Raw genomic sequence first — 60,948 nt, forward strand, 5'->3', positions numbered from 1 at the left:
CAGTTCATTTACTTGTCCGCAACTGATATGCAACAAAATTAGGGACCACATCAAGTTAAGCCATAGACATACCAGTCCTTCATGGTCAAACACAACACCACCAAACTGGTGCTATAGTCATTGGGAGATAGCGAAGTGTTTTCTGCCCGAATCCGATACTAGTGCCCGGACGACCAGCGCAGAGGATCTGGAGTTATTGGAGCTGGTCGATTGTGTTTGCAATTGCAAGTATTTCGATCGTTTGATAGGAAAGTCAACAGCCAGTGAAAGCGTGCCTATTCAGGTATTACTAAATTAATTAACATGTATACAATGTAGTTTCAAGATGTCCTTAAAATTGAATGCAAACATATGTTTTACATCAAACAATGTTATGCCATATTTTCGTTTCTGCAGTTGCGAGATATTCTTATTCGAAGGAAGAAAGACAAGACTTTGCTCGATTCGGAGAAAAAATATCTGCGGTATCAGAAAACACTCGAAGAATTCTTGACTGTTATAACGCCACTAGAACAACAACACACTTTGTCTGAGCTGGTATTTAGATAGTGCTTTCATTTTTTAAAGCCGGAAAACCTTAATTCCCTATGAACATATAGGATTTTTCTTAGTTTGTTTACTTATAGTATAATTGAAAATATATTTATCGACAAAAAACAACAACATTCAATGAGTCAAGTTTGAACATCAACATTCTTAACCAAATATATAATAAAACTTTGAAAACTGCTAGACATGCGAACAAATTAGTTGTTTAATGATGTAGATTGTATAAGTGGTTGCCTTTTTATCTTTTAGATACAACTTGCAAAACAATATCCTAAATTGAGTCGGTCATTTTCTACACAATCAAGTGATGTCTTCAAAGATTTCATAAAGACTAAAAAGACGTACGATTCAATAGAATGCATTCTTCCGAAACCCATTTATAGACGACAAAACTCCGATGAAGATGCGCCTATTGCATCGACGTCTATTGAATTACCAAGGACAAGCATTTCGTTACCCGCGGTTGAAAACATTGATAAAACGGAAGGAGTTCGTCGTCAGAAACCGCACCTACAAGTCGCACTTCCTACCAGTAAGTTACCAAATGTTACAAACTTGTTTTTGTATATTTTGTCCTGGCTTCTTGAGCCCCCAACACGAAAACACAATTAAGTAGGAATTCAAACGAATATTCGAATATTCGATCGAACGTTTAGTATTCGAATGTCAAATCGGTATTCGAATATTCGATGTTTTGTTGTTTAATTAGTAGAATAATAAACCGTTTGCCGACTACAACTCTGTTGTTATGTATAAGGTTCGTTTATCTAGTTTTTACAACGAGTAGCCCATACTGCGAGATGTGTATATGTGCTGACAATGAACTATACACGCGTCATATCATAGGGACATATCGTCTGGTACTGTAAACAGTCCTCGTAATAAAATAACTGGCTATTAATCAAGTGACATCAAGAATTATTTTTTGGTAAATTTAAATGCCTTTGCCAATTAAGGATTTATGGAATCGGCCTTCACGCAAACTTGTTGTCTTGGCTGCAAATTAAGCTATGCAACATTGCTCAAATCGAAGTGATGATATAAATAATATGTGCTACAATAATGTCGTTACATATATTAACATGCTTTAAACTGTTTTCCATGTTTCGATATAATGTTCGAGCTTGGAAATGTATCTGTATAGTTCAACGTTTTAGGATATATTTACTCTATTGATGTACAATAGAACAGTCAAAATCCACATATGTTTTATTTTTATTATTTTACTAGTTCCCGAGTTGGTTTGGTTTTTCCATAGTTATAATTACTAGTAGAGGTCAATCCCAGAACGAGGCTGCTTGTCCTACGGGAAGACCCTCCATTGACGCATAACCATTTGACCAGGAATCCATCTGAGTTCACATTGTTTACTAATATGAAGGCAGTGGAATTTAAATTAAAAGATTCTGTTTTTGTTTGTTTATAATGTATTGCTTTTTGTCTTGAAAATGGGGTATTTTTGAGGCTTATTTCGGGAAATTCAGGGTCCGCCGCGCGTACAGGCTACGACAAAGTAGGGTTAAGATGGCCCGGCTATATCTTTAGCGAATAATAATAATAGTTTACTACACCTTCTAGAAAGAAGTATTTTGGTATTCGAATATTCTATCGAAAGAATTACCGAATATTCGAATATCAATTTTGCCATTCGTTTGCATCCCTACAATTAACACATAAGACAGTATTCAAGACAGGACCTATAATTCAGCTCACAAATGACAGCACACATGCGACAGCAATAACACACTAAAATTGATTTTCAAAAGCACCATTTTGTTTCACCCGGCTGTCAGTTTCTCAAACACACATTCATAGTATAGTGCTTCTTTAATTCATTGGTCAGTTTAGGATTCAGCGGTCATTATTGATAATGAAACGATATTATACTGTAGTTATAGCCTATGGCTGCATATAGAGATTATGAACAGTATTTCGATTTGCTTGCTCGAACATAGCCATTCACTTTTTTATCAATACTATGTTTTACAGACATACACAGGGAAAAGCAAAGGCAAGAATGGCTGGACATCCTTTATAAAGGAAATCGTAACGCTTTTCAAAAAGAATGCAGCCAAATTTGTCAAGATATAAAATCGTCTAGTCCTAATATACTCGATGTTTATGCAGCAATATTTGATCGTCCAGACAAATCAAGAAAAACAGCATTTGTTGCCACTGTCAGTAAGGATCAAGAAAATATTATTACTTATTCTAATCACAACATCGTTATGAAGGTAAGGAACCGATACGAAGCTGAAGGAATGATAGTAGCTAACTCAGAAATCACAAGACGAAATCGTTTATCTGCCAGTGATCAGTCAAAACTAAAACAACATATATCCGAACTTTCACCGCTGCTTATGCAGAAGCATAAATACCTTAACATGATAAGTGCAAGTGGCGTTAGATCAAGGGGTTTTAGAAAAGCTCACACGATTGAACCAGAGGTTTGCATTGCCCTGTATGTTCATGCCAAAGGATATATTCCTACAGACGAAATGGCATTTGAAAGAAGTTATCATGACATACCTGTCGACGTTAGAGAAGGAGGATTTTGGGGCTTTAATAATACCGTTCGTATTGGCGATGGAATATTTCGTGATGGCGTCGGTTTGGCAGGAAGTTTAGGTGGGTTTTTTGAACATCCTTCGCTTGGACTTTGTGGAATAACTTCAGCACACGCTGTACTCAAACCAGACGAACTAAAACAGTGCATGGAAGATGGACGTTTTCCTGCAAACAAAGAGGGTGAAATATATCAAATTAAAACATGCAACGATCTTTTCGATATTGGTCGTCTAGTAATGGCAATATATGCCGAAGGAAATGACCAAGATGCAGGTGTAGAACTTGCCGTCTTTGTCATTGATAGTAATTTGCCATCCGAACAGGTATCTGTGTCTTTTGAAGGAATAAATCGCCAAGGTATTTACTATTTAATTGCTTAAATGGACCATTAACAATTTTGTAATCGGCATTATAAATCATTTAACTGAAATTTAATCGACATTAATAATAATAGCTCATTTATTTACATGTTAAATGTTTGTATATTTTAGGTCAACCAGCTACATTTTCATTTGAAACAGGAAAATCACTAGGAAGTGCATACTTTTACCCAGACTATCATTGTTGCAAATATGGAAGCGGAACTTCCTTTACTTCTGGCGAAATTAGTATTGATTTTGATAACTTTGGCCTCCTTAGCATTAAGGAAATGAAATTTGATGAGTTAAAACCTATCGTTTTACATAGACAATACGAAATTGCACCTTTGTCGGAGAACATACCATTTGCAGATGTCGGCGATTCTGGAGCTTTTGTCTACTGTTGGCGTTCGACGTGCGATTTAGTATGCGTTGGAATGATAGTTGGTGGAACATCAAATGGCACAACTGTTGTCACTCCTATTAACTCAATTTTGAAACAGCTCGGCGTTCCAAAATTAAAGAATTTTAAAAAGCTAAAAAATGAGCAGTTGCTAAAACATTTAGATGCTAAAGTTGACCGACTTGAGTCCAAATTCGACAATATGCAGTCTGGTATAAATCAGCTTTTGCATCGTTTAAATCAGAGTTCCAAGACAGGACCAACTGATTGTTAAAAACCACAACTCGACGATTTAAGTGAAGCAATGACATAATACTATATTTGGGTTGTTCGGAAAAACAATGTGATACTTATTCAATTAAAATATCATGTTCCTCAATCGTATTGGAATCACTGACATTGTCAAGCCCAAACCATTACAATTGAAAAGTTAGGTGTATCTGAACTTACAAAACAAATCCATTTTGACATCACGCATTGGTTTAATTATAAAGATATTTACATGCTCCCTACATGTACTCGTATCGGTATTAATTTAATTTCGCAAATTAATTCAGTCTTTGATACCAATGTGTACAATGTACACATGTAATATGAACAACACATTTTAATGAAATAGTATGGCATTGTTATCACTTTGAAAGACTGCTTGCTATGAAAACATATTGTAACTATTTTTCATAAACATTATTGAAAGAGTGGTACTAATTTATCAAATAAAATGTTCAAGAATATCTCGAGGACAACAAATTTGTCAATAAGCGAGACATTGTATAAGATTCAATTATATCGTGATTACTTTGGTTGGCTGTGCATCACTTGTCTAATTTTACGTATTATCGCAACAGGTGATTAATTCACTATGATCAAATTTTGTGTATATGGAAATTGAAAAGATTTTATTAAAATTAATATTGTTTTAAACACAATTTGTCAAGACTGAGAATAGAGTTTCAATAAGGTAGTTGCAATCCACTATACGTACTTTTTGATGACTAACATCTCTGTAATGCAATGGTATATTTTAACTGAGTAAAACTATTTTGTTCATTAACACAATTTTGAACGAAGATTTATTTTCTTCCAAAACACGTCTCAATTGCAAGCTGAAAACGATATTGTTTACAACGATTGCGAACAAGGTAATGACTTAAATATATAGAGCATAATTTTGCTCTTTGATTCTAATGATTGAAGTACAAATGACGGCCGTATAAATCGCCCCGTGTCTTGTCCGAATTACATTTACACGAATATACACTAACACCTAGAAACCAAACAGAGGCTCGTTATTTTTTGGAGTTATTCAGCTACTTCTGTCGCTTCTTAATTAACTTATCTAAAATCACCAAACCACTGTTAAGGCTCACGGAAAAGAGTGTAAAATACATTTGGACGCTTGATTGTGAAAACACATTAACAGCACTAACACGAATGTGAGTGACGGCTCCTATATTTGCCCACCGTGAGTTCGAATTGCCAATCATTCTGTACACAGATGCGAGCGACTGTGCAATTGGTGGTGTTATGTCTCAGAAAATGAACGAAGTTGAGCAAGCGATTGCTTATGTAAGCAGAACGTTTTCAGAGACAGAAATACAGTATTGTATAATGAGAAAAGTTCGTTTTGATCTACCGACACTACTTGTATGCACGAAAGTTCTTGTTACTGATAGATAATGGGTCTCTCAGAATGCTTATAATTTTCAAAAATCCTGCAGGATAGGTACCTCGCTGGAAATATTGACAACAATTCAGATGAACATTAAGAATACACCAGACAGACAACATAGTAATGCTTATGAATTGAGCCGTAAACCGTGTCTTCAGTGTGTAATTTTGAACCAAGATAAAAACGTTGTACCAGTACAGTTACTGTTAACTTTGGAAAGAAAGACATCCGCTGATGCAGAGCAGTGCAATGATAGTGATTTGACATAAGTGCGGAACTGGGTCCGGGATAAATACCTTGGTTTAAAAACATAGGTTCCGCTAGGCTAAGTCTCTATGGAACCAGTTTGAAATGCTTGAAATACACGGCTAAAGGCTAGTTCGTAAGTTGGAAGACAATTGTACAATTTTGAGTTTACACCAGGTGAGTTTACCTCTCAAATGTTGCAGAATTCTATTGTTTGTGACACATGATGCAAAACCATCTGCACATATATGCATGAGGAAAGCCATGATAGCCAATTTTAGACAAATAATTTATTGGCCTGGATTGTGTAGTGATGTGGGTGGTTGTGAGACTTTTAAAAGACAGGACAACACAGGCTCCTATGGAAAAAGTCAGATCAGGAAATAGAACAGAGACCTCTGTATATATTGGTCACCGGGGACTATTTTACAACTTGGACAGAAAGTTTCGCCACTAGAAACAAGGAAGCAGAAACTGTAGCAAGGTTGCTATTGGAGGAAGTAGTAGCACGATTTGGTGTTTTGAACAAAATTTCATTCTGACCAGGGAACACAATTCGAGGGAAAAGTAAATCTTGAGATGTGCACACTTCTTGCCATCGAAAAAAACTCGAACTACATCATATCACCTACAGTCCGGCGGATTGATAGAACGGTTTAACAGGACTATTGTCACTATGTTAAGCCAATATGTGATTGAGCATCATCTAGACTGGTAAATACGCAGAGCACGAACCGACAAACATGGATCCAAACATTCTTATACTGGGAAGGAAGGTGTCAACGCCACTTGAATTGGTTATGAATTGCCAACGGGTATAAAACAAATCCCGGATAGTGTTTGGATTTTACAAGAACCTCAGAGCACACAGGACAAGACCAATGACACTAATGGTAAACAGTACTAAGGCCATTGGAAAGGTGACGCTGGTTGCAGGGAAGGAAAGTTGAAGATTCATAGAATAGAGAAGGCCAATAAAGGGCAGAAGCTTCCGAAAACACAGTATGTGCAACCAAAAAGAAGTACAACGATGAACCTGCCAGCTCTTCGCCAAACAAGCTCTGTTTTCAGGCGAGAACGTCTACAACTGAAGTTCAGACAGCTCTGGTAATGATAAAGGGGCAATCATAGGATCAGGAGATGCAGACGGAAAAATCTCAGAGAATCCCATAGATCAGAAGAAACAATTTCTTTGTGAATATTGTGTACAGTTTAGGGACTCTTTCATGAATGAAACATTGAAATGCATCAATTAGGGGCAAGATCAGAAGAAGTTTCTTAATTTTACATACAGGGAGTTATAAAATGTCGGTTCACGAATAAATATATAACTTAGATGGAAAACTCGGACGGTGTTGTTTGTAAAACACATCTATTGTATCCATTGTTTGCATGATCTCTTCACAAAACATTTGAAAGATAAATAATTTTGCTTTCGTTTGGTTAAATGTTGAATTTGAAGGTTTTGTTTTCAAAACATATCCTTAACTCTGGGTAACTATTGTGCTGAACAAAAATACAACAGATTAGTATTCGGATCTTTTTGTAAAAGAGTACTCAAATCTACTTAAACATAAAATCAGACATAATTACTCGAAGCTGAGAACATCAATAATTATCTTTTTCCCAACTCGTATGAAAAAGAAAAGAAAATTAACTAAACTTATCGATTATCATTTAAAAAAAAGATTGAATCTGATTGAAAATTAATTGTAGTCGCTTAAATGTCCCACCAGCTTCACGTGCTTATATTCTTCTTGGAATGATTATGAAGATGCACAGAGTATTTACGTTTTCTTTTCGGAAGAACAGCTTAATATAAATCCAGCAATGAAAAACAATCCATGAATTAAATATATCATAATATATATAAAGTAATCAACAAATTCCATATATCAAGCGCAATTCTTGAAACCTTTTCATGTAATGATGCTGTAACATTTATGAACAGAATATATTAAAAACTACATGGTACAGCTCAGAAAGATAATAATTGCCATTGAAATGTCACTCTTACTTCAATGTCGCTAGGAAAAACGAAACGAGCGTGGACGAAATCACTAGGAACATGTATAACATTGCTTGACCAGAAAAAAAAATCGAAAAAAAATTACAGTAACGTTATGTCTGTGAGATATATAAAGATGGTCACCGAAGTAATGGTTCCCCCTTTTGCCAAGTTGTTTTTAAAATCAGTTTATTGAAGATGGTAACACCTTTCATAACAACAAACGAAATGTTCTTTGGAAATTTTGCTTCCGGTTTGACCAAATATATTCGGATAATTGTATGGGTTAAAAGTGGTATAATGTTACTATATTATCACATATATTGGTTCAGATATATACCTCAACATTTTATCATTTAAATATTGCCACATATATGTATTATAACACATGAAATGAAATACAAATGTCATCATCCAGGCAGCAATCATCCGATGCATATTTTGACAATGAATAAATGGTAAACTTCAAGTCACAAATTTAGCAATATTTTTACTTAGTAAAAGAATGCATTAGCATTTATTAGCATGCTACTTACAAAATGATGTCAAAACTATGATGAAAGTATATTAATATACATAAACAATTTGAATGAAAATGTCACCAGTGTGACGCAGAGTTTGTAGAAAAGTATCACAATTTCCAAAAACAACCACATTTCAAATCACAATTGACAGTTCATATTTAGATTAAATTTGATAAAAAGTGTACAATAATGTCAAGCTTTGTCATATTTATACCATAACTCAGATAAGTTGCACATATATATATATTCGAATGTGGAAGTATATACAATATACAATCAACCTTTAAACTTTTAGCAAAGACGATATTTTGTAGAAGACGAAGACTTACATTGTCTTAAAATATGTTTACAAACCTAGAAAAACTCAAAAGTTCTATGAATAAATAAACACAAATACTTACAGTATATACAGTTGTTGTTTTTTCAGTGTACTAAAACATAATATGCGAAATCTTTGGCGAAATCATGAACATTTTCACGGCATGTTTTGTTATTAGCACGATTCGTCAATAGAGGGTAATGTGAAATACGCATGTGCGGAACAGCATTTTCAGCAATAACGGCTTGTTTTTAATCCCTTTGCTTTTAGTCCCACGTATGCCGTAATGTTAGAAGGGTTTCATAAGAAGGTCATCTAACAGGGTGATTTGAGGGATTGGATAGACAAAATAAAGAAAATTGAACAAGTAATATGTTGTTTCGCGTCTTTTTATCAATCACGTTTTGTTTCACTGTTTTATCTGATTTTCTCGGCATCATTTTCCTCGACAGGCATGATCCACGATAATGCTCCCGTATTCCGGAAAAAATCGTTTGCCCAACCTATTTTTCGACGTATGTTTTGTTGATCACATAACTACTAAATTAAACGCTTAATACGTGTAAAGTGAATGCACTTGATTGCTGAATACATGCACGTATTTATTCGAGGGTGTATCTAATCGGTGTACGTTTATCAAATAATAGATAATACACATCTTGCACGGTCTTGTCGTGTGAACATTTCTGAATGAATCATCAAATTTCAATTATATTATTTTTATAAGAACACCTCGTTCGGAGACTAACTAAACTATTAAGTCAGTTGTATTACCTATTATATGAGTATGCGTGTCATTGCAATGTCTATACTGGTTGAGTTTGTAAATCCGAACAGTCTATAAATACCGTATAATGTTTTTTGGTTGTCTAAATTTCTTATGAATTTTTTAAGGTATCATCAAGTTTTAAGAGTTGCTTCCGAAATTTGAGTAATTGAAATAGTTGATAACACAAAAAAAATCAAGTGTATGTCTTACAGCCCCATATCGTGCGTGGGATGCTGCTTATTTGTCAGTTTATATGACATATTGATACGATGTAAATGTTATTCATTGAACATTACACAGGATATTAATTTAAACATTTACCACAAACACTGTTTTAACAAAAAATAGACTGTATTGTGCTCAAAAGTGTCCCTTTTTGACTATATTTGTTAAAAAACATAGATGATTTTATCATTATATTATTCATTTGCTGAAGTTGTTTAAAGTTTTTACGTTTGGAGCCCATGACCGAGTGGTAACCTTTCTATTTCATTTGTTGTATAATTACAATATAAAGAGAATATGACGTTGGTCGGTTGAACTAACATAATGTGTCAATTCGATTAGTTTCATACAATCCATACCACAACAGTCCGCATGCTGATGCATTAACAAGTATCTTACACAACCAATATTAAGGTTTTTTATTCCGTACAACACTCATTCAAAGCAAATGCATCACAAAGCCAAATGTTATCAATAGAAAATAGCAAAACAAAGCGGCAGTTAATAGGCGGTTTTACATTACTTATTGCAATACCAGAGCCTGTCATTTGTGCGGAACCAATCCTTGGCGTATTCGACACTGTGAACGTCCTGGGTAGTTATGAGCAATACTACTACTAGTAGTAGTAGCAGCAGTAGTAGTAGTAGTAGCTAATATACGTGTAGATATAACTAGATTTGAAACAGTATGTTCAGAATTTTGAGTAGATACCATTTTAGCTGTCCCAGTTGGTAACGAGTTAATAAAAATAATTTTAGTTCAAGCATAACTGTTGGCTTACTGGGAGCGGTGACCCCAAATATCTGTTGGAATTAAATATTCTAAATATAGCCAAGACAATTGTGTTGGCTGTTTGAACTTGAAATATTTATATTGTAGGAACCGCTTAAATTGAAGTGCCACGAACTTTACACAATAGTATGCAATTTAAAAAAAACACACAGACATATGAACAATTGACGACAAGATAACTAATCAAGATAGTTTAGTATTGTTTTCCAATCCACATTTAATTTATCTAACTTCGCTGAAATTGGAGTATGTTTTGAACGAACGGACGAACTCTAGAACACAATCATGGCAGAAGTCGAACTGTGCCTACAAATAGAAAATATCAAAACACATTGGTTACATGCAGTAGAGTAAGCTATGACTCAACGTTTTTTGCATTGTTTGTAAAGGATATTAAGTTGAATATATCATATCGTAGACTACTTAATTGTATCGGGGTTGTCATCGTTATTCCCTGCGAATATGTAACTTATAGCAAAAAAGAGGGTTTTGAAAAATATCAAACATTATTGTACATATATAGTTAATTAAGTTATGTTGACTCTTTCGTTAATTGGCATAATGCGCACTTGTATTAAGCTCAGATATATGTTGATTCGAAATTAAAACCAATCAAATGGTTAGCTAACCTGATTTGCCACTGCGTTGGGTCTCCTGGCTTTGACCCTCCTGACGGCATTTACCACACTAACCTCGTGCTCTACTATCATTTTCTCCAAGAGGAATGCCATAACACAGAACAGCCCGCTCTTATTACCACCATCCCTGATAAATATAGCATATTAGATTGATTAAAGTGAATGTTAGTTCAAATGAAATCATATTTGGTCCAAAATCCCGCAATCCAGATTTGTAAAAATGTTCGGGAATAAAATCCAACGAGAACGCATGGGTTACAAAGCATGAATTTGTATTACCTGCAGTGGATAAGAACAGGCCCGTTGGACGATGCTACTTTGACATCTCTCAGAAATGCGACATAATTAGCAGGGCTGCATGGAACATTTCCAGTCTGGTTCCAGTCTGTAAACTCAAAGTGTCGCAATGTGCTCTTTCCACCTTCACTCTGTAACGAAAAGCAAAGCTGCAATCATATTTGAACGTATACTTTTATTATTTTCATAGAAAACCCCTGGTTAGAAATCAATAAAAGACATCATACTGTTCAATAAAAGCAACGTAAGTTTCAAAGTTACTCTTTGTTCTTGATAAAATCCCTATACATTTTATGTCGTAATTACTTTCTTGCTTTTTTTTAATTCATCTTCTTTCAAATGATGTAAATGCAGTTACATGTATAATATCGATATTAAACTAATCTGTGTGTTTCCCTTGAACTCAATAGTTAGTACTTTCTGGATACTGTACTCTTTCGTGACCTTTTCCTTCCCACATGAAATAGACAGTTGACCTTTCTTAAGCACTTGATTGTCCGCTGGATAATATTCACCTATATCCTGGTGAAAAAAGTTAAGTTCTTTTAAATGAAATTCCGTTATTAAGGATTTGATTAAGATTTATACAAAGAACATCTTCTACAGCTGGAGATAAATGAAATTGATCATGTCTGGAATAAAACAGCATCAAGAGAGAAATGTGCATATCATGTTATATCATTGAGTTAACTCACTACAATCTTTTGACAAAATGACAGAAATATATTGATCATCTTAATCGTACCTTTTTGCCGTCACTTTGCTCAAAGCTGACAATGCATGAGCAATTTTCTTTGTAAGCCAAAGTAAGGAAATCCTGTACAGTATTTGGCATCGGAGACTGGGCGACAATGTACTTCCGTTTCACCCGAAACGCCTGCAAAACAAATTGAATGTACGGCGAGGGCGAACACGAGTTCGTATATCAAATTACTGCAGTTAAAGGTAACGGTATGAATGTATTGATTTAAGCAATCAGAATAGGGTTTTCAAACGAATGTTCTCATAACGTAATTATTTAGCAGCTTTAAATGGCTGTATATGCTTGGAGAAACTACCGTTTATTAGAGCAAATGTTAAATCAGATAATTTTCAAACTTAATAATGGTCTTTAAAAATGTTGAATAATTCTATTTATATACCCTTACATGAACAAAGACCGCGTTAACATAATCTGAATCACCATGTCTTATTCCCAGATAAAGTCGAGGGCGGTATTCATAGCCTGAATGTAAGAACCCATTTATTTCTTAACTTTTTGGTTAGCATAATTTTACATTTTAAATTTTGATAGCGCACTATTTCATTACCGAACGTCATTGCAACATCGCGCAGTTATACTGGCTATGATATTAGGTCAGCAGAGCTTATGCTTACTTTGCGATACGTATGGCTTGTAGATAAATGATGGGTTTTTCATAAAGTAGGTTATTGATACGCGATATTCTTTACAAACATTACCGAACGTCATTTCAACATGGAGCAGTTTTACTGACGATATTCTTTACAACGTGTACCTGGGATATCTGCCCCAATTCTATTCTTTCCTTTTTCAGACTTGTTTCGTTCTTTAGCAACGATTTCATCGTCAGTATGAACGTGAGGTGTGTCCGTTATATTCTACAAAGGAGAAATACTTTACACAACTTTCGTTTGCGTTCTGAGTATATACATATGCCTTCTTGGCATATATGCATTTTCATCTGTTTCAAAGAAATATATTACTTATACATTTTGAATATAACTATGAATTATGAGCCTAATCGGTGGGAAATTTACTTTCCATTGACTGTTTATATCTGGATAAATAATAAATACACTAAAAATACCAAGTGAACATCGCTTTGTTATTTTCAGTATAAAACTACTTATGGACAGAACTGAAAATTGATAACCATACACAGAGAAAATTCACATTCCGTTACCTTAAACTGCCTAATAAGATCGCCTTTGCTGGTCCCGATCATGTAGTCCTGAAACTGTTTTTCTGTTATCTGCTCACTGTTAAAAGACAGGGTGTGAACCAGGGCAAGGTGTAGAAACTCGTACTGTTCCTGAAAATCGGGAAAAAACACACTAATATACTAATTGTTCATTTCCGTGTTCATTGGTTTCTATGGAAACGCATTTCAGAAAGCAAGCATAAACAGTGTATAGTTCAAATATGACATGCAAACGTAGACAAACAAAATTGCATGATAAACTATACAACTGATAAACCATTGAGGCTGCAAAGAGAGACAGTATATTTTCAGCTGAGACGGTATATTCCCAGCCTTTATTAATAACATATGTCATGTGTTTCCGTTCCAGATAGAAAAAAATCCGACCCGATGGCACCTGCGTTGCCAGGTAACGAGGCTTGCCGAGTTACCGGCAACGCAGTGTGCTCGAGGGTCGGTTTTTTCTATCAGGAACGAACACACCTGATATATATAGCATACCTTAAATCACATTTATGTTTTATAAAAATACATAAAAAGCCCATTTTTGTTAATTTCACCAAAAACCGCATGCGATGATGTTTACTGACGTCATGATGCGTAGTGATTTCTATTCACTGCATACGTCAATAAGTTCCTACGATATCACGTCTTTTAAGAGTTATTTTGTTTTGTTTTGAAGATATATATTTATCAAGTTAATGTTTATGGAACTTATCTATTGGAATCGCATAATTATGGTTACATAAAGTGTATGATAAAATAAATGAAAAGTATTACGTCACAGCGCGTGACTCATTTGGCATAGGGGGTGCCAGATGGAATTTTCCAGCACGACTGAATTCAACGAAAATGCCTATCTGGTGTGCTAGAAACAATAAGCATATCTTAAAGACGTGCACAACTGAGTTACAAAAATAAACGCGCACTTTCTACGGCACCATATAAAAATAAAATGCAGTTGCATCGATATTTCCTGTACCTTCCTGTATTTCTGCATATCTCTATTACTTTGTCACTCACGTTACGTTCTGTGTGGTTTAAGGATTCAAACGTTAACCTACCGCTGTCTGGACCATGTTTGGCCTGTTCTGTCTCATATTGATGATGCATCCTGGAATCTCAACAGCCTTGTTTGAATTGCCTTCCTTTGTTAGAATATCTAACGCAATATATGTCCCTGTACGACCGATTCCCGCACTAAAAGGAACAACTATATATGACATTTATCGATCGTATCAAATGGTAAAAGGCTATGCGCTATTGATTAATTTAAACAAATGTATTTTCACCTCTATTATAAAGAGTGCTGAAAGCTGATGTAAATCACTATCGAGTCCGTTCAGAAACCAATAATTCATATGTCATAATTTATAGGCCAAGAAAACGTCGTGATCGAACAGGACTTCTTGAATAAGAGGAGGACACCTTCACCACTAGCCTTTACATGAGCTTTTTCAAGGAGATACAACATAGCTTCAGATGTGCTTATTGCTAATTCTGTATTAACACGTACTACAAGTACACAGTATTTGATATATCTGTCTGACCTAATGATCTTGCATTTGAGAGCGATTTCAGTTTCGTTCTGTGTTTTTCTTCGAAATGGTTAAATAAAGTCTTACCAGTGTTGTAAAACATTCCTTTAGGACATATGCATTAAAAGAATGGTCCTATTTGCTTATATGCAGCGTTGGAAAATAAACATGTTCTGGGACAATCAGTAATGAGAACCATCTTTCTAATCTTAATTAGCACGGTGACACTCTGATCTTTGACGATTATAACAGGGCAAGGGCAAGGGCTCTTGAATATGCAATAAAATAAATCTCGCACTTGCAATAACAGTCGAACCCCGTTAGCTCAAACTAGCTTGGCTCGAATTCCTCGTTGGCACAAAATAAGAACAATTCTATATACTTTGAATGCTCAATGTTTCTCTCAAATAGTACTTGTATAACAGGTGCAAAAGTTTAAATAATGACGATGAATAATCTACACCTGCAATGAACCAGCGTTGGACCGTCGAGATGAGCAGTAGAATTTAGCACTTTATGTCGGAACTCAATCAGCGCTGTGACGTCCTCTGGGATTCCCCTATCAGGCCAGGCCGTGAAGTGGAGGTGGTGCAGCTGCCTCTGAAATTCGCCCTGAAATAGTTATTGTTATGTATTCCAGTTGATGGGCTATGCTCCGAATATTAATTAAACATACTAGCGTGATGTACGGTGAATCAGGCCATATATTGCTATTTGTAAAAAAAACCCTGTTTTTTGTGGACTCAATAATGACAAAATAATTTACGGATCCCTCTCCCTCTCCTCCCTTGCGCCTCTCTCTGTCTGTCTGTCTGTCTGTCTCTCTGTCTGTCTCTGTGTCTGTCTCTGTCTCTCTCTCTCTCTCTCTCTCTCTCTCTCATATATATTGCCTATATTTTTGAAATGGCTCAAAGGCGGTGTCATTAAAATTTAAAGTAGGTTAATTGTTGCTTGCATATGTAACAATCAAAATGTTTTCCAGTTGATAATCTCTTGGCGTTCCATTTACGCTGATTTCCATAACATTACGCTGTGAAACGAAAGCGTTACGTCATTAATCTGCTTTAATAAGATTGTCAAGATTGGTACATAGTTATGAATTGTATATTCCTCAAGCAGTTGATCGTTGTTAGTGTTGTTCTTGTGTTGATGGCATACAGCCATGAGGTCGTAGTCAAGGCGAAGGCATATTGCTACCAAGTTTAAATTGATATAGGTCTTTACAATCTTATACATCACATACACCCTGACCGATCAAATAACCTGACTCTTTCTAACTCCAATAAGGAAGTGGATTTTAACAATCTTTTCATTTTTGTATACTCCAGGTAGAAACATATAATTCAACTTTGTTATTGACAGCCTTGATTTTTCTACAAAGAAAACGTGTATGTGGGATGGTTTTTTGTAATGTATGATTTATTTAATGCTTCAACTAGATCACTTTTTTTCTACCTTTCAACAAAATTATTATTATTGAATAAGTTCGTACCAATTGTGTAAGCAACTCATAAGAAACCATATAACGAGTAAAACCTGGTTATCTTTCCTTGTAATGGTTATATTAATATTAATATCAATCAGCAGAATCATTGGGTGCATCGATGTAAAAATATAATATGTAAATATAAAGGAAATACACATTTTCTCGCCTCACTCTCAACTGAACGCAGGAGGTTAAAAGCATTCTTCAATACAGTGTCTATCGCTTCGTAAATCTTTTGTGTTTATTCCGGTTGCGTGAAGTCGAAATAATCATTAGCATTTACGGGGCTTTAAGTTTAGTTTTGCGCACTACTTAAACTTCCGTGTATTTTGCCTATATTTTCTTTAAGCCTTGTGAAACTACATAATGAATGGTTGAGACGTTCAATGGTTAAGCTAGTAGACACATCCGAATCATTGATTGATTTGATGACTACGATTATGTGTCTTAAAATTTAAATTGGTCGTCTAAGCACGTTGGTTAATATAGAAAAGACATAAAGTACACAATGGCTTAAATCTTTCACGCGCTAATGAATTTGGAATCTCGAAGTGTGAAGGCGAAACCAGAAATACTTTTTCATTGGTTCACAAACAAATGCAAACACGGAACTAACATTCTTATTCAAGTTATGCATTTTGAGGCAGCGGAGTCAACGGCACTTTTTAATTACACTTCCTCACTCTAAATGGTGACATTGGCCCCGCTGTAGTAATGTTATAGTTATTGTTAATGTGTGTTTTGTTTCATTAAATCCTATGCTGTTTTAAGAAACGTTCAGAATATATTGAGGTTATTGCTTATAAACACTCACCTTAAAAAAAAAGTATGCACTGTGGTTTAGTGTATTGTTATGGACAGTCACTACAATCCAAGTTCGTTGTGGAAGAAAGCAGTACCAAAATCAAACAAGAGCGATAACATCCGTAAGATTGCATTATTTGTTGTAATTTGGCCAAGAAGCAAAACTCATAAGAAAGCTCAAAACAAGTACATTTGTGTTATTTTTCTTTGCAATGTTTATATTCATATCAATATCAAGTGTTTCATGTAATTGAGGAAAGGACTTTAAACAAACACATTTAAAGCTATAGCATTTGCACAGAGAAGGTAATGAATATTCTTCCATACATTGGTTTTAGTCGTGTTCGTTAAGCGTGAAGTGAAGACAGCATTTATGAACGCCTTACATGTAGTTTAAGGTACTATTTAATCTTCCGTGTATTTTACCTATTTTTCGCAAGCTATGTTAAATGTTTGAGACCTTTAAGTGTTTAAATTGAGTGCGAATATCCGATTTACTGACTTATGTTTATGATAAAACTTGTTGAGATTCAATTTGTTAAGTAACAAGCTGTTTCCTTTAGAAAATAAGCAATTTATACATTGTAAACGAATTATGCAACATAAATGAAGTAATTTATTAAAACTTGTTTCATTCACGTGTTCAAATTACATTTAAGTTCAGATGCAAATAATGATTAAAATAGACTAAGATTTCGTGTTCACAATACGTAAAAGAAATCTTATACGCTTACATCATTTAGGAGCAGCAACCTTCTCGTAAACTCTGCATACTCATCCTCGCTCTGACAGGTGACCTTCACCCCGCTGTAGTCTTTAGTGGTCCCAACACGAGGCCAGTACTGCTCGCATTTCTCCTTCTGAATGATAGGAAAATTAATCTAAATACCGATTCGAATCTGCTATAAACAGTGCTGTGTTTCCATGTGTTCTTGTTAACTATTGCCTTAGAGAGTGCAGTATTTAAACTTGAGTGATCACATTATTGTATGTCGATTTCCAATGTTAACTTTGCATATATTTGATACGTTAAACTTGCAATCAAAACTAAACAAATTTTGGAATAAGGAAGCATTCTGTGATGAAACGCTTTAAATTGATTGATATTATTTATAAATATTTTTGTACTTGAATGTTATAAATCAAAGTATCAGTTTCATATACGTGTACATATAAACGCGGGGTTAAGCTTGAGCAACCAATATATATTTATCATAGCAATAAAGATGTCTTCAAACCCCTTCCTCCATCAAGTTGGTAACCATGACGATCTTCTCGACCTTTTGTTGCCAAATCATATTCCAGAACATGCCAAAGTCTTCCATCTGTTTTGACATTGGACCTAGGATTAGAAACAATAGAAACCGTGGCAATCGTCTTCAACAGGGTGTGTCTCTTTATTCATACATGTATAACATTTGTGTTGTTCGGATTTCTGTCTCCTAACGAATAAGTGATATAATGTAGTATATCCCACTCTTAGAAAATGCACACAGAAATCTGATATGCAATGCCCTTGTCCGACCAAATGACTGGCAGACGAAATATAGAAAGCAACAATGAAAGTTCCATGGCCATGTAGATGTCTTAGATATATTTATAGGACATATATTCTTACCAAGCGACGCAATATACGCATTTCTCTCTCTGAAACCCTGCAAATAGAATAGGACTCTAAGTATAATAATTGTTGAAAGTGTACTTGATACGTTTGTGATTTATTTCATTTAAAGTTCTCTTCGACATCAAAATGAGTATTTGGTTCTTATACATACATCGATGTAGTTAGCATTGATGTAATCCGTATCAAAACCAGTCACTTTCACCCTTGTTTCATCATCTGGAAAAATATATTGTAATAATGTACAGATACAGTTATATCGACACTTTTGTAGCCTTTTTTCATTTTGAACACCAGATTCAAAACGTATTTTTAAATAAACTACTGTATAATAAATGCAATACTAATATATATAATAATGGTTATTTAACGCATATTAATCAGTGTTGTGCTAATCAAAAGTCAAAGGTCGAGTAATTTTAAACGAGATTATGGCAATAACTAGATGGGCACATGTTTAAGAAACCCCTAGAAATTTGATGACTTTCAATTATTTACGTTGTTACTTTATTCGGGATTGCTGGGATTAGAGTGAGGTTGTGCACACATTTGACATTTTACTGACCGTTCCAAGGCGGTCCCTAACAATCCTTGATAAACATACCCAGTTTTTTATATACAGTATGAATGCACTGTGCTGTTTGTGGAGTTGTGTGCTGTTCTATCATCGTTCTTGTTTGTATTTTTTTGTTTTAATATTCTATGTCTTTGGCGATTACCCAGTGCCATTAAACCTGTTTTATTTTTAAACATTTTACTGCTGAGCATGTTTCTGTAGCTTTTCGCATACATATTTACATGCATATAATCCCTTGTATCTGTTCTTCGCCCTGTTTAGAGGTAGTTTGGCAGCGTCACAGCTCCTTGTGAGGCCGTCGGAGAATTTCTGGGGGAAAAATACATATATTAAAATTGTTTGTAAATTATTAATTAATGCGCATTGATCGGTGTACTGCGCTAATTAAACTTCAATAGTATTGTAACATGCATATAATCCTTTGTATCTGTTCTTCGCCCTATTTTGAGGTAATTTCAGCATTACAGCTCCTTGTGAGGCCGTCAGAGAATTTCTTGGGGAAACAGATAAAGCATACATTTTATTGAGACAATGATCATGATTGCCTTATAATATTGAGATTTTTAATATAAATTATGTTTTCTATTGTTACTTATTTGAGAAATAGTTATCAAAAATACTCTATTCGTGATGCTTTGTGAATAAAAAATACATCAAATTCCTCCTCATAGTATGCTAGAGTCTTTCCAGCCACAAAAACCGCCAGTTCCTCCACTTTCACTTTCCGTTTCTCGATATCCTGTATCCCGATGTAGTAAACGTTCTCCTCAACCTTCTTGGCAACTTTCCTTTTCTGTGTTCTCCTCTCTTCGTCCAAATCTGTTAAAGAAGAAATACATTGTTATAATACAAACATGACTGATTCAGCGCCATTATTAAGTATTTCACTGTCTTGTAAAAGCATGTCACAGGCAAAAACATATTAAAATACTGCCAAAACTAGATTTAATTATGACTTTTACTATAAACACTATCACAATGTAAACTACAGGGACAAATCCAGTAGCCAAAACTTTACCAACAACCATGATTTCGGGTACCAGACTCAGGTATAGTCCACACTAATCGAGGGACACACATCGAGCAAATACACATTATATTAATACATTCTGAGGAAACTGCCTTGGAACTGTCAGTGAAAAAAGAATTCACGGGGAATTTAATATTGATACCCAACTGCATACTAACGCGACTTGTCAAAACACTTATTAGCTTAATCGGAGCCATCATCAATATGAAACCATTTACAAATTAAGCTAAGCAAAATATATTTATCATATTTATCATTTGTACCTATTTCAAGTTCATCCTCTTCTGGGGCTTCCAAAGTTTCAGCGATTCTTACAATATCTGCAGCTGTGTCATACATTGCAGGACTATATCCTGATGTCCTTGGTGATGTTTTCGACTTAGGAGTTTCTGAGAAAAACAATAAGATGATAAACATTTAAACAGTGGCACGAAAACATTCGCATTTATTTTGGCTTGGTATAATACGTATGCTGTGTTCACAAAAATAGACATAACACTTTCTGTAAAATATACTGGTTGAGCAAACAAATATAAGACAACCTGAAAACATTCAACCAAAGAAAACTTTCGGATCCTCGACTTCATGTTTACACTACACTCTTATTTTCTAATGTACACTTTTAAACTGCCAAATGCATTGTTTTTTTATACAATACAGAAACACATTGCCAATTGTTTGAAAAAGGAGGAATTGCGAATATAATTTGATGTAAATAAAATCTGTGTTGTTTTTCATGATACTAATAGTTTACTCAATGATCTTGCCACGCATTTGTGAAAGCATTCTGTCAATGGAAGATGATACATCAATTTTGATACCATCAGAAACAGGTCCGATTGTGTGATATTCGTTACCAACACCATCGTCTGTGTATTCCTCGTCCGGTTTTCGGGTTTTCCTAAAATTAAAATGAAAAATCCATTAAGCAAAAGCTAAATAAGTATTTTAGAAGCATAGATACAACACGACATGGAATATCAAATCAATTTATATTATATATAGAACTAGAAACCTAAAAGCACAATCATTGGAAATATATCTAAGATGATAAAGAGCTTGATCAAATACGATAACTACCTTTTTCTGAGCAAGAAAAGGATCGTCACTACAATGGCAGCAGTTACAACAACACCTCCTATGCCTCCAACAATTGCAGGAATAGTTGAAGTATTTGAAGTAGCTGAAGTACTCAATAGCTCATCTGTTCTTGTTTCTGTATTTAATCGTTCAGTCTTTATCTTTATATTTTCTTTAAATATAAGGAGTATATGTCTCGAAAGTCAGTAAAACTTATTTAAATATAAATGTTAAACATCTTACGTATTTTACAAGCCAATTATTGCAAAATATACATAAAGCTTTGTACCTGATGTGCATCTTTTGCCAACGAATCCTTCAGTGCATCCGCCCAGACATGCACCTTCTAGATCACATATTGTTCCTGAACCATTTTGGCATCCGTGAGAACATTCCTGATCACATTTAGTTCCAAAGTAACCATCTCTGCATCCGTTTAAGCAAACGCCATTCTCTCGTTTACATTCTTTACCAAGACAAAACGGACTACATGTTTCATTACAAAACATTCCAAACACCGAGTTATTTTTACAGCTATTACAAGCACCTGTAGTTCTATCACAAGAAGACGAATTACATTCATAATTGCATGTTAAATTGCAGTAACTACCAAAAGCAGATACCGAAGAACAATTGAAAACATACACCTTTGATATTGCACATTTTATCTGTACACTCGTCGTTGCAAGATAAATGGCAGATTTCTCCATATTTCGATTCTTTGCAACGGGTACAAGTGCCGTTGGACTCACATGATACACAGTTCGCAGGGCAGACCTCGCATAATCCATCATTTTGACGACATTTATTACTTTCACACATCTGTTTACATTCCATGTTGCAACTGTTACCGTAATATCCCAATTCACAGGACAAGCAGCTACCATTTGTATAACAAAGTGAGTCAGCACATTTACCGGGGCAAGTTAAGTTGCAAAATTGTCCGTGATAACCACGATTACATGAATAGCATGTCTGTGATGAATCATCACAGGTACCATTACAGTTTATTGGACAAGCTTTATTCAAACAGTGGCCTTGAAGTCGATCGCAGCCGAACATGCAATTACATCCAAATTCACATTGATGGCCATAATACCCTAACACACACGACTGACAATTCCCTTGAATGTCACACCCATCATTGCAAGTAGTCGAGCACGTATGCTCACATCGACGGCCATATTTTCCGCTTACGCATGAAGAGCACACGTTATCATTGCAAGACAAACAGTCTGTTTCACAAGAGAGACACATTCCGGTCACAATATCACATGCATTGCCACCGCATTGACAAAAGGATTGACACAAACTACCGAACTTTCCTGTTTCACACAATGAGCATGAAGTGACATTTTTACAATCGGCGCAATATTCGCCACATTGTGAGCGACACGATGCCCCAAAATATCCTTGTATACATACACAATTACCATTATCACCAAAGCAAGTAGAAGGTAGGCAATTGTCTGAACAATTTCCATCGCATTTATTTCCGTAAAAGTTCATAAGACAAGAACAAAAACCATTAGAAGTATTGCATGTTCCATCAACACACCCTTCTGCACATGTTGCAATACAGGTTTCACCCCAAAACCCGTCTTTGCATGAGTCACAATTTAACGGATTAGAACATGTTCTGCAATTTGGATAAGTACAAGGAAGACAATTAGACACTTGTGGATAAAAGCCGTCTTGGCACTTACGGCATAATCCAGACGACGCAATGGTGTCACAGTCAGTGCAATTGGAGTGACATTGGGTACCTTAAGATAATATAACATATTAGTATGACTAACACAAGTCGAAACAAAAACAAATAAACAATTTAATTGTTTCAACGATATCAACCTGATATACAAAGTTGAAAATAAATAACTATCCAATAAGGTTAAATGATTATTTTATTTCATTAACTAAATTCTTTTTTTTCTCTGTTTTTCTTCTTTTTGGAATTGCCAAGCATGATAATCCGTTTATTCATTTCAAATAATCACATAGCCAAGAAAGGTATGAATATACATAGTTTACATGTCGTATCTTGAAATTACATCTGTAGTACATTTCCCAAAATCATTCAAAAAACAAGATGACACAATTTTGTTTGGGTAATGTCTTTGGAGAACAAATGAATCGTAGTACAAATAGTGTAAGATATTATCATCAACTTATCTTCGTTCGCTTACAAAATATGTCATATAGATACGCTATTTGGCTTGGTCTATTTGATATTCCTTGACAATATATTTAATGTGTTTAAAAGTTCTGTTAAAACCACAGTTTTGAACACGTCTGTAATAGAGTTCCAAAAAAACAGACAGGTAGGGACAATGTATGAAAAATTCTTCGTAATCTTCTACTTTATTTACACGGAGGGGATTCTGTTATATTCCAAGGAAATAAATTTAAGTTGGTCGGAACGAAAATATGAAGGATTTTTTATTTTAAATTGTTTTACTTTGTTGTCAACGACTGATTTATGTATAATGTAATACCAAGATTTCCAATTAATATACTCACGTTTGCGCTATTTCTAATTGGTGTACATATAGGGCTTTTCAAAATTGTGTTTTATGTAGAGTTGGGAAATGTCTTTATTCGTCATATCATTAAGAGGTATTTTTTTGCATGATTCTAATATTTTTATATTTACTTTTGTATTCATTCATATGTCAGTTGCCTTGCATGTCAAAAGTTTTGTCTAAAATATCAGTTTGTTATTCATTTTTAATTAGTACTGAGCAACCTTAACAATTAATTAGTGTCCAATTGATAAAATCATGTTTAATAATTTGTTCAATAGCATCTGTAAAATGCGTTTCTTGTAAGAATGCAATGTCTGTTCTCTGGGCCTTTAACCATTCAATTAAACGTACACGTTTTTTCCTCGTAATTCTTGAACATTAAGCGATAACACATGTACAGAATCAGCACGAATCATTTTAAATTAGAGATGCTTAATTATTATGTAGCCTTGTATACAAAGAATAACAATATAAGGCGACTTTGAATTTTGAAAGAATTCTAAAATACTTATTGCGGTCTGTCGGATAGAAAAAAAATGCTTCTTAATGATCATTAATCGGTCAATTAGTTCCCGGAGAGCGAATTAACTTCAGTATGTATGTAACAGAATACATGGAAAGGAGCGAGTTATAATAACGTGGTAACCAAAGAAGAGGTACAGCTCGAGTTCAAGCTAAAGTGCTTTTCATTCTGGTAAAACACATTTTGCATTATTTAAAAAAAATATTAGTCGCGCAAACAAAAAGGGTTTTCCAATGGTATACACTTATTTATTAGTTTCCCATTCTTTTGAAGAAAAGCCATTATAAAAAGTACAGTTTATGCTTTCTTGTGGTGTAAGAAGGAAGTGAATGTGCTTTTGGGTATATGAGTTTCGTCTGTTAAATCAGATGTGGTATGTTCGTGTATCACCCTACAATACTTCTACAGGAAACAAAAGTAGTTTAACTATTAACGGCATCTTCGAAAAATCATAGATGGTAACGTGAACAAATACTTGTTTAGAATGTATAAAATGCTCTATTTAAAACAAGCATTTTCGTTTTGATAAAGCAATATTTAATGGTTTATTACTGTGATGGATTATTCAATCCTGCTCAGTGTATGATATAAAACAACCTAATGAAATACACCCTGTTATAACGTACGAACCAGTCGAAATTCGTAGAAGAGCTATCATGAACTATGACTTAAACGAACCACTTGCAAAGGAATCATAGGACCATGCGAATATATCGTCGAAATACTTCTTATTATGGATTAAACGTAACAAATAAGGAGCCACTACCGCATAAGCTAATGCGACAACATATCATTACACTTAGAAGTATATCATGGGCATCTTTATTTTGGCTGCAGAGCGATTGATAAGTAAATTACTGTTTACACTATATCGAACTAAGTCGAAGAGATGATTGTCTGTGATATATAAGTTGATTTAAAGATTACTTAAAGTGAAATTTCAAAATACTATTAAAGTGTATACATATCTCTTAAGGTAGCACACCCCTAATGAAAACCTCCGCTTGAAACTCTTCAATTCTAATGTTTTAGCCTATGTTGTTATGCGCAGGACTACAAATCTTTTGAGGGTTTCAAGGTAGTGGTTGAAACCCAGCCAGAAGCACAGATATATTTTATTTTCGTCTTCTTTGTTTTCAGTAGCTAACATTTTTTTGCAAAAGTTAATATTGTATTTCCATTAAAAAGTAATTAAATACATTTTTACACATAAATATAAGCTCCTGTGAAGATTGTATAATTTGCACGCACGGCGGAAATAGGTGGTTGGGAATTACAAATTTTATATTTTTTAAAATGAGACGGTAAAACATTTTGATTTTTGGGCATAATGTTTCCAAAAGATTAAAGAAAAATATTAAAGAACAGGCCATGAGTATTTCTAAAACTTGTTATTTTTGCTTTTAAACATCGATGTTCCAATTATACACGGTCAAAACAGTATGTTAAAATTGAAAAACGATATAGCTATTTCTTTAGGTGATGTGATCAATAATGTATTATTTCTGAAAGCAAATATATTTCTTGTTATTCTGATATCAAATTATTACCAAAATGTTGAAAAATAAATGAAATAAAGGATTGTTCTTTGTCTCTCGGGTGATGTCGCTTTTATCGACAATTCTGAAATGGAGGTATTGTAATTCAAATTTAAATAAAATTGTTATTTGACGGTAAATTTCTTTTAAATTTTGTTTTTGAATCCAGGAAATGATACACATTAAGAAATTATCAAGCTGGTCATAGTTTGAAATGGTGCCCATTAGGGGTGTGCTACCTTAAATACAAAACCGATGGACAAATTGCATCAATTTTAAAATGATGTACAATATAATATTAAGCTTACCACCGCACAGATAAAATCCGAAGGACACGAACAATACTATTTTCAAAAGAACGTTTTGAGCCTTTATCTCCATTATTCAGCTTTAAACTTAACAAACTTTGTATAATTCATATGTCCACAATGTTTTATTCAAACCAGGAAGATCGTTACAGCGTAGTATATCATTTATGATGCGAGTGGCAATTCATTGATCCTACATACTGGTATGGTAAACGATACGCTTTAGTGATTATTAACAATGACACAATGATTGAAAGTTTTTGCAGCTACTATTTGGATTTGGACAGAGGTTTACTTTCATGTACCGCATTTGATGATTAAACATCTAATTACTCCCGGTCTTATATTGCGGAAATGTAATTTGTCGGCCAAATCCATCCAAATACAGAAATTTAATGTATCAGAACATAGCCACTGTTATACGGAAGCTGTAAACGGGAGCCTCAGCAACGCCTAGAGCAACAATGGATCCCCTGACGTTTTCAGCAATAACTAAAATCCTCAAAATTCAGCATGTCACTTACCGCATATCAAATTCAATTATGAGGCGCAACCCTACTGGCCCCGTGACGTAAGCGACACCAACAGCAAGGCTCATTTCAGGCAATGACCGTGGATTGATGAAGAGCGCCCATGAACTAAGCAGCATACATCAAACAAAGCCGCCAAGCGTGACTGTTGACGAACACAGGGACAATGCGAAGATATTATAAAACAAAAGTATGTGATGGCTTACATCCTGCGGCTGAGCTTGATTAAAATTTGTTCTGGAAGCTGCTGAGAAGCAAAATAAGGAAACGCCAGACATTTGCAAAAGGATATCACATTCGGATGAAAATCTCATCAACTTTGTCAACGCTATTTTATGAAAGCGTGTATGCCGAAAGTGTCTCAATTAAAGTGGAAGAGCAAGACAGATATTTAAATAACTATGATCAAAATAAAAAAATATCTATGACTTGACTACTACATTGAGCAGGAACAGTGCGCGATCAATAATAAAATTAAAGTGGGTAAAAAGCCCAGGAATAGAACATATTTTAAATAAAGATGTAATGCATGGCGGCGAGGGTATGTTATCTGCTCTACTTAATTTCATTCTGGCACAGTAGAAGTATCCTGCTAATTGGTAAGCCAATTTAATAATCCCGCTTTACAGTCAAGACGAAATTTAAAACCCAACCGCGTATCGATATACCTGTCTCTTTGGTGCCATATTTTAGTTAAATAATAGAAAGGGTTCATATAACCTTTCATTAGCTTATTTAATTTAAACCAATAACAGGGCTTTCAGATAAAATCAAGTTGAGCCACTGCTGCATTGAACATGCATGCAACTATACATCATTGATTTATTAGAAGCAATCGCAAACTTCAAATCCGTCATACAAGGAGGAATGTTGTCAAATGTATATAACCGTCTATCAATTGGACCAAAGCAACCTATGCTGCTTGGTCGTTTTAACCATGAGAGTTAACTCATTTGTAGCTGATATTTTACTTGTATCATTATCTCCCTTGCAACTTGCAATGTATGGTTGAATTATTGCATCACAACTGCATTGGGTGGAACATTGACAATTACAATTACAACTGTTTAAAATATATTTGACCATGATATTTTAATATCGATAAGCCTAAACATTTCATTTGTCAAAAGGATATAAGGTTTTAATATAAGAGCGAAAGTTGAATGTATGTACTTTATTTTCGAATGTGGTTATTAAAGCAGATTTTATTTCTACATTCACTGTTGTCATTACATGTAATTTTACCTGATATATGCACACTTCTGTTTACAGTTTGGTGGCCGAAATTTCTGCTCCCTACGTCATTTCTGCCGTCGACGTCAACATCACCAGTCGGCGTCATTTGTTCAATTCGTCAGTTTTGATTATGTCCCATCGCCGTTGTTTTTACAGTATTGTTACCATTGTAATCGTCGCTATTACCGCTCTTGTCAACTTGTACTGACTACCCGTCTCGTCGCTGTCAGTCGAAATACCGCCAATAAAAAACATTTAAATAACAGTTGATCTTCGCCCTGCCCATGCTTCCACCGCGGTATTGTATAAGATGCGGACGAATATTATGAACATATCAGCAACGCCCCAATGTAGCTTACCACCATCCCGATCCCGACAGAGCGGTGTTGTGTGGCTCAAATGTACAACGATTTCAATTTTATGTAAGTGTTTGACAATTCTCTTTATTCCTTGCAATGGTTTCATATGGAGTCTAGTCCCTTTAACCTTAATCCAATTGGACTGATTTTTATGTATTTTTACTTAAGTATATGAGTTTGTTAAAGGGTCGTATTGTTGTTATAGTTTGTTAAATTGTAGGTTTTAAAACTCTTCGATATGAATGTCTCGCTTAAACAAAGGTTGCGGCAATTTGAATTTGTATTTGTATTAAATGTGTAAAGAAATGGTTACAGATGGCAACTCCATTATGATTTATATCTCAACATACCTTTTTAATATAGTATTTATCAGATGAAAAACTATATCTTTCAAAAGTTTAACACTTATACGGCGGTTGTTTCGTTTACATTGTTCTTGACCACTGATGTTTGCAAGTGTTATGGACGACGTTTCCTGTTGTTATTCTAAATTGTTATACTGTAGGGTTCGTTTTGGGGTGAAGGTAAAAATGTATATTTATACGTTACACCGTATTGGTTTAAGATTACAGGTTAACAATTAAGAATAATAAATACACTGTTGAATATAAGAATATACCAACGGTAATAAGTTACATTATATGACCTACAAACTGGGTAATACAACATTTTGCTTCAACATTTATCTCATTCACCTCAAAATATTAGGGCGAGTTGAAAATGGTCCATTCCTCTAATCCCGTATTTGGCGAGTTAAGTAGCCAATAAAAACGGCAGAAACTCGTATTGGCCGACATTTGTCGATATTGGGTGAGGTTTGGCATGTATTGTCGTCAATTGTTAAAACACCGCCGTCAAGTACGTAGTAGTTAATTAATAGTACTTGGTACTAACAGTTGATCAATACATACAGACATCCTTACAGGTGTATTTTTATTACTTTGTTAGTATAAGGTCCAAATGTAAACTAAGTCATTGAATTTGACGATCACATAATTCTTTAAAAATTGTTCCAAAAGAAAACTGATAGTTGGCTTTGCTTGTAAACATTGTAACGAACCTAAGAAACTAAGGCATTTTGTAAGCCTGTGAAGCTTAGCTGCTCTTAAACACTGCTTTAATCCCCGTAGAATTCCTACGTATTCATTGTCTGCCTGGTTAGTACAGTTTGACTCATTTTGTTAAGAGTAAGTTTGTTTCGTTCAGTTTTTGATTGTTGTGTTCAGTGGCCATGTGGTTTGTTAAGTGTTTGTTTTGTATGTTCACATTAATTTATCTTGTTCAATAGTTGTTTGATATTTTAAGTATCTGTCCGGTGTGTTGAGCAAATACTTTGTTTCATGAGTGTCTATATGGTTTGTTTATTGCCTGTTTATTTGTTCAGTATCAGCTTTGTATGTTAAGTAAGTATTTGTTTGTTCAGTGTATGTTTGTTGAGTTACTATATGGTTAAGTGTCCTATTGGTGTGTTAGGTGCATCATGTTTCATTTGTTCAGTATTTAGTGTGTTGCGTATATGTTTAATTTGTTCATTGTTTGTCGTGTTCAGTGTCAGTTTGAACACTAACTGTATGTATGGTTCATTGTCCTTTTGATGTTAAGCGTCTGTTTGCTTTATTTATTGATATTTATTGTCTGTTTTTAATGTGGTGCATTCCGTGTCCGTTTGGTTTGTTCAGTGTGTGCTAGATTTGTTTTAGTGTATAATTTGTTTGTTCAATATCAGTTTGAATTTGCAGTGTATGTTCGTTTGTTAAATGTCTACATGAATTGTTTAGTATGTGTGTGGTTTAAACAATGTCTATTTGATGTGTTCAGTGTTGGTTCGGCCATTCAGCTCATGTTTCTTTGTTTAGTGTTATGTATATTTTATCAGCGTGTGTTCAGTTTGTTTAGTGTTTGCATGCTGTTCGTTTGTTCAGTATCTATTTTTGTCTATTTAGTGTCTGTTTGATTTCTTCAGTGTTTGTTTAGTTTGTTGCAGTGTATGTTTTGTACATTAACTGTCTATTGGGTGAATTTAGTGTTGAGTGTTTGATCAGCGACCATTCGTTTGGTGCAGTGATATTTGGTTTGATTCGTTGAACATATTGATATGCAAACAGTTTTTGAATACCAACATTTTGTCGTTCCCATATACATTCAAACCCAATGGTATAAAACTTATTGTATGTTTGGCCACCTACATCAATCAAAGCGCGAGGCGCTGACAGACTATTTGCGGGCAAATATGTGAGAGCTGCACATTTTATTTGAACTATGGGAATGGGTGAAGGGCATATTGATAAAAGTGAAAAATGTGCCGAGGGCCAAGAGCGCTTTTGCCCAAACTGGGCGAGGAAACAACAACATCTTTACCTATTTTATGGCGTCTTGTGTCATTTTGTTTATGTAAATGTCTCTTCAATCGTCGTAAACCCCCCTCCCCATGTATTTAATGTGACAATGCATGCTAAAGATTTTTCGTTGTTTTTATTAGATATCATACGATTGGAAAATACAATACATCATATATCATTTCCTTTAATTAACATACACGTTTTGTTTAAGGAAAATCATTTTTTTACAAACAACTTCACCAATAATTCCATTCAAGATGCGCAGCTTATCACTTAAGTCGACGTATCCCCATGTATTTAAAGATACAATCAGAAGCGTAGCCAGACTTTACCGAATGTTACGCACTAAAGTGGGAGGGTGTGGGATGGGGAATATCCCTGTAGCCGGTATGGGGTTCGGGGGGGGGGGGGGTCTACCCAGTGGAAAACAATGGAAAATGGAACGAACATGTCATGTTGAGCTCTGGGGTGTATTTGAAGGGATTAATAGGTTCGAGGCCGCCGACTTTGTAGTTACCAAGTGATTGATTTCGGCTCAGAAAGCTATCTATCACAGGGAAGCAACGTTTTCTTTGGCTGCTCTTCCTTTTATTCTGATATCAATTTTTAGCTTAGCACTCGACCTTTCATTTTTCAAATTAATGTTAGGCGCATGCGTAAGTGCGTAACGCTGGCTACGCCCCTGACAATGCATGCCCCTTTCAATCGCTTCTAAAGATTTTCAGTGCTTTGATTATATATCATACGTTACGAAAGTTTTATGAACATACACGTTTTAACTGTTAAAGGAAAATGATTTTATTTTTACGAATAACTTTAGCAATAATTCCTATCCGATTGAAAATGTAGAGCTTATTAGGGGCCGGTTGCTCAAAACCTCAGTTAAATTTAACTGCTCGTTTAAGTTTTAACGGTCCGTTTAATTTTAACTATTATTGGCATGAGGTTGCTCAAAATATAGTTAGAATTTAACGGCGGGTTTAATGGTTGAACCAGCCGTTAAATGTAACGGAGGAATAGACCTACATTAAAACATTAACGGAAGGTTTCCAAGATGGCGGCTCTATTTGTAAATCATAGAAAAGTGAAAGAATTTAGGCACACTGCACATGTACAGGATATGCTAGACAATGAGATGTATGCCAGATACAGATATACGAATGGTGGAATAGATTATCTAGAGGATTTGCTGAAGGAATCGCTGGAAAGAATGACAAGAAGAAACAGAGCACTTACTGTTAGACAGATGATTCTGATTACGTTGCGCTTCTTCGCCACAGGAGCATTTTTTAACATCATTGGTGATAGCATGGGCTACCACAAGTGCACTGTGTCACGTGTTGTAGCCCAAGTAACAGAAGCAATTTGTGGCCACATACATCAGTTTGTGATGTGGCCTGATGCCAATGCTCGAGCATGGAATATGACAGAATTTTTTAAGAAAGCTGGTTTCCCTAATGTTGTTGGATGTGTTGGAACACATATCCGAATCCAGGCGCCATCTGAAGACGAACCAGCCTTCGTGAATAGGAAAGGCTTCCATAGCATCAACATGCAGGCTGTATGTGACATCAAAGGTATTAAACGTTTTCCACTTTTGTTTTCAGTATTTCCATCTTTTCTTTCGAACGCTTAACATAATAATTATATTGTCAATTCGGCCAAAACACGTCCGGTTAAAGGGCGATACTAAAAGGCTGACTGGAGCGCTGACAGTATACATATAGAGGGAAAATGCTGACCAAAAATGTCATAAAATGCTGACCAAAAATGTTATCAAATAGTGATTTTACATGTAGTCGACGTACTATACTATTTATCATTTTTTGTTAAATAAATAACTCGTAGACATAGGTAACATATGGTACCGTACTCAAAAATATTTTGTATACAGAGTCTCTGCATACAGATTGTCTATCTATCTCTGTTTAATGTCAACTCCTCTTCCGAGTGTTACTGACATGAACGGTGGGCGCCGGCTTGTTAGTGAAAAAATAAAACACTGATGAGGCAAATCACATCAGAAAAGTGAGAACTAGGGTATAAAAGAGAACACAATTTAGGTAACATGATAAAAAGTGATTGGTTAACTGGTAAAAGGATAAAAACACTGCTCGCTTGTGAAGAGTTTGGAGGGTGCAGGACGAAGTGAACCATTACCCAAGTGAACTACTGCCATTTGTGGATTCAACTCTGATTATTATTGCACAGTTTAATGGTTTAATCATTTTACAGGAAAATTTACAAGTGTAAATGCAAGCTGGCCTGGGTCGTGCCACGACGCGCACGTCTTCAGAACGTCGGGATTGGCAGCCAAAATGACCATTGAACATGTGGCGTTTTCAGATGGTGTCCTTTTAGGAGACAGTGGGTATGAACATGAAAAGTTTGCTTGAATCCAGTAAATTTCCAACTTTATATAGCGCAGTAACTTAGAGCTAAGGGAAGTAACCGATACCGAGTTTTAACAGTAGTTTCATTTAGTTTTTCTTTGCGTTTAAATCGCTTTATGATGGCGGACGGCTAGGAGGGTCATCGATCTAAAAATATTTGATTACCCTGGATATCGGTGGTCCAGGTGCTGGAAAAGTGCAAATTATTACAGCGAAATGGTTAGGGTCATTCAAGCCCAGATTCTTATAAAAACTAGGCTTGATCGACCCCAGCTGTGCTCACATATTGAAATGAACGTCAAGATCAGTCGATGTAAAAACTGTTTGAAGAATGGAAATGTTTGCCGTCCAACTCCGAAAATACGTGAGAAAAATTGTTTTTTAATTTCCAAGTACTCGTTATTTTTAATAGCTAATGCTATCCAAAACCAATGTGTTATGTCTCATTTTTATCAATTTAATTTTCTAAACCGGTTTAATAATGCACCAGTCAATTGTAACCAAGCCCCCCCCCCGGTCCGGGGAATAGTGGGGACTTTGAGTTTCGGTCCAGCCAAGCCCGGCTAAAGTCCTCTCCCTGTGGGAAGGATCTGCTTGTGAAACCCCCGCCAAATGCCCCTGAACCCACGGGAATCTTATGTTAGGCCCATTCCCGGGAAGACAAAACCACCGCATTCACTCGGCACTGTGGAGCCACCTAGAAGGTAAAAATACGGCCCATTTCCCTGGCTTTCCCCGGTATACCCCCGGAACTGGAAGGCTGTGGTTGAAATTGACTGGTGCATAAGTCATTGACAAATTTGTCCAAATGACAAAACATGTGTATCATACAGGATAAGACATGGTTGAAAAATGTCTCTGGCAATTATTCTGTACACTGGGGCAATTATCAACCAAAAGCCATGGTCAACCATGTATTATCTTTATAATTTACATAATAATGTAATAATTATAAATACATAATATTTTTATAATATTAATTTATTTGTCATCTTAAGTAAACCTCACCATGAAGTGTTCCCTTACTTCATAAACCTTGGAATATTTTTTTTAAAATAATTTTTAGAATTATTCAATATGCCAAAAATAATACCTGTTTTCTGACTGAAGCATAAGAAATGAAATACACATGAAAACAAAGGTCCGTTTTGATATATACATCAGAAAATGATGTTTTGTTACTCTGACGGATTACAGCTGATTAATCGGATAATGGATCGATCAGGGTCTCCGATTAATCGATTATGAAAATCCAAGCTGATTGCCCATCACTACTACATAGATAAGATTTATTTTGTTACAGTAATAAGAATATGTATTAAAGGTTCTTTATTGGATATATTACTTATGAATCAGAGACATCCATCCCTGCCAAGTTGCATTATTATGTCTTATTATCGGTATATGCAGGTACGCCCTGAAGCCATGACCCCTTTTATTAGGGTTGACAGTGAAGCAAAGGAAAGCTATCAACAGGCACACACTCGGACAAGGGCCTGCATCGAGAGAGCATTTGGCAGGCTTATGAGGAGATTTCATGTTTTACATTCAGAGGTACTACTTGTGTATATGAATAATGGTTGTATATTAATTAATGTTATTTACTAGTGTTTAAACTACATGTTGTGTGCCTTACTGTTGCCTTCATTCAATTTCCACTTAATGTATTGTGCTAGTATTTAAATCATGAACATATTTTATCTTGTAACTTTTAATGTATCTGGTTATTTTTATAATGAAGCCTATAATCTTATTGCAACCTATGCATTTATACTATAACATGTGATATTATGATCTTGAATCTTTTTTGGTCTTTTGTTTGTCTGTTATTGGATAATCTATTATGTCGGAAATAGCTATCAGCTAGTGTTATTTATGATTATCATAACCGATTTTAAATAAGTTTAATTTATCTTATTGTATCGTTTCTTAATAGTTATAGTATTAGTACACGCACTTAAACAAACACCAAACCGATCATGCATGTACGCGCACACGTTCAAATATTCACCTTTTTCAATTAAATTATATAATTTTACAGATACGCCTCAGACCAAAAAGGCATGCAAGGTAGCTGTGGCATGTGTAATCCTACATAATATTGCAGTGGACATGAACATGCCTATGGACGACGATGAGTTCATTCAGCCACAGAATGGGAATGATGGAGTACACCAAGATGGTGGTACTGGCGTTGCCACTCGAGACTTCATTGTGGAAAACTTCTTCTCTGTGTAGTATCGATATGGACTTATATATACCACTGCTATCATAAATGCTCGTTCTTCATCACCACTGCTCGTTCTTCATCACCACTGCTCACTTCATCACCACTGTTAAATTATCATCACCACTGTTAGTTCATCATCACCACTGTTAGTTAATCATCACCACTGTTAGTTTATCATCATCGCTGTTAGATTATCAACATCTTCATACACCTCTTGAAGTAAAAAATAATAATAAGAACAGACGTAAGCGGCCCTGTCAAGACAGTGTTTTTTCTTGCGGTCCAAAAATAATTGAAAATTATCTGTATAAACTAACGTATTTGTGAGTTTATTGTGTGCAAAAGAAATAGGAATATCGGATTTACTAGACCAGGTACATAACTATTGACAATTAGCTTGTTAAAGAAGTAAGAATGTCAGAAATACAAACAGAAATAGCCAATAACAATCAAAATGGCGTCCCTCTCGTGTTTATGAGGGAGAAGGATCTCTTTGGGCAACGTAAACCAGCTCCAGATAAATGGCTAAAACACGTAGAACTATATTCTGCAATTGCTAAAATAGTAGACCCGATTCATATAACTGGGTTACAGAGAGTTAATGGGTTTTGGAGAATCTATCTTGATAATATGGACGATAAAGTGGCGTTGATGGCCCAAGGGGTTCCATTAAGGGGCAGAAACATTCAAGTCATGAACACGAATCCTAACCGCCTTGACGGTGAGAACACTACTCGTGTACGGGTCAAAAATATCCCTCTGTCAGTTGACGACGGTTATATTACAAGGAAACTTGTGTCCATGAACGCTGAAATTATTCATGCTTTTCGTGAAAAATTACGCATAAATGGCAAATTAACGCAGTGTGAAACAGGCGATAGAATTCTGATTTGTAAAACCTCTTCCCTCAATGAGCCTCTACCCTCTACAATAGCTTTTGGCCAATTTAAGGGCCGTGTCCTGCATTTCGGCCAAAACAAGTTGACAGGCACCCGGGATGAGAAGTGCTCAAAATGTCTACAACAAGGACATCGTTTCAAAGATTGTCCCAATGATTGGGTGTGCAATTACTGCAACACATCAGGCCATAAACAATCGAATTGTCCAAGCGAGGAAAAGTCAGCCTCAGATACAGAAGAGCCGGAGAGCGATTCAAGTGACGACGAAACACCTCGTACTAGCCCGACAAAAGTCGTGAGTGTAGAAAGTAAAACACCACGTGGACGTTCACCGGCTGCCAGACTACTAGTATCTACTACCAAACATAACCGCACGAGGATCTCGAGTGTAGATAGCCGACAACCGTCAATGGAGCGGTTTATTCAATAGGAGAACGCGGTGACCCCAGCAAAATTAGACAAGACTACGTCACAGGACAGGTCACCTCCCACACCTGTTGAAGTCTTGCATGAACGATCAACAGCGAAGAAAAAATCGAAGCAGAAACGCTAAATCTGACTCTAATCATAAGACATACTAGTATAAATAAATTAATATTTAAAAGACATATATAATATAAGAATAAGTACAGTTTAGAAAATATTGCACAGCGTCTAAACATATTGCATTATCATGTGAGATTAAGAAATATTGCACGGTTTTATTGCTTTTCCAAAGAAGTAAATGATGGTTGTATATTGCACAATTTAAACGGTAAAATAGTTTAAACATATTGCATCATTTTATGTGATATAATAAAATAGAAAAATATTACACTGCACATTTTAAAAGATTGTATTATTAGAAAATATTGCATTGTTAGTGTTTAAACTATATTGCATTGGAAATATCGTACGCTTTTTAAATTATTAATCAACATGATCATACTGTTATTATCCGTGAACATTGCGGTCATGATTCGCCGCGGGGACGGCTATAGTCTGTTTCAAAATATGTTTGTCCTTTATCAGTACCGGAAAGTTAATCATGCATAACATATTTTATTTAGTCCAGTGTGAAGTCCGGCTTCAATGTTTATATAAATATTTTTGGTACTGTTACATTTTCTATACATAACAACATGTACTTTTTTAACTAAAAGTCTAACCGTAATTGTACTAGAAATGTTCTATATGCAACGCAAAGCGTTTTTATGTACACATATATGTCTAACTTGCTTTTCGATTTCGAGTAAGCAGATTTAATAGTACGAGCTTGCATTGTATATACACTTTTCCCCCATCTGATAGGTGTCAAACGGTATATCAAATAAGAACTAGAACAATACAATGACACAAAGTAAATTAAATATTTTACATATTGTCTCTTTAAATGTCCAAGGACTAAGAGATAGAAATAAACGTCTTAGATTTATGCAATGGCTCAATAATCAACGAGCCGACGTAGCATTTATCCAAGAGACTAATTTTACTGAGAATATAATTAATTCCATTGACTACGAGTTAAGTAGTTGGAATACGTGGCATAGCTTTGGAAATAATTTAAGCAGGGGTTGTTCAATTCTTGTCAATAAGAAACTTACACATAGTAGTATAGATAATTTTTCTGATGAGGATGGCCGATTTATTCTCCTCAACATTGAAATAAATGAAAATATATATACTTTACTTAATATATATGCTCCTAACGATAAAAAAAAATACGTAACGCATTTTATAATCGTATCCTAAATATAATATCTGAAAGAGGCCAAGGCATAAAATTAATTGGTGGTGACCATAACGACATTCTTAACAAAAATGATAGAAGATCAAGCTCAAAAAATTACGAACGCGAACAATGTCCGGTTAAAAATTTAAAGACATTAATTTCAAGAAATGACTTATGTGATATTTGGAAGCTCTATAATGAACAAAAAACAATTTACGTGGAGACGAAAAAATCAAACGGATAAAAGTAGAATAGATTTTTGGTTGATAGAAAAAAACTTAGTACCACAGGTGTATTCGACAGATATAAGGCCAGCAATAATTCAATTTACAGACCACATGGCCATTTTTCTTAAACTTAAAGCGCCGTCTAAACGAGGACCAGGTTACTGGAAATTTAACAATTCTCTTCTTGAAAATACAAAATATATATCACATATTGAAAATGTTTTAAGAAAAATCATTCAATCAAATATAAGAAGTCAAACAAAATGGGAACTATGTAAAATTGAAATAAGAAATACTACTATAGATTTTTCAAGAAAAATAGGGAGTGAACGTAATAATCGGTTGAATCAACTAGAAAAAACCCTTAAACATCTTCAAAAAACCTTTGATGAAAATCAAGACAAAAGTCTATTGATACCTATTCAAAACATTGAAACAGAGATAAATGATATATATCAAATTAAAACCATTGGAGCACAAATTCGCTCCAAGGTCGATTTCGTTGAAAAAGGTGAAAAAAATACCAAATATTTCCTAGGATTAGAAAAGTCGAGGCAAACTAGAAAAGTTATAAATTCGCTAAAAATTGGTAATACAAGAGTTACCGATATACAAGAAATTCTAAAAGCAGAAAAGACATTCTTTAAAGATCTTTATACGTCACACTTAGAGATTAACACGAACTATTTAAATTATGTTAACAACATTGATTTAGAAAATACAATAGATGATAAAACGGCAAATACCTGTGAAGGTCGGTTTACATATGATGAAGGCAAAGACGCACTTCTAGAAATGCAACTAAATAAAAGCCCCGGATTAGATGGTCTAACAGCTGAGTTCTATAAACGATTTTGGTATTTAATTGGCAATCTTGTAATTGATTCTCTAAATGAAGGATACGAGAAAGGTGGAATTTCTTATACTCAAAAACAAGGTGTTTTTTTCTTTACTGTATAAAAAGGGAGATCCCGATAATCTAGAAAATTGGAGACCGATCTCCTTACTTAATTTAGACTATAAAATTGCCGCAAAGATACTTGCAAAACGTTTGCAATCTGTTTCACCGACAATAATTAATAATGACCAACAGGGGTACATAAAAGGTAGAAACATTAACTTTAATATAAGACAAATAGAAGATGTCATCGATTTCGCTGATTTATATCAAATGCAAGGAGCCATTTTGTTTTTAGATTTTAAAAAGGCGTTTGATACCATTGAATGGCCTTTTATGTTCGACATTCTTGCCAAGTTTGGTTTCAAACATTCTTTTTTGCAATGGGTAAAAACACTATACACAAATATTTCCTCTAGAATTTCTAATAATGGTTGGATATCGGATAGTTTTAGCATAATGCGAGGAGTTCGTCAAGGATGTCCCCTGTCCGCTCTTTTATTCATAACAATTGTAGAAGTCCTTGCGCTCAAAATAAAATATAAAAGGTCTGAATGTAAAAAACACTCATTTAAAAATCACACAACTTGCAGACGACACAACCCTATTTTTTAAAAATGAAACTGAAATCCCAGTAGCCCTGGAGATTATTCATACATTCGGCAATTTTTCCGGGCTGAAGCTCAACATACTAAAAACACAAGGTCTATGGATAGGTACTTCAAAATACAATGACATTGATAAAATTTACAATATCAATTTCACGTCAAAATATATTAAATCGTTAGGTATTTATTTTGGAAACAAAAAAACTGAATGCATTAATTTAAACTGGGCGCAAAAAATTGAACAATGTGAAAAGCTAATAAGCAATTGGAAGAAACGAAACTTAACTTTTTTTGGCAAAATAACTGTTATAAAATCATTGATGCTGCTCAAACTTACATATTTAGCGCAAAATATTTTAACTCCCAATCATATAATTAAAACGGTTAACTCTTTAATATTTAATTTCATTTTGAATGACAAAAGGGATAAAATTAAGCGTACAACCTTAATAGGAAATAAAATCGAACGTGGTCTGGAAGTTCCTGACTTTAAATACTATTCTAAAAGTATGAAACTTAAATGGGTTAATTTCTTAAAATCAAAATCAAATGCAAATTGGAAAATAATCGCATCATATTTTCTTGATCAATTCGGACCAAATTATATTGTCTTCAATATGAATTTAGACTCTCTTAAATCCCTATCTGGACAGAACTTGAAACTCTCTGTTTTCTACCGAGACTTGGTCAACACGTGGTTAGAATTTAAATCAATTTCAAGGTCGAACAATATTAAGAATGACTTTTATTCAATTCTAACTCAAGTTTTATGGGGAAATAAATATATTAAATTCAATAATAAATGTCTACTATTCAAACACTGGATTGACTCTGGATTTATGTTTCTAAACGATATAATTTCATTATCTGGTGAGATAGACGTGAGAAGAATTGTGCAAACCTTAAAGGTGAAATGTAACTGGATTTCAGAGGTAAACACAATAATAAAAGCTATCCCAAACGACTGGAAAAATGTAATTAAATCGACTCAATCCGTAAACTCACAAGTTAAAACGTGTTTAAATCTTAAATTCGGTCAAAAGCAGTTAGACGATCTCACCAATAAAGATATTTATCATATTTTTTGTAACGCTGTATTTGAAAAACCCTTCATACATAAAAACTGGCAAGAAACTTTCAACAAACCAATCAACTGGCGATCATGGTATTTTATTTTACATTGGATAATTCCAGAAAATAAAGTTAAACAGTTCAAGTTCAAACTCCTACATAACATCATGGCTACAAATCTAAACCTATTCCGCTGGAATATCTCAGCAAGTCCTCTTTGTAATCACTGCAACCAAGTCGAAGACTATGACCACTTTCTTATTAATTGCCCGTATCTTTTTCATTTTTGGTCAAAGATAAATGCCACCTTTAAACATTGTAATAAACATAAACAGATGAAAAGCCTCCAAATACTTATAATTGGATATAAAAATTGAATACAAAGAATATAATATTATCAATACTATTCTATCTCAGATAGGTTACTGTATTTACAAATCATACTTTGTATCTGAAAGAAGGCAGAAATTTGTTAACTTATGTGCATTATTAAATGCCGACCTTTTGATTATCTAAACATTATATAAGAATAAAGGAATTCATTGTCCGTTTCTCAATAGGTTTATAATGAAATTTAAAAGCAACTAAGAATATTTTGTTAAAAAACACACATGTTTTAAGATGAAATAGTTGTATATCACGATTTTCTTGTTCATAATTGTCATGTTTATGATTGTATATGTTTTTTATGAATAAAAGGATCACCTCTTAGTGATTCCAAAAAGAAAGAAAAAAAAATTTCTTACATTGTTTGCTCTTCATTCATAATTGTTTGTGTATTGTGTAAAGGCACTTATTAATGAAAAACAACACCGGTTGGATACATAGATATTTACGTGCTCACTTTATTTTGGCAAGTAAGGTAAATCGCTCAGAATGGCCCAAATATTGCAGACAGACGACTCACACTGAATTAAACACATCATGTAGGTAACCTTACAAGCTCGTACATAAATTGCAAACAGTCAAATAATAAATAAATGCCATGAAAACCAGGATGAAATTAAACCATATCACATGTTCATGTTTAACTCTCGAAGAAGGTTGTCTATTTCCTCTGTATCAAGTTTTTTTTCATATTTTTCCATCACTCTCAGCTTCACCCGATTGATTTCCTTCTGTAAAACAAAACAAAACATAAAACAACTTTGCCGATTTGGTAATACAATCTTTATTCTTTGGCATATATAATTCATCTAATATATAATTATTGTGGTTGAAACCCCTTTTGCATTGAACTACATGTACATTTATACTTTTTGTAACATCCTCCGTACCCTTAGTCTTTTTCATACCTCTTGCTGTGCCAATTCCACCTGATTTTGAAAGTATATAATTTGCCAATCAATGAGTTCCTCTGCTTTGGTCTTCCTTCTCTTGACACTATTAACAATTACGATTATGATAATAAGGATCATAATAATATGATGTTATAACAGTGAACTGAAACTATTGCTAATTGTGACAAAAATTATCAAATAACGTGTGGATTCAAACTGTTAATGTTGAAGTTTACTCAATTGGTGAATATTTCATATATCGTAATTTTACAATGCAGTTGTTTGAATACATGGCAAATACTTACACACGTTCCTGTTTGTGTTCTTGGTAACTGCTCTTTGATGGTCCTGCAGTAGGCTGTGCCGCCATCATGATCTTGGATGGCGGGGGTAACTTTGATGACCTAAGGCTTTCACTCTCCGCATCTTCTTCATCTGTTAAATTTGGTATAAACGAAAGACCATCTGCGAAACAAAATAAATGTTGTAACAATTAAGATAAGGGAGGCAACTGTGTCAACTAGAATTATAGTCAGAGTCGATTTTGTTCGGACGTTTTAACTTAGACGAAGTATTTGAAGGTGAAGGATGTGAACAACGAGGCACCTCTAATTTACATTGGAATAACGACTTTATAGCAAAATCACCGTTTGGAAATAGATTAAGGTAAGAAATCAATATCGTTTTATGCCTTCTATATATGTATCTTAGCCTGTTACCAGCCTTCTTCAATTATAATCAATGTTTTCCGTTGGAGGATTTTGTTACTAAAAATAGAAACACAATCTGTATACGAGGCTTTGATTTGTTTATTTTATCTAAGAGATTCCCTTTCATGTATCAGACGACGTTATGTTTTATATATCAAATTATAATGTTTATCACGAAATTACCTGGCTCATCAGAGTCCATTCCACCTACAACTCCATTGAAACTGGCATCAGCATGTATAGATACAATTTTATTGGCTTGATCTGTAGCTTTCTTTAGCGTGTCAGTACCCCACCCACTCTCTCTCTCTCCGCTGGAGCCTTTCACTGTTATGACACAAATTAAAGTATCAATAAAGAGTTTGAATAAACAAATTTAGTGTTCCTGGCCAAATTTTAAGCTTTACTCTGAATCAAAAATAACCTTTTCATTTAAACATGTATATTAAGTTGTTTTATGAATAACAAATGCATTGAATTCATTACATCTGTCATGCTGAATAAATTTCAAAATATTAACAATAAAACTTTTTAAATATACTACTCAAAATTTGCTAAGCACCAAAAAATGCCCACACCACTATGACGTATGCATTTAATATATTTGCGATATGCTTATTGGATACGGTTTGGTGATGTATTGACATGATTACCAGTGTACACTTAAGCGTCAATAACGGGTAAATCATTCGTGCATGGCATGGAAATGATGTACCCCTCGGTTTTCACGTTTTTTAGGTGCATTGAAAACATGTACTCGAAATGTGTAGGGTATTTAATCTTCACTTCAACTTAAAAATCTGAAGTTGTATGAGTTAATTATGGAAAACGGAAATGTTAGAAGATATTTGTCAAATGGAGAAATGTGGCGGGCAGTTGGGATGGTGGAACAAGGGGCTACCCATCGCCAGGTAGGGGAGGCCCTTGGTGTGCACCATAGAGTTGTCACCAGGGCCTGGGCGAGGTTTCTTCAGTATGGTACACCACTTAGGAGACATGCTGGTGGCAGAGAAAGGGCAACAACTGCAGCTGAAGACCGTTTTGTGGTTATTCAGGCTCGCAGAAGTCGTTTCGCGACAGCGACACAGCTTCGCGCCGACCTCCAGAATGCATCAGGGGTCAGAGTTTCTACTCAAACCATTCGATCTAGGTTGCACGAACGTGGTCTTAGGTCACGAAGAGCGTGTATACGCATTTCGCTTTCTCGGAACCACTGCCAGACACGATATGATTGGGCCTTGGATCATGTTGGTTGGCGTCGAATTGATTGGCGACATGTACTCTTCACAGATGAGTCCAGGTATTGCCTTGATTACACCGATCGGCGTGCAAGGGTGTGGCGGAGACCAGGCGAGAGATTCCATGCGGCAAACATTGCTGAACATGATCGCTATGGCGGCGGCTCCATTATGGTCTGGGGCGGGATCAGCTGGGATGGACGCACGGATCTCGTGGTCCTTAACCAAGGTACACTGACTGCCCAGCGGTATCGAGATGAGATCCTGGATACCCAGGTGAGATTGTATGCTGGTGCAGTGGGTGATCAGTTCATTTTAATGGACGATAATGCCCGCCCCCATACTGCGCATATTGTACAGAGGTATCTGTACATAGAGGGTATAACACGTATGGACTGGCCAGCACGATCCCCTGACCTCAATCCCATCGAACACATGTGGAATGAGCTACAGGTTAGACTTTCAGCACGTCAGGTCCAACCAAGAGGTCTCCAGGAGCTTGGTGTTATGTTGGTCCAAGAATGGAACAATATTTCACAAAGAACCATCAGGAACCTTATAGGGAGCATGAGGAGGCGATGTGAAGCTGTTATTAACAGCAACGGGTCACATACCCGATATTAATCCTATACCAGCTTACAATATTCCTTTTTTAGCAAATTTACAAAATTTCACATTCAATCAATTTTTTTTATTTTCAAGGGTCACCCTACTAAACTTCTAAAAAGTCACAGAGAACAAAAAAAAATCCTTTAAAAACTGTCGACATCATTAAATAAATCATCTATCTAAAAGTATAAATACTTTTCAAAACTGTATTTCAAATGTAGTATAAGGTATACATGTGTATAGTTTTGGTGCTTAGCAAACTTTGAGTACCTTGTTATCTCAGCCTTGGCATTTTTTCGCATGTTCTGCCATTTAACACTGATTTCATCGCCAGTCCGAACAGCACACCCCAGGGCAGAACATTTGACACCTATTTCTTCCCATTTTCTTTTCTTTTTCTCATTAGAAATTTTATCAGTAAATTTGTTAGTCAGCATTTCCCTTGTATCGAAGTCTCCCATACATTCCTCTATAATCAAAGTTTCACTAGCTGTGAAATTAGGTTTTTTTCTCCTTTTTTGTTTTTCAGTATCATAAGCAGAAGACTTTGTGATGTCGGCCATCTTGGATGCTGAATGATGGTGACAGATGAATTATGGGACAGGAAGTTGGATTTGATTGACTGTTAAGCATTTAACGCTAGCGTTACTAAACGGCAGCGTTAAATAGCTATGAGCAACAATAATTAAACTGACCGTTAAGTAACAGTCAGTTATGGATTTAACGGATGGTTAAGGTAACGTACTGTTAAATTTAATTGAGGTTTTGAGCAACCGGCCTCAGATGGTCGTTTTCTCGCGATGAGGGCAAACATGTGGTCAGTTAATGTATGTAGAAACTATTTTGAGAAAATCAGTCAGTTAATGTAGTTGAAACTATTTCTAGATTATCGTAAATTATCTGTTCTAAGAATGGGAATATGATTGTGCCTTTTCAATTATTATTGATAAATAAATGTTATTTATGTTTTATGTAAGTATCTGTGTAGAAATAATACTAGTGCTGATATGAATGCTTCGCACTCTTTGGGTGTTTTACAGGTTAAATCCGAACTACTTTGCTTCATCAAAAGTATTTATAACTCACTGCCGTATAAGGGAATGTGTGTTAGAATAAATTGAAAGGCTAATGTCCAAAACTATGCCAAGAATACACCGGAACGAAGCTTTTACGTGAACATCTTATTAGAAAAGTATACGCCTGAATAGTATTTTGTTTTTGTATAGCAGGCAAACCATAGTATTTGAAGCATTAGCAACGCGAAACCTGGGATACAACTATTTTTACTTTCAGACAATCATTTTTGTTTCTTATCTCATAACAGTTTTATTAGAAATACACCATTTACAAATAAGCGTGCTTCATGGTCACACAAGGTTATAATAACAAACCCTGTAGGCGATGGTACACTTGCGGTCGGTAATAATTTCTAAAATATCTTGGTCTGAACTCAGAGTGAATATCAGTATGTTACCTTCCTACCAGAGCATCCATTGTTTTGACCCACACTAATCTGATAAATATAACGATCAATAAATAGTTATATTCTGCTAAAAATAAAACGCCGGAATACAGAAATACAGCGCGAAATTGCCGAACAAGCAAGAACTCATACTCGGATAATCTATATTTATGGTTTCGACGTCATTCAGCTACTAAACATAGAGCGCATTGAGACAAAAAAATGGGTTAAAACGACATGAATAGAAGTAGTTTTTTAGAGTTTGCGGTCTTAAGACTACCTGCGCGCATGCGCAGATAGTCTAAAAACCAATGTTATCATAGTAAAAAACATATCTTAACGTTTTAACATATCTATCATTCTTCGTATTTATAAAACTAGCAGACATGATATTGATAGGGTATCTGACTGAGTCAGCTAAAACTGCATCATTACAACCACTAGGAGGAACCATCAGATATCTTGTTCAAGCATAAACATGTACAGCTTCAAAACTTTGTATATACTTCAGTCCCCATAACTCTGCCCATTACAGAAGCATGAGACTATTAGACTATTTTTGCATGAAAGGTTTTAAAACATATATTACAAATGTTGGAACGAGTCGTTCGTGTAGACTTACAAAATTATTTTAATGACTCGAAACATTTTTGTAATTTGTGCAGTGTACATGGATTACCTCGTAATGCAGTTAATTATAAACTAAACATAGCGCTGATACAATAAGTAAGCGGTTGTAAACATATACACCGGTGGAAACATGCTATAAACACATGTGCTCTATCTGTTTGTGTACATGTTCATGTTTTATGAATATTTCCCCCGATATTCTTGTAGTAGGCCCTCTCATCATTGTAATACACCCTGTTGTCTTCACCTTCGATGGTCAGCTCGGACCTTGGCTCCGAATCGGGTATTTCGTACTCGGCTGTAACGAAAATGATGCTGATTATTAACTAAGCATCTAAAACATTTAGTGTGGAAGGATGCAAGTATTAACAATGCTCTCGATCTCATACATTTTGGCCAACAAAAATAGTTTGTACTACCGCGCAAATTGATTTAAGATAGTCTTATATAGGAACTATTATATTTGCTTATGATAATTATTTGGTTGTCCAAAACATTTTAGAATACTCTCCATACCATTTTAACTTTAAATTTTAAAAGAATTCAGGCGCCAAAATGAGCACATTCAAATCATTAATGTATCTGAAAAGGGTATACCCTGATACCTGTGGTATTCAAAGGCAATGCTTTGAAATGTACCAGGAAACTCAACTGTAGTCACCGTTATCATTGCTTTTGATAAAAGTTCAAATAATAAGGAATAACATGTTGTCACTGAAATTCTGACTATTATGTATAGACTATACACTGACAGTATAACAAAACTACAAGGAACAAAATGTGTATACTCGTGCTCGCAGCTGCCAATGTTGTGTAGGGTTCATCTTGACTTCTTCCTGGTGATATATCCTCATACGTCTTCTTGCTCTCCTTCCTGTATGGAAAATCAGCAGGAAGATGTTAAACTATGAATTAGATGGGCATTCCAGCGTATTCGCTCTAATTTAATATTTGACAACGATGTAATACAGAAAAGGGTTAACTGGACCGGTTAACACTTCTAAATACCAAACAACTTTTACGCAAACCGTAGGCGACATTATATGTTTGTTCCAAAGTACTGATTCAATATTCAATTTGCCTATACAACACAATGCAACTTGACAAATTTCACCGCCATTAAGGCATGTGTTTATAATCGAACATCCACTTCGTATGTGTCCCAAGTAGTGAAGTCGATACAGTTATTGACTCCAGAACCAGAGGTAACGAGTTCAACGATTTGCCTTCTTTCTATTTGACTTTTGCATATCCCTATCTTTATATCATTAACAAATATTGATTCTTAACCGTCGTACATTAACATATTTTTAAAATCATTAGAACCAAAAACTTTATAATAACAATCGAAAAATAAAAATGATAAAAACACAGCGCTAAAGTTCAGTATTACCGAAAACATAATATAGTGTAATTCTTTATCACTTTAACGTGATGATTTCATTAGGAAATATTTACCAAATAATCCCTTTTTTCTTCAATACCAGGACAACCACCACTAGCGCTACGACAACACACACGCCAAGCACACCACCAACCGCTCGACCGATCACAGAACCAGAGTTAGTTTCTTCAGTTTGCTGGTTACGGCCATCTAAAACCCATGATGAAATCATTAATAATCTAGAATAATGAGACGTTGTTATAACGTTTCCTGGCACAATGTAATCGACAATGTGATCGACGGCTGCTGCAATGGAAGAATAATATTTGTTCTTAACAAGTATTCTACACACACCAGTCTTAAAGACTAATAAGTGATACGAGGTTTCCTTTTTTGAATAATTTCCATATTACGAATAGAAAGTTTTTATAACAAATGAACATGAAACCATATTTAAGTATTGGTTTTCGGATTTTAACACGCGTACAGGCGACTTTTGGAATACCACATTGTACGACAACTGCAGTCTGTTGCGTGAAAATGAGAACCGCTTGAAAAGATAATACATTTTGGCTAACTTCATGTAAAGACCATTGTCACATAAGAAGTTCGTCAACACGAAAATAAATCGTCGCATGTTTTCTATTTTAGCATTTCAATAAGAAAATCGAATTGAGTTCCGTATTCCTTGTTTGAAGTTTCATGTGTTTTATAGCACGGTAATACCCAAATAACGCTTAAAAGGACTAATATTTGTGCAGATAGAAGTCGGTGTAGATTAATGTTGCATTGTCATTTCGTCGAATATCAAAGCATGTTTAAAGCACTCTAAACACTAAGCATTGCTTAAATAGATAAGGCATTCTTACAACAGATTAATGCTACATAATTATTGTCAAAAAAGAAGAAAAGGAAAGTTCACCGTTTATATTCATAATTCGCGAATTGAAATGGAATGAATGACCATATCCTTATTCCGTATTCGGAGTTTGCTGCGTCTTTTACCAATATAAGCTCTAAGCAACGCTTGAATAGACAATGCTTTGTGTACACCAAGTTTGCGTAGTTTTCTATCATCAATGTTCATCGTTTATGTCTATTATTCGCGTTTGAATAAAGAATAAGGTAGTCGTTCCATATTCCTTTTTGGGCTTTTGCTATTTTCATTCTTTTGGATAAATGGCCTATCTTTGTGTTCAAAGATGAAAGAGGTTTTACTCTTTTGTTTTAAATTATTCCTTATTCATTTTTAATGTCTTAATAATATATATGTTACTACTTAAATCAAAAAGAAAACAAAACGTAGAGAGAAACTTTTCACATGCGCCCTTTCATTAGAATAACTGCATTCGAAGAAGTGCTCGTACAGCGTTACGCCACAAAATGTGTTTTAATAAAGTACCATGGAGCAGCTCCCTAACAAATTAATGGATATAGAAAGTAGAATCGAATAAACAATCTCGCACGCTGTTTCGGGGTGTTCGATCATAATTTAAGGACCAGCAAGGCTACCAAGATCATCATTAACGCCTACCTATCAATACCGGAAGTTTACATGCAGTGTCGATAAAGGTAAACAAACGAAGTGATTATCGTGAAGGAATGTTACTTAAACATCTTTTTGTACTGGTGATGACTAGGGTAATTCAAGTATAGAATCTTGTTAAATTGTTTCTAGTCTTGACATCAAGTATATATACGTTTGGAATTGTTAATTAAATTTAGTGTTATCAAAAGACAAAATAAAACACTAGGATCATGATTTAGCCTTAGGTTCAAAATAACTTAAACAAATTGCTCTTTAATGTATTTCTATGAAAAGGTGTGTTTTTTCTTTTTCTGTTTTTGCTCTTATTTTATACACACAGTTAAAAAACGAAATATGTAAGACGCAAATCTACTGAACGGAACAATAAATGGTTGACTAGGGATTCTGATTGCCATGACCCCCGAAAATAGTTACAATTGCTTTTATTACCGTGAACATTGTCAATCGTTTCAGCTTTGAACACTGATACAATATGTCATGTGTTTGATAAGTTCTTCGGAATAATTTTCTTTTAAAGTGTTATTAAATATTACAATTTATTCTAATCGAGAGCAAGAAATCTTTACAATACATATCAAAGTAAACATCGCGCCATTTCTAGGGTAACAGAGTAAAATTTGAACAAGGTAAGCCTTGTTCTTGTATTTGGAAGTGAATAAGATGTACTTAGGGGTGAAGAAGGGAATTGTTGTTTGATTCGCATATGATGAATATCTTATGCTGGCATTGTTAAGTAACAAACAGAAAAGACTGACGCTTATAAATATATGTTATAACAGAAAAATAGTGATTGTGTTATTTGTGACATTGTGTAATAATATATGCTATGCACTAAATTGTTAAGGAATTGCCAATGCAGTTTTGATAGAATGGGTATAATTCTGATCACATTTAAGAATAACATATTAGGGCATGTCCAGTTACATTATAGACGTTGGTATATACTTATATTCAACAATGATTTCATCATTCTTAATTGTTAACCGGTTTGATCTATATTTGTACATACTATTGATATATTCACCCAAGAACGAATTATACAGTACTACAATTTTGAAAAGAAACGTCTACTAGAAGACCTGCAAATCAGTAGTCAAGTACCACGTAAACGAAACAAACGCTTTTAATAACTTTTAATAAATGAAATTCACCTTTTTAAAAAAAAGAAACTAGAACATTATTACAGAAACATGAAGTCCAAAAAATTAACTTGTTCAATGCAATTTAAAAATCTTTAAAGCTGCACTCTCACAGATATACCATTTTTACAACTTCTTTCTTTTTGTCTTGGATTACCCACATTTTGGAATAAATATCTGCAAACCAAAGATATAAGATTGCTGATAAAAATCAGATTTTTATATTTCTGTTTGAAAATGTTTTATGGCTTAAACCGTTTACTAACGGTTTAAGAAAAATGCATATATCATCAATTTTTGAACTTGACTATAAAATTTGCTATCTAATGTTTTGTCAGCAGTCTTATTTTACTGGTTTCCATGGATTTTCGCAAAAATGGGCTCATTCCAAGACAAAAATAAAAAAGTTGGCAAAATGTTCAATCTGTGAGAGTGCAACTTTAAAAAGATATAAACGAGGACGTCAGGCAGTAACAGTGAAACACTTCCTTCGTCACCGTCAACTGCACAACGCTGACTTTCGACCAGGATTTTAAGGATTAAACTTTTGTCGAGGTATAAATAATTACGGGGATGTTATATGCAACCATTTTATGGTTTTAATTACAAATTAAACCGCCGATACCGTCATTTAAGTGCAATCCGTAATTATATTTGTTACCATGGGAATAAATTTTGCATTTTGCGGGATTTTGTTATTACTTTATGCCTAAAATTATATTGACGGATAGCTTCCATACAACGAATATATGTGTTAATGTTACCAAAGATAGTGTCTATGTTAATATGTTTACCAATACAGTATATCCATATAATATTTCGTTAAAGTCCTATTAATACCTCACTATAGTCGTACACGGGATTTGAACCAATCCCGTATACGTTTATAAAACAATCAGGACACTTGATACATCCGTGTGAAATACAAAACATTGATTATTAACATAATACGGTGTGTTTTTAAGATCTCATGCAACATTCCGAATACGTACACTTTGAATACGAACATAACCTATGTAATATTCGATATATACATTTTTCTTTATGCTTTTACAACAAATACCATGATATATCAATGTGTTATTTTCAGTTCAGTGGAAATTTTACTGTTGATATCGGTATTTTGCAAGCTATTTTTTTAATAAAATTCTTTTAACTTTGTACCTGAAAAGCATCTTTGGCCAAGGTATCCTTTAGTGCATCCTCCAAGACATGTACCTTCTAGATCACATATTGTTCCTGAACTATTTCGACATCCTTTAGAACACTCCTGATCACATTTAGCTCCAAAGTAACCGTCACTGCATCCGTTTAAGCAAACGCCACTCTCTCGTTCACATTTGTTACCAAGACAATACGGACTACATGTTTCACTACAAAAAATTCCAAACACTGAGTTATTTTTACAGCTTTTACAGGCACCTGTGTATCTATCACATGAAGACAAATAACACTCATGATTGCATGTTAAATTACAGTAATTACCAAAAGCGGATACCGAAGAACAATTATAACATTCACCTTTGATATTGCACATTTTATCTGTACACTTGTCGTTGCAAGATAAACTGCAGATTTGTCCATACTTAGATTCTTTGCAACGGGTACAAGCGGTGTTGGACTCACATGATACACAGTTCGCAGGGCAGACCTCGCATAATCCATCATTTTGACGACATTTATTACTTTCACACATCTGTTGACATTCCATGTTGCAACTGTTACCGTAATATCCCGTTTCACAGGACAAACAGCTACCATTTGAATAACAACGTGAATCAGCACATTTACCAGGGCAAGTAAAGTTGCAATATGGTCCGTGATAACCACGACTACATGAATAACATGTATGTGAAGAAACATCACAGGTATCATTACAGTTTATTGGGCAAGCTTCATTCAAACAGTGGCCCTGAAGGTGATCGCATCCGAACTCACAATTGCATTCAAATTCACAATGATGCCCATAATACCCTGACACACACGACTGACAATTACCTTGATTGTCACACACATCATAGCAAGTAGACGAGCACGTATGCTCACATTGACTTCCATATTTTCCTGTACCACATGCAGTGCACACGTTATTATTGCAAGACAAACAGTCTGTTCCGCAAGGGAGACACTCTCCTGTTACAATATCACATTCTGCATTGCCATCGCATTGACAAAAGGATTGACACGTATCACCGAACTTTCCTGTTTCACACAATGAGCATGACGGGAAATTTGTACAATCGGCGCAATAATTGCCACATTGTGAGCGACACGATGCCCCAAAATATCCTTGTTTACACAAGCAATTACCACTAATACCAAAGCAAGTGGAAGGAACACAATGGTCTGAACATTGTCCATCGCATTTTTTTCCGTAAAAATTCGTAAGACAAGAACAAAAACCATTAGAAGTATTGCAGGTTTCATTAACACACCCTTCCGCACATGTTGCAATACAGGTTTCACCCCAAAAACCGTCTTTGCATGAGTCACAAGTTGACGGATTAGAACACGTTTTGCAATTTGGATAAGTACAAGGTTGACAATTAAACTGGTTTGGATAGAAGCCGTCTTCGCACTTAAGGCATGCCCCAGAAGACGCACTGCCGTCACATTCAGTACAATTGGAATCGCATTGGGTACCTTAAGATAATATAAAACATAAGTATGACTTGAAAAAGTCAAAACAAACAATTTAAACAATTTAATTGTTTCAACGATATCAACCTGATATACCTCTGGGAAAATAAATAATAATCCAATAAGGTGACCTTACTTTTTTATTTTTATTAATTGCTTCTTTTTTCTTCTGTTTGGAATTGCCAAGCATGTTAATCCGTTTATTCATTCCAAGTAATCACAAAGACAAAAAGTATGAATAAACATAGTTTACATGTCACATCAAGAAATAAAATATGAAAAGTATCTTAAGTACATTTCACAAAATCATTAAAAAAAACGCATGACACATTTTTGTTTGAATAATGTTTTGGAGAACAATAAGATCGTAGTAGAAATGAAATAAGATATTAACATAAACTGATCTCCGTTCGCTTACAAATTATGTGTTATGATACAGTATGCTATTTGGCTAAGGACAACATTTAGAGCTTTACACTTTTTTAAGTCTATTTTATATGCCTTGACAATATATTTAATTTGTTTTAAAGTTATGTTTTAACCACAATTTTTGAACACGTCATTAATTCCAATAAGAGTTCCAAAAAAACAGATAGGTAGGGACATTGTATGAAAGAAATGTTCGTAATCTTCTACTCCGGAACAACTGATACACAGAGGGAATTCTTTTATAGTCCAAGAAAATAAATTTAAGTTGGTCAGAACGAACTTATTAAGTAATTTTATTTTAAATTGTTTCACTTTGTTGTCAACGACTGATTTATGTGTTATACAATACCAAGATTTCCAATTAATATTCTCACGTGTGCGCTAATTCAAACAGGTGTGCAAATAGGGATTTTCAAAATTGTGTTTTATGTAGATTATGTAAATGTCTTTTAATATTCGTAAAATCATTAAGAGCTAAGTTTTTGCATGATAGAAATGAGTTTGTATTTACTTTTGTATTCATTGATGTGTCAGTTGTATGTATCTGCCTTGTAGGTCAAAAGTTGTGTCTAAAATATTAGTTCGTAACTTATTTTAAATTAGTACTTGGCAACCTTTACTGCTTGAATTTCCTTAACAATTAATAAGTGTACAATTGATCAAATATGTTTAATAATTTGTTTAATATCTTCTGTAAAATGCATTTCTTGTAATAATACAATGTCGGTTCTCTGGGGTTTTAACCATTCAATTAAACGTGCACGTTTTTTTTCTCGTAATTCTTGAACATTAAGCGATAACAAATGTACGGTATCAGCACGAACCATTTTAAATTAGAGATGCTTAATCATTATGTAATCTTGTATAAAAAGAATACCAATATAATGCGACTTTGCATTTTGAAAGAATTCCAAAATACTAATTGTGATCTGTCCTATAGTAAAAAATGCTTCTTAATGATCATTAATCGGCCATTTAATTCCCGGAGTGAGACCGTAACGTAGTAACCAAACAAGAAATACAGCTCGAGTTCAAGCTAAAGTGCTTTCGATTCTGGTCAAACACATTTAGCATGATTTCAAGAAATTATAAGTCGATCTGGGGCGACCAAAATGGTTTTTTTCAATGGTATACACTTATTCACTAGTTTTCCATTCTTTTGCAGAAAAGCCATTATAAAAAACTACGGTTTATGCTTTCTTGTGGTGTAGGAAAAAAGTGAATGTGCTCTTGGGTATATGATTTTAGTCTGTTTAATCAGATGTGGTATGTTTGTGTCTAAGTCCTACAATACTTCTGCAGAAAACAAAAGGAGTTAAACTATAAACGGCATCTTCGAAAATTCATAGATAGGAACCTGAGCCAATACTTGTTTAGAATAACAAAAAATCAGCATTTTATTTTTGATAAAATAATTTTGAATGGTTTATTATTGTGATGTTATATCCAATCGTGTTCAGTGTATCTCGGTATTATATAAAACAACTTAATGAACACACACTCTGTTATCACTTATGAAACAGTGGACAGATATTGTGTAATTGATATTGATCCATATTAGAATTAACCACAACAATGAATGAATATGTAATAAAATGAGCTCTATGTATAGTAAGATGAAAAGAGTCAGGTTAGAAAAGATCGAAATTTGTGTTGTTTTAAACAAACTCGGTATGTTTTACATTTAGGTTTTTATAAAAGACAACTTCCTGAAACTTAATACATACAGTATAAGCAGTAATGACGGAGTGAATTATTTATCCCTCCTGTGAAGCTCTGACTTATTACCAAGCTATAAGAACAGAAAGAGAAGATGCCTGATATCAGAGGATGTAGAATGTTACGAGGAGGAAATAGGACCGGGTGTTTTTATGGGAGTGATTTTTCAAGAGAGGATTAAAAGAATAGTTTCCATTTTTCGCATTGAACAATATATATGTACACTGCGTTCCACACGGAAATTCGTAGAAGAGCTATCATGAACTATGACTTAAGCTAATAACTTCAAAGTATTCATAGGAACATGCGAACATATCGTCGAAATACTTCTTATTATGGAATAAGCGAAACAAACAAGGATTCACTGCCGCATAAGCTAAGGCGACAATATGCCACTACACTAACAAGTGCATCATGGGCATGTTTATATTGGCTGCAGAGCGATTGATAAGTTAATTACTATTTACACTTTATCGAACTAGATCGAAGAGATGGGTGTCTGTGATATATAAGTTGAGTTAAAGATTACTTAAAGTGAAATTTCAACATGCTATCAAAGTATTAACATATCTCTTCAGTACAAAACTGATGGAAAAAATTGTATCAAATTCAAAATGATTGACAATATAATATTCATCTTACCACCGCACAGATAAAATCCGAAGGACACGAATACTACTATTTTCAAAAACACTTTGATCTCCATTATTCAGCTTAAAACCAACACATTTTGTATAATTCATATGTCCACAATGTTATGTTCAAACCAGGAAGTTCGTTACAGCGTATTATATCATTTATGAAGCGAGTGAAAATTCATTGATCGTAAATACTTGTATGTTAACGATACGCTTCACATTAACAATAAAATTGACTAAAGGTCTATGCTACTATTTAGTCTTACATGACAAAATTACACCGACATGTCCTTATGTTCGACATGATGCGTTAAAAATCAATTTTTGATATCAATGATATTTTTAACGGTTTTTATTTTCAAACGTCTGATTTGGGGCAAGGTCAGCAGTTGTTTACTTTCATGTACCGCATTGGAGAGTTAAACATCTAAATACTCCCGGTTAAATATTGCGGAAAAGTAATATGTCGGCCAGCTTAATCTAAATACAGCAATGTAGCGTGTCAAAAAGTCACAGTTACGGAAGCAATAAATGGAGGCCTCAGCAACCCCTATAACAACAACGGATCCCCTGACGTTCTCAGTACTGCAATAACTTAAAAAAACTTCAGTATGTCACTTACCGCATATCAAATTCAATAACTAGGCGCAACCATTCTGCACTTGTGACGTAAGCGACACACACAGCAAGGCTGGATTCAGGCAAAGACTTTGGATTGGTTAATGGCGCCCATGAACTGCATACATCATACAAAGCCGCCAAGCGTGACTGTGGCGAACACCCTGAAAAATGCGAGAATATCATAAATCAAAAGTGTGTGATGGCTTACATTCTGCGGCTGAGCTTGATTAAAATTTGCTCTGGTGGCTGCCGAGAAGCAGAAGGAGGAAACTCATTAGCAATGAGATGACAGTGAAAATAATATCAAAATCGGATGAAATCTTATCAAAATTTGTCAACGCTATTTTATAAAAGCGTTTGTGCCGAATAATAATTCAAATTACAATAAAAAGTTCGACATATATTTAAGTAACTTTGATCAAAATAAAGAATTTCTATAACTGGACTACTACGTTGAACAGGTACAGTGCTCGTTCAAGTCATTAAAGTGGGTAAAAGACAATAGAATAGAACATATTTCAAATTAAAATGTAATACCTGGCGGTGAGGGTATGTTATCTGCTCTACTTAATTTCATGTTGGCACAGGACAAGTATCCTGCTAATTGGAAAGCCAGTTTACTGATCCCGCTTTACAGCCAAAACGAAATTTAAAAAACCAAACCGCGTATCGATAGATTTCTGATGCCATATTTTAGTTCAATACTGTAAAGGGTCTATATAACCTTTCATTAACATTATTTAATTTAAACCAATACCAGTGCTTTCAGATAAAAATAAGGTGTGACACTGCTGCATTGAACCTGCATGAGACTATGCATCATTGATTTCTTAGAAGCAATCGCAATCTTTAAATCCGTCATATAAGGAGGAATGCTGTCAACTGTATATAACCGTCTTTAAACTGGAACATAGCAATCTATGCTGCTCGGTCTTTTTGACCATGGGAGTTAACTCATTTGTAGATGATATTTTACTTGTATCATTATTTCTCTTGCAACTTGCAATGCATGGTTGAATTAGCGCATCACAACCTTAATGTGCATTTAATGTTCATATGTCATGAGAATGAGGCAAACCAAGTGAAACTGTGTGAGTCTGTGCTGGATTCGTGTACCATTGATGCCTTTACTGAACTAATAAGGTATCCAATTGAGGAACAGTGTGTTCGCATATTTAAACTAGCGACTGAGAACGATGGTGAAAAATTAAATAATGTCAGGGTGGCATATTTCCTGAAACAAGCATTAAATAGAAACGTGGCGAGTGTGTTATAGCTTAAATAAAAAAAAAAAATTGACATTGTGTATTTAATGTCTACTGAGCATTAATTATTGCAGCTATTGTTCTGTTTCACTGTAGTATATACATGAGCTTGTTGATAAAATATGAATTCAGTTGCATGTACGTTATTTCTATGACATGCACACTCTAATTGTTTTTGTTGTTGCGTAAATGCTTTATTTATCATTGAAATATGTGTTGTAAATACGTTCTGCTCTTCATTATTGGAGGAAATAAAAGTATATCTATCTATTGAGTGGAAAATTGACAATTATATCCACTTATTTGCATAAGGAAACAATTAATACAATAGCCTCATATGACATCGAACTGTTGAAAATATATATGACCATGAAATTTTAATATCGATACGCCTAAACATTTCATTTGTCAAAAGGATATAAGGTTTCCATATTAGAGCGAAAGTTGAATTTATGTACTTTATTTTCGAATGTGGTAATTAAAGCAAAATTTATTTCTACATTCACTGTTGTCATTACATGTAATTTTACCTGATATATGCAAACTTCTGTGTACAGTTTGGTGGCCGAAATTTCTGCTCCCTACGTCATTTTTGCCGTCGACGTCAACATCACCAGTCGGCGTCATTTGTTCAATTCGTCAGTTTTGATTATGTCCCATCGCCGTTGTTTTTACAGTATTGTTACCCTTGTAATCGTCGCTATTACCGCTCTTGTCAACTTGTACTGACTACCCGTCTCGTCGCTGTCAGTCGAAATACCGCCAATAAAAAACATTAAAATAACAGTTGATCTTCGCCCTGCCCATGCTTCCACTGCGGTATTGTATAAGATGCGGACGAATATTATGAACATATCAGCAACGCCCCAATGTAGCCTACCACCATCCCTATCCCGACAGAACGGTGTTGCGTGGCTCAATTGTACAACGATTTCAATTTTATGTAAGTGTTTGACAATTCTCTTTTTTCCTTGCAATGGTTTCATATGTTTTCTAGTCCCTTTAACATTAATCCAATTGATTGTAATGTAATTTTACTTAAGTATATGAGTTTGTGTCGTATTGTTGTGATAGTTTGTTGAATTGTAGGTTTTAAAACTCTTCGATATGAATGTCTCGCTTAAGCAAAGGTTTCGGCAATTTAAATTTGATAACACGATCACATAACTCTTAAAAAATTGTTCCAAAAGAAAACAGATAGTTGGCTTTGCTTGTAAATATTGTAAAGAACCTAAGAAATTAGGGCATTTTGTAAGCCTGTGAAGCTTAGCTGCTCTTAAACATTGCTTTAATCCCCATGGAATTCCTACGTATTCATTGTCTGCTTGGTTAGTACAGTTTGACTCATTTTGTTAAGAGTTAGTTTGTTTCGTTCAGTTTTTGATTGTTGCGTTCAGTGGCTATGTGGTTTGTTAAGTGCTTGTTTTGTATGTTTACATTAATTTATTTTGTTCAATAGTTGTATGATATTTTAAGTATCTGTCCGGTGTGTTGAGCAAATACTTTGTTTCGTGAGCGTCTGTATGGTTTGTTTATTGCCTGTTTATTTGTTCAGTATCAGCTTTGTATGTTAAGTAAATATTTGTTTGTTCAGTGTATGTTTGTTGAGTTACTGTATGATTAAGTGTCCGATTGGTGTGTTAATTGCATGTTTCATTTGTTCAGTGTTTAGTGTGTTGCGTATATGTTAAATTTGTTCAGTGTTTGTCGTGTTTAGTGTCAGTTTGAACACTAACTGTATGTATGGTTCACTGTCCTTTTGATGTTTAGCGTCTGTTTGCTTTATTTATTGATATTTATCGTCTGTTTGTTTATGTGGTGTATTCCGTGTCCGTTTGGTTTGTTCAGTGTGTGCTAGATTTGTTTTAGTGTATATTTTGTTTGTTCAATATCAGTTTGAATTTGCAGTGTATGTTCGTTTGTTAAATGTCTACATGAATTGTTTAGTATGTGTGTGGTTTAACAATGTATATTTGATGTGTTCAGTGTTGGTTCGGCCATTTCAGCTCATGTTTCTTTCTTTAGTTTTATGTATATTTTATCAGCGTGTGTTCAATTTGTTTAGTGTTTGCATGCTGTTCGTTTGTTCAGTATCTATTTTTGTCTATTCAATGTCTGTTTGATTTCTTCAGTGTCTGTTTAATTTGTTGCAGTGTATGTTTTGTTCAATAACTGTCTATTGGGTGAATTTAGTGTTTAGTGTTGATCAGCCACCATTTGTTTGGTGCAGTGCTATTTGGTTTGTTCCGTTGAACATATTGATATGCAAACAGTTTTTGAATACCAACATTTTGTCGTTCCCATATATATTCAAACCCATTGGTATACAAATTATTGTATGTTTGACCACCTACATCAAAAACCAATGTTATCATAGTAAAAATATATCTTAACGTTTTTAACATATCTATCATTCTTCGTATTTATAAAAGTAGCAGACATGATATTGATAGGTTATCTCACTAAGTCAGCTAAAACTGCATCATTACAACCACTAGGAGGAACCATCAGATATCTTGTTCAAGCATAAACATGCACAGCTTCAAAACTTTGCATATACTTCAGTCCCCATAACTCTGCCCATTACAGAAGCATGAGACTATGAGACTATTTTTGCATGAACGACTTTAAAACACATACCATGAGGTATATAATACAAATGTTGGAACGAGTCGTTCGTGTAGACCTACAAAATTATTTTAATGACTCGAAACATTTTTATAATTAGTGCAGTGTACATGGACACCCTCGTAATGCAGTTAAATCTAAACCAAACATAGCGCTGATACAA

The 60,948-nt window shown here is 34.6% G+C and overlaps 3 protein-coding genes across 3 annotated transcripts; 1 reads left to right on the forward strand and 2 right to left on the reverse strand.

Moving 5' to 3' along the window:
- Positions 1–9,832: 9,832 nt before the first annotated feature.
- On the reverse strand, positions 9,833–26,729 carry LOC128206011 (receptor-type tyrosine-protein phosphatase alpha-like). Its single transcript, XM_052908129.1, has 21 exons — positions 26,344–26,729; positions 21,739–23,215; positions 21,450–21,621; positions 21,191–21,270; positions 20,633–20,758; positions 19,992–20,158; positions 19,561–19,648; positions 18,917–18,981; positions 18,760–18,796; positions 18,380–18,483; positions 17,876–18,001; positions 15,315–15,463; positions 14,378–14,513; positions 13,296–13,424; positions 12,888–12,990; positions 12,519–12,595; positions 12,116–12,247; positions 11,788–11,892; positions 11,353–11,501; positions 11,065–11,200; positions 9,833–10,741 (listed from the first exon to the last, which is right to left on the reverse strand). Exons 2-21 carry the CDS (start codon positions 22,334–22,336, stop codon positions 10,658–10,660), a joined length of 2,763 nt encoding a protein of 920 aa, XP_052764089.1. The 5' UTR covers positions 22,337–23,215; positions 26,344–26,729; the 3' UTR covers positions 9,833–10,657.
- A 5,132-nt stretch (positions 26,730–31,861) lies between these two features.
- Positions 31,862–33,203, forward strand: LOC128206012 (putative nuclease HARBI1). Its single transcript, XM_052908130.1, has 2 exons — positions 31,862–32,384; positions 33,043–33,203. The coding sequence occupies exons 1-2, from the start codon at positions 31,862–31,864 to the stop codon at positions 33,201–33,203; spliced, it is 684 nt and encodes a 227-aa protein (XP_052764090.1).
- Positions 33,204–41,649: 8,446 nt separating this feature from the next.
- Positions 41,650–56,413, reverse strand: LOC128206323 (multiple epidermal growth factor-like domains protein 10). The gene is made up of 9 exons (XM_052908701.1): positions 56,276–56,413; positions 52,010–53,488; positions 48,232–48,367; positions 47,562–47,647; positions 47,021–47,071; positions 43,018–43,161; positions 42,430–42,589; positions 42,140–42,227; positions 41,650–41,962 (listed from the first exon to the last, which is right to left on the reverse strand). The coding sequence occupies exons 1-9, from the start codon at positions 56,337–56,339 to the stop codon at positions 41,858–41,860; spliced, it is 2,313 nt and encodes a 770-aa protein (XP_052764661.1). The 5' UTR covers positions 56,340–56,413; the 3' UTR covers positions 41,650–41,857.
- Positions 56,414–60,948: the final 4,535 nt, after the last annotated feature.

The sequence above is a fragment of the Mya arenaria genome, chromosome 10 (assembly GCF_026914265.1).
Source record: "Mya arenaria isolate MELC-2E11 chromosome 10, ASM2691426v1".
In the NCBI taxonomy this organism is placed as follows: Eukaryota; Metazoa; Mollusca; class Bivalvia; order Myida; family Myidae; genus Mya; species Mya arenaria.

Excerpts from the sequence above, each read along its gene's own strand:
- LOC128206011 (XM_052908129.1), bottom strand. The coding sequence starts at position 22,336 with ATGGTAGCTGCTTGTCCTGTGAATTGGGATATTACGGTAACAGTTGCA. Across the intron at positions 19,649-19,991 it reads ACTATGAGGAGGAATTTGAT|AAATTCTCCGACGGCCTCAC; the intron begins GTATTTTTTATT and ends TTTTTCCCCCAG. Across the intron at positions 10,742-11,064 it reads CCAACGCAGTGGCAAATCAG|GCACAGTTCGACTTCTGCCA; the intron begins GTTAGCTAACCA and ends TTCTATTTGTAG.
- LOC128206012 (XM_052908130.1), top strand. The coding sequence starts at position 31,862 with ATGGCGGCTCTATTTGTAAATCATAGAAAAGTGAAAGAATTTAGGCAC. Across the intron at positions 32,385-33,042 it reads GGCTGTATGTGACATCAAAG|GAAAATTTACAAGTGTAAAT; the intron begins GTATTAAACGTT and ends ATCATTTTACAG.
- LOC128206323 (XM_052908701.1), bottom strand. The coding sequence starts at position 56,339 with ATGGAGATCAAAGTGTTTTTGAAAATAGTAGTATTCGTGTCCTTCGGA. Across the intron at positions 43,162-47,020 it reads GTCCGAGCTGACCATCGAAG|TGAAAGGCTCCAGCGGAGAG; the intron begins GTGAAGACAACA and ends GTGTCATAACAG. Across the intron at positions 42,590-43,017 it reads AATGGACTCTGATGAGCCAG|ATGGTCTTTCGTTTATACCA; the intron begins GTAATTTCGTGA and ends TTTGTTTCGCAG.